General features: G+C 34.0%; 1 protein-coding gene across 4 annotated transcripts; it reads right to left on the bottom strand.

The window, feature by feature from the left end:
* Positions 1-29,407: 29,407 nt before the first annotated feature.
* On the bottom strand, positions 29,408-38,557 carry LOC149528243 (SART-1 family protein DOT2-like). 4 transcript variants are annotated; one of them, XR_016358928.1, is made up of 8 exons: positions 38,324-38,461; positions 36,004-36,326; positions 35,662-35,882; positions 35,463-35,547; positions 34,974-35,317; positions 34,755-34,854; positions 30,260-30,363; positions 29,408-30,032 (listed from the first exon to the last, which is right to left on the bottom strand). XR_016358928.1 is itself a non-coding variant. In XM_089810727.1 (5 exons), the coding sequence occupies exons 2-5, from the start codon at positions 36,295-36,297 to the stop codon at positions 35,240-35,242; spliced, it is 678 nt and encodes a 225-aa protein (XP_089666853.1). In that variant the 5' UTR covers positions 36,298-36,326; positions 38,324-38,557; the 3' UTR covers positions 34,730-35,239. The 4 variants fall into 4 exon arrangements, 1 of the variants encoding a protein (XP_089666853.1); XR_016358927.1 differs by lacking the exons at positions 29,408-30,032; positions 30,260-30,363 and adding an exon at positions 31,524-32,121 and having other exon boundaries at positions 34,755-35,317; positions 38,324-38,503; XR_016358929.1 differs by lacking the exons at positions 29,408-30,032; positions 30,260-30,363 and having other exon boundaries at positions 34,730-34,854; positions 38,324-38,504.
* Positions 38,558-72,089: the final 33,532 nt, after the last annotated feature.

A 72,089-nucleotide genomic window follows, 5' to 3' on the forward strand; every position in this document is an offset into this window, starting at 1 on the left:
GTGTTGTCTTAGATTCTCGCGTACTTTCACGCATGAGAATGCAGGATCTTGTGTAGTGTGTTGAGTTTCCTCGTGTGGGCTTTGGCACCTTCTCACGCAAAACCCAACACCAATTTTGGGTGTCTTGGTTGTTTGGCCAAGTACATTCTCGTGTCGTCTATTCACATCCTTGCGCAAAAGGTATGTTCTTGTGTGGCGTGCTACACATCCTCACGTGACAATCTGTCAGTCTGTGGTCTCCGCACAAAATCAGGGAGCATCTCCACTAGTTTTCGAGGATCAATTTTGGTCATTCTAGTACCCTTTGGGTTTACTTAATTTCCCATGCCTTGACAGATCTTAGATTCTTTGCACAGTTGTCATTTTGGGTTTATGTTTCCTGTTGTGTGTGCATCAGTCAGGAAGTGGCATTTGGAGATTTGTTGGTTGTCGCAATGCTTTTTAAGTCTTTCATTGCAATCTTTGTGATCTGTGTATGATGTTGTCATGTGCACTCATACTCGTTAAAAAAATTTATCTTGGTTTGTATTTCATCCTTGTTCCAAGGATCTTCGGGCGGAGCATTACAAGAAATTTGTAGCATTGTCAGCAACAATCGTGTTAGGAACCCCAAACCTAACCAAAATAATTTGCTTGATGAAATTCCACACCATTTCTAAAGTTGTTTGCTTGACTAGAATGGCTTCCACTCACTTGGTGAAATAATCAATCGCAATTAGAATGTGAGTATGTTCACAGATGGAGGGAGGATGGATAGGACCAATAAAGTCCAGACCCCAATGTCGAAAGGGTTCTTTAATCACAATTGGTGTTAATGGGATAGTTGCTAATTGAACTCTTCAATTGAAGTATTGACAAGATTCACATTTCTTGACCCATTCTCTCGCATCTTTGAACATTTTGAGCAAGTAAAAATAGTTTCTCAAAATTTTATAGGTTGTCACTGATGTTGAATAATGTCTTCCACATGTTTTATTATGGAACAACTGAAGTAACTCCTTTCTTTGATCAAAATCAACACGTCTCAAGAAGGTGTCATATATTCCCTTCTTGTACAACATATCACCCTAGATAATGTATCTTGTGGATTTCATATTTAGGGTCCTCTTTTCTTTGGGTGATAGATGAGTTGGACATTGTCCATATGTCAGAAAATAAGCAATTTTGTAAAACCTATTATCGACATTAGTGACAAATAGAACTAATGGTATTTCTTTCTCTCTTTCTTCTTCATTTCTGGGAGATCCTTCCATGATAGCTTTACACAAACCCTTTCCTCTAATGAGCTTTGTAGTTTTGATACTGAGATCATATTCTTGCACTTTAGCTATCCAGGAAGCTCTTTTGTTCACACAAATCTCTTGTTGTGTTGTATTAGTCTTCACCACTGAACCAGGAACAAACACCTTGGAATGAGAATTTAGGATGTAAAACTTAAATTGTTTAACTGCTCTGACTAGAGCATGTGCATTATTTTCAGTCAAAGAATATTTCAATTCATGTTTCTTGAGAGGCACACTCATGAATGCTATCGGGGCCTCAGGATTATCTTTGTCAAGTTGAGTTAGTATACCAGATAAAGTGTTTTCAGATGCATAACAATACAAATGAAATTTTTTAGAAAAATCTGGATAAGGAAGGGTAGGAGGATTAGCAATCGCAACTTTAATTTGTTCAAAAGCAACCTTACCTTGTTTTGTCCATTTAAAACTTATGTTTCCTTTCATCATATCCAAAATTAACTTTGTAATTTCGAGGAAATTTGGCATGAATCTACTTATGAAATTTATCTGCCCAAAGAAAGACATGACCCTTGGTTTACTCATTGGAAGTGATAAATGTTGGATAGCTTTCACCCTCTCAAAATCTATCTGAATACCCTCTTTTGAGACAATGCGTCCAAGTAGTTTGCCTTCTGTCACTCCAAAATAGACTTCTTAGGATTCGATGAGATGCCCTCAATTCGACATCGATGCAAGACAAACTCCAAATGATGCAATGATCTCTTCTCTATTTAGAAAACACTGTAAGATCATCAAGGTGCATGACAATGATCTTATTCTTGAGATCTGCAAATGAATGATCCATTGCTTATTGAAAGGTGGCTCTATCATTTATCAAACCAAAAGGCGTACGATTGTAGGAAAATGTAACCCATGGAGTGGTAAAGGTTGTTTTATATTGATCATCTAGCGCAACATTGATCTGATTATAACTAGAGAAATCGTCTAACATCAACTTGAGCTCATAACCAAATACCATCTACAAAATATGATCCATGATAGGGAGTCCGTAATTATCCTTAAATGATGCTTGATTCAAATTTTGGAAGTCAACACATATCCTTATCTCACCATCCTTCTTCCTGACTAGGACAATATTGGCTACCCATGTTGAATTCTTGTATTCCTTGTTTGATATCACCTTCAGACCTGATTGACAACTAGTTATGTGTCTCTCGATACCTTCAGTTGTTTGATCCCCTATTCTCTAGCATATTTGAGGTTGGGGAGAAGAGTTTCATATTTCGTGGTATTATTGATGGTGTCAAAAGCCAACTTATAAGCTTTTGGGAACTTTTCTCCTTTAGGTGACACCAAAATTATCCTAGCACCTGAACTAGTAGAATAAGAACTTCCATCAAATTGCATTGACCATAATTCATTTGTTATGTCAAGCATAAGAGGTTCGATTGCATCCTCTTCAATAAACGTCATCACATATGTTCCATGTCCGGTATCAACATACAATATTTCACCCCTCGGGTCATCAGGTTTCAAGACCGTATATTTAGCTTTAGGCTCGAGATTGAGTTTAACCTTTTTATCTCCAATCGGATGAGGGCATGAGACATGTCCATCTTGATTTCACCTCCGAGATCTCTACAAAAACTTCTACTCAATAGCATCCCATAACTGGATGGGATATTAGCGACCAAGATATTCAATTTTAACTTCTTTTTTGAAGGTGTTGCAAGAGCTACTTAGCATCTTTTAACTGACCAATATGTGGGACTTGTTTTGCCTCCATAGAATACAGTCTTCATGATGGTTTTTTTAGAGAGAGACCTAGGGCATGGGTCACCTTTGAAGGCATAACATTATCAGATACACCAAAATCAATAATACAATTGCTTAACTTGCAACTGGCTATATAGAGGGAAACATAGAATTGATCAAGTTTATCCAATAGAGAAGTTGTGACAAAAGATATTCAAATTAATAATTAATAATGAAATTTGGATCATAACTTAAATCTCTTAACCTTAAAATTTGAAAAGGTTTTAGTATGTGGAAAGAGAGTATTTCGAGTACGTAGAGAAAGAAAATGAACTTTAGTACATGGAGAGAGTAGTACGTAGTCAGAGAGAGGTTTGAGTACAGGGAGAGAAAGAGGAGTTTGAGTACGTAGTGAGAAAGTAGTATGTATAGAGAGAGTTTCACCTCTCTCTTTGCTCTCATTTATAAATTAAATTTTGTTTTAACCCATTAAGTAATTATCAAGGTAACAAACCATAAGAGCCATATTCTCCAAATGTTCTCATAATGGTAGGCTCAGTAGTCCTTACATGTAGAGACGATATTGTACAAAAAGGCTTCTTTTGGCAGAGTCTTGTTTCATCCACCATATGCATAATGACATACAACCCTATTGATCATTGGTGTTTCATTTGGTATAGCATTTACCACTTCCTGCGCTTCATAATCCAAATTTTGAATAGAGCTCACCTTGCCAACACATCTTTGATCACTGCATGTACAAAATCACAATCAAACTTTGTTAAAGATTTTATGATATTAAAACTATTGATTGTCTCAAGATATATGACATATTTCACACACTTCCTCTGAAGACTTATAATATCTTTCATACCATCCTCGACTTACATTTGCAGTTAGGCTCTAATACCATGTTGAGTTTCGGATCTGCTACAAATGTATTAACACTGCCATTTCTGTTGGTATGTATTTTCCAATTGCAACTACCTCTTATGTTTGAGAGAGAGAGAGAGAGAGAGAGAGAGAGGACATATCCCTTCATGGGACATGTCTGTTCATTAACAAAATTAAAATCTCTTAGTTATATATTATATATTATAAATATATAATATCTCTTTATACACAATTTCTTTTATATATATATATATATATATACATATATATACATATATATACATATATGTATATATATGTATATACATATATATGTATACATATATACATATATATATATATACATATATATACATATATACATATATATGTATATACATATATGTATATATATGTATATACATATATGTATATATATGTATATACATATATATGTATATATGTATATACATATATATACATATATGTATATATATATATATATATATATATATATATATATATATATATATACATATATGTATATGTATACATAATATGTGTATATATATATGTATACATAATATATATGTATATACATATGTATACATATGTATATACATATGTATACATATGTATATATAACTTTATGTAATTTATCCAAGTAAAGCTACAAAACATTAACAAATTGTATAAGTGTGCAATTTTTATGTAGCGTTGTATTAAGTACTCTGAAGACCTATATTTATATTCTTTTCTTCTAAGCTAATTTGGAGATGTTTCACTGCAATGATTCTTTCATCACAACAAGAAGTTTTGGCACATTTGATCTAACGCACTCTAATTTCTAGTTAATTTGTTGTTTCCATGTGCTTGTTTGTCTCTATGCATTTCTAGACACGTTGGCCTTTTTTTACTAGTTAACGTCAATGCTTAACTAAACATGCTAATATATTTTGGCAACATCAGCAATTTTAGTGTTGTGAGGGGATGTTGCTCATTATTCTCATGTATTAATAAAGTCTTATAACTTTAAGAAAAAAATTTGATATGCAAAGCCAATTACTTCATTCTTGCATGTCATTTTGATGAAGTTTTCATGGTGCATTATTTATTGATAGAGGAATCATGGCTTTGAGTGATGTAACAACAGTGATGTAACAATGCATAATTGCCAATGTGGTGTTTGGTTGTGCCTATTGAAATTGTCGCACACAAAGTATCATGGATGCTAGTATTGGTGTTGCCTTGATAGGAAAAAGGTTGTTAAATGGTTATATATTATATGTTCCAAATTAATGACGTGATCTCTTTAGTACAAACTAATGTAGATTTTGTATAGTAGGGGAACAGTGGAAGCAGATATTTCAAGTGGGTTGATGATGTCTACTCTACAATTGCACATGACAGAGGAAATGAGTGCAAATTGTGTAAGGTGTGGAAGGTCACAGAGCTATAATTACTTCAATGGCCAAAGCTAAAATAATCTTCTTATGTTGCTTTCTATGTGTTATTAGTGGCTTTGTATGTTGGATCCATATCCAACAAGTTGATGCAAAGATAAATTCAACGAAAGCAATATCAAAAAGGAACCAACACTAGCAAGAAATATATATTGAAATTTCTTCTTAATTAATTCTTCAAATGAATAGTAAATAAATTTGCTCTCCTACAGATTTCTTCTCCAGTAATTTCATATTCCAAAGACTTGCCCTAAACCTAAACCTAAACCTAAAACTCTATTTATACTTGCTAAGACGGTCTACCAAAAATTCTAGATTATTACAAAATAGGAAAAACACTCTATAGAATACTCTAGATTGATATAGAATGGGGAAGAATGACCCCATAATGATCTGAACAAATTCCAAGAAAAGATCTTATCCTAATGACAAAATCGGAATAAATTTCTCAAGTCAGCACGTGCATAAAACTTGAAAAACTTGACCTAAATACTTTATGTGGGTGCTCCTGCACCACAAGTGCTCTTGATGAGCTGGAGTCCCTGGCTTTTGGAGGTAGGGTCATTCATGAGGTGTAATGTTATTGTGAGAAACACAAATTGATATGTGAGTAGTATATGGCGTGTATTATTATTTTTAAAATACATAGTGTAATCCGAATTGTTGAAGCTCAGTCATAGTTAAGAATAACATGATCTAACTATGAGAGTCTATATTCTAGAATGGAAGTTTCATAGAAGGAACCGCAATGTGAAATAGGTTTATTATATTGTATGAATAAGTAGTGAATATTTACATAGTTGTTGTATATATATATATATCAAAAAAATTTAAACCAGTTTTCTTCTGTTTGACTGCAACTAAGAAGTTCTTGTATAGGTATGAAACATAGATACAATTGTGAGTAAAACATGGATTGTTGTTCAACTTGAAGCTGAACTAGTGGAAACAAAATTTGTGCCATATTTTCATAGTATTATTCTCACTGTTGAATGTTGTAGCTACTGCCCGAGAGGGAGGAACATGTTTTGCCTACATTGTAAAAGGTACATAAGGCTGGCAATATAAAAGAAGGTAATTGCAAACAATGGGTATATGTATACTACAATTTTGGTGATGTTTGTATTTCATTAATTTTTGGACCATGTTGTAGATTGTATCATTTAATGATAGAATAGTCTCAAACAAATGTATACAATTGCAATGATTTCAACATAAACGTAGACTATGCATATAGATTCCAGCAAAGAAAGCTATGTAAATAGCTAAAACTAAATTTGAAATCTCGAGTTGAAGATATTAACAATTCCAATATAATTGTATTCTTTTGACACATTTTAGAATTCTAAGTTATTTTTTATTAAGTAAAACAAGTTGAAACAACTCAGAATTTTGATAAATGAAGAAGCATATAACAAACAACTTGAAAGAAAGAAAAGTCAATACAGAACAACTAAGTTATAAATACCCAATGAATTTTTTGAGCCCGAATACAAATTCTAATCTTAAGAGAAATAGATAAATGTTACACGGGAAAACGAAGTTAACCCAGTTCTCCATCATCTATCTTATACTTGATCTCACTCACAAAATTCAGAATAGTCTGCTTGTGAAGCCTCTCTGTTTGGCTCGATTCTACTTCTACATAGAACCTCTTGCTTCCATTGCTCTCATAGCAGAGCAATCGAGTTTGTGTACAAAAGGAGCTAGAAAAATGACAATGTTGATGGCAAAACTTTGTGGATGTGATAAGGGAATCACTTTTATGAAATTTTGTGAACAAAATAAAAAATTGGCTTTAGGATTCAGGGATAAATGATTGAGATTAATGGTGTCTATTATGCAAATCTATTGTCTGTGTCACTAAGTGAAACTTCAACCAGAACTATAATGCCAAATGGATTTGGAACAACTTAGAGTTGAGTGGGGTTCCTAAAGCCTGCGAATGTAGTTATCAATGGTATTGGACAGTAAATCAAAAGAATGGGTTGCTTGCGAAAAAATCTAATTGCACTCCTTTGTTTTGGAAAGCTCGTAACATTTCTTTTGAATCGAGAGATTGTTAGAAAGTGCGAGTGAAACCCTAGCCAGATTGGAGCAAGTGAAACACTATCATAATTTGGTGAAGGAAATGCTAGTCAAAATTTGCTTAGCGAAACCCCATTTGTGTGCCTAAATGAAGTCATTTTTGGGGGCTTCCAACATCGCAATCTTACACTTGAAAAGGGAAGAAAAAAAGAAACAAAAAAATGTAGAGGAAAAGGGCCATTTACCTAAACATGTTGAATGCTACACAACCCGTATGCACTGGATTTTGCTCCACACTCCACTAATGTGCATAGGTAATTTTCTTATCCAGAAAGCTCACAGTTATTCAACAACTTAACAGGCAACTGTTATTGTGACTCGAAAATGTTGGTGACTTCTATGCCATTAATTTCTACTCCCATCTTGTACGTCTTTTCTTATGCACAATGAATGCATCTTTATCCCTACACAATGAATGCGTCTTTATCATTACCAAGCTACCAATTGTCTCTTCCTCTTCTTTTTCTCCTGATTTTAGTTTCGTGGAAATTAATTTATCCCTCGAGAAATTTGTTATCGTCCAATCAAAAAATTAGAATAGCAACTCATAATTTTTTTTTTTTAAATCAAACCTTAGAAGCTTTTAAAATATACTTGTGTTGTTATGGAAAAAACAAATAGCTTGGGGACTATCGAGAACATTAGTTCCCTGCCTTATAAGGCAAGGACTAACGATGTGCCTAAAAAGGATGGAACTTTCCTAGTGAATTAGATGTTTTATGAATTATGTCAATCTTTTGATTTTGTATACAAACATTATGAATTTATGGTAATGTCACAACAATTTGCAAATTAATGTGATTTTTGGGGAATTATTATTTTTCCTATTTAGTGTAATATTAATAACAATAAATAAATGACTTTAAATAATATAATAAGGCACATTTAAATCAAATGTAAAATCGCATTAGGAAAAAGCCTACAACGCAATGGTAACTTGTGAGCCTCTCATGTGGGAGGTCTTGGGTTCAAATCTACCTTCGCTTAACATAGAATAATAATTAATTTGAACAAATGATAACAATTAATCTAGGCTTAACCATTTACCGATCCAAAAAAAAATGAAAATCGCGTTAAAATGATATATTATAATCACATTTCATTTTAAAAATATTTGCTTATTCTAGTTGGTATTCCAACTCTAGAAATTTGCAACCGAAGAAAAGAAATGTTTATTCTCATTATGAATTTTTGGAAAACCAAATGGTCCCAATCCAAAACCCAAAAACCATAATTTGGACTTCAAATTCCAAAATTGTTCAAAATCTAGATTTGGACAGTTCTAATGTCACTAATATAGCGACCAATCGGGCCCTAAAACTACAACAAAGACCCCTATACATGCTTTGTACTGTCTAAATTTACTGTGGTAGTGGTTCTTAATGGTTTGTTCTACAACTACATTTGACTCTTTAATACATAATTTATACTTTTTAAATTTATGTTTTAGAATATGAAATCATGTGTTAGACTTAATTATGTACTACATTGTGGTAGTGGTTGTTATATGGTTTGTCTGAGATCCACACAACTTCAAATTATAAAAATTGTTATTTAATTTTACAATTTAGTCTTCTCTAGCACAAAATAAAGTAGTTATATAGCTCTTATCATTTCTTGAGAAAGTTAATATTTTAATCGTTTTAGTAATATGTACACATAAGCCATACACAAATCGGTATTAAAACATTTATAACATTTTGTCAAAGCCTAAATTTTACTTGGATCAAAATTACGTACTTTTGAGAATGCAAAGTACATTTATTATATTACAAGGAGATTTATACTTATACCTTTTTGTGTAATGTTTCTATATAAAATAATGACAAAATAAGGATATCATCGCTTACATAATCATAGCCCACATGCATCTATAGAGATCAATAGTACACTAACAACTCAACCATTTGTTATTACATGGATGTCATAAATGACACAATAACAAAAAACCTAGTAGCCCACCTCAAGAGTAGTTTGACAACTCACCAATGGCATGGGAATGAGAACAAGAGGCTAAAGAATGATTTTCCTTCATTGTCAAACAACAGTCCATTTGATACTATCACTAGCATACAAAAGGGATTTGTACTTTTGAGAATACAACTTATATGTGTATTTATATTACAAGGAGATTTATACATTGTTTTTATATAAAATAACAACAAAATAATGGTGCTATCTCTTATGCAACCATAGTCCACAAGCAACAATAGAGATCAATAGTACATTAACAACATGTGCTTGCTAGTACAAAAAAAGGCCATAAATAACACACTAACTGAAAAAAATTATAGCCCACCTCACGAGTTGTTAGATAACTCACCCACGGCATGGGAAAGAAAACAAGAAACTAGAGAATGATCTTCCTCACACCTTGAGACAATTGTCCATGCAAAACTATCACTAGGATCCCCACCACAAAGCAAAGCAAGTGGTCAACCCCTTGTTTAAAGATTGTTAGCACAAGGAACAATCTACTCAAAAGGATACACAACATTAGCCAAAATTGGAGCAATGCAAGAGCAACAAATTGATCAAGCAATGTTATCTCGTCTATTTTTACTTTTACATTTTCAAAGAGGAGGGTTGGGTATCTTAGAAGTATTTGTGATTCACATAAGGACAAGGTCTCTTAACCATAGTTTATAAATGTCCAACAAAATACCACAACTTGGGTTTATGAGGCTAGAAGCTTACAACCAAGAAGATAGCTGACAAATGGAGCACCAAACAGTGTCCACAAAAGAACAAGTACAAAAAGTGAAGAAGAAAGCAGGAGACATCACGGAAAAGATTAGGTATTTGTCTTCAAAGGGAAAAAGTCCAACAGCGATTGACATGGTTGGCAGCTACCAAAGGCCCTGTGGTGTCGCTGAGTGCTACGTGAGGAGTGTCACTCGCAAGGTCCACTATGGGGTCTCATAGATCTGAAATGGCTCGTGTTAAGGAAACTGCACGGTTGCTTCACACTTTGAGCCGAAGCTAAGGGCGAGAAGAAGGTCGTATAAAAGCTTAGAGCAGGTTATCCATCTTAGAAGGCCTTGAGAAACATACACTATATTGTATAAAAGCGTAGAGCAAGTTATCCACCTTACAATTAATTTTGTTGTACCCTTGGATTGCAATCACCACTGTATTTTATTCTGCTAGATATCTTTGAAAGAAGCTATTATATTGAATTAATAAGTTTCACAATTTTCATCCCAATGAAAGAAGAAAAATTACACACTTAAATCATTATTCAGCATTGACAAATGTATTTGAAATAGAGTTATTTTACTAAGTTTTATAGCTTTAGATTACTTATTATCGATAACTTATTTGGGTTACAAGATTCATCTAAAAAAATAAGGGACCTCAACCTTCGTCAATTTCATTTTATGCTTCCTTGGCAAAATGAATGATGATTTTTCCAAAAATGCACTATACTTTCCTTACATTCCAATTTACTATGAATTATTCATCACTTTCATTTTATGCTTCCTTGTCAATAGGAATGATGATTTTTCCAAAGATGCGCTATGCTTTCCTTACATTCCAATTTACTATAAATTATTCATTCAAACATGAGATATAACTTATTCCTATTTGTCTACAATTCAAAATGAGTGGGAAAAAATCATTACAAAGTGTTATCACATTTACAATGTTTAGCTCATCAAAAGTTTAGATAGAAAAAAATAAGTAGTCTTTTTAAAAAAATGTAATTCCTTATTAGGCAACATATCCATGTATTGCCTGGTATGAACAAGGGCTCATGCAAGTTTAGTGGTCATGTTTGACTGTAGAATAAGACGCTTTCTCAAGTGAGCAAATAACAAAGGAAAAATTGGTTCTGACCCTTCTGTCATTTTTCCCGGTCCTTTCAATCCAGCCCAACATTATGTGTAATGGAAAACAACATAAAAAGGACAAAAAGTGCAACAGCACTCAAGACAGTAGCTTTAAGCCAAGCATCTTAGAAATTCCATGGCATAAAGATTGCCAAGAACTCAGAAACATCCACAAAAATATCATAGTCAAATAATTCACCCATGTACTTGCTTCGCAAGGTTTTGGCTTAGTTGAAAAATAAGAATGTTTTAAATTTGCTGAATTTAAAAACTTTGGCATAAGCGACCAATAAATATTAAATATCTACAATTTATCCCATAGCTATCTGCTAAGAAGGCTTTGGGGTTGTATCAGATAATTATCAACAATTACTAGTTATGTAAGTTTGAGCTTGAAAACATTTTATTAAATACTTCCAAGTCCAAAACATCTCAATTTTGATGTTGCTTATCTAACCATTGCCTCAATAAAGTACAAGGTCTTAAGACTTAAGAAATATCACACTTGTGACTATTTAGACCAATGGCTTCAAATTATTCATACCCTTTGAAATATAACCTGATAATATGCTTCAACACAAAGCATCACCCAAGTCCTACAATGTCATGATCTTTCCCTTCCACATCAAGAATAAGAGACAATACATTTTGATAGCGTCCATTATAGCTGCATATTAAGTTTCATTCCGATTATTTCTATGTGAAAGAAAACCTAAGAAAATTTAAGGTATCAAAACATCATCAAGATTCTTAAAACTTCTCCCATATAACCTGCTTTGTTTTGCTTTAGTAGTCCAATGCAGGAAAGCTTATAAGTTTATAACCTCTTTTACTATTTTGCAAATGTGTAGTATGAGTTTAATGTGGAAGCAAAGCTCAACGGACAGATGTTAAACTTTATTTATATTGTGCAAGTTAATACAGAAAACTTGCATGTCATAACTTGAAAATGTGTGACCAAACATTGGATTCTAATTTTTCTTGCAAACAACCAAATAATCAGAGGCGTGCATGACATTTCCAAGTCAACCTACCCATTATGAACCACATCATGAAATTTGTAGCTAGATACATCCATGTGACTTTTATAGGGATTACCATATACAATATCAATCATTCCAAAACTATTATTGATGTTTTGGTAGCTTCACTAGGATAAACTTGTGAGATCAAAGATATATATATGTTTGCCATTATATTAATTATATTGATGAATAGACATGTGTCTACCCTTCATTTATTCCTCATACAAATAGAAGAGGACGTTGCCATTTGGAGCGATACTTAAAACACCAACATGGTTTCAGAGCCAATTGCAAATGTAACTAAATGCTTGATAGATAGATAAAAGTTTAGACACTTAGCAGATAATAACTAGACTTACAGTAAATGTATATCAAGTATGATTGAATCCATCGATTTTTGCTACAGACCTGTCAAATTGTATGAATTGTGACTGCAATTATAGCGTATCAAAATGTTGCTAATTCAGATAGATAAGTGTCAATGTCTTGTCATTAAATGGGAAAAATTCATATGCTATATTTGTTTCAATATAATGTCGACAGTAGTGGCAAGATGGCTTACTTTGAAATTCTGCAGAGGAGGGTGGAGACCAAGTTAGAGTTGTTGAGTTCCTTAACGGCTCATGCAAGAGTGGTCATATCATTCAACAGAACTGAGTCAATTCACAGGCAAGAAGCATCAAATCATACTTGGGGAAGCTTGTCGAGAGTTACATTGTGTGCAACACTACCATGAATATTTTGCTTTTGAACTCAATCTGAAATAGTATGCTATGATCTCTTGCGTGGACCTCAGTTTGTCTTCTATATTCCCATCCCTTTAGAGTGATATATTTCTAGGAATTATATAACTACCAATTAGATCATTGCTATGATTTTGTGGTGACGTGAATAGCTTAAACTCATCACCGTGGCAGAGGCTATATTACTTGCAGCACATCCGAGATCTAAAACCATTGGCTATCATACAAGGGTTTTATCAGTATCATGAACTGTCACTTATTGGACATATTGATTCTACGTAAATATAATTATCAATTACTCCTGTTCAAGATCCAATTGAAGATTCCATCTGTGACATTTGTGTAGAATCCGAATATATTATTGTATGTTGTCTAGTCATATGTATCAGGAAGTTCTGGAACAATTTAACCATTGCAAGTAATTGATAAATTCAGTTTGTCAGGCAAGATTGGTTTGTGGGCATTGGGAGCTCTTTGGGAGCTTCTTACGTCTTGTTGAAGCATACATGTGTGAAGCTCCATTCCGAGATTCGGCCTCTTCATGTGGAAGCTCTATTTTGAGATAGCCCCCCGGCTCTATATTGCCATTTTGTGGCTGTGCTCTTGGAGATAAGAGGGAGGCAATGGGAGATAGGGGATAACAAATACAACCAGAGCAAATGGTTGTGCTCGTGAGAGGTTGTCACAATAAAATCGACGCTGATTAGGAAGTAATCAGCGATTAAAAATGGAAGCCTGATAAATTTGAAGACAACAATGTGATATGGACTCCACATCACTTGCTAATAAGGTAAGAACCATTACCCAATAGAGGTATGTTTTACTGCTGATGTGTATATTATATAAAATATTACAAATGAAATATAAATTGTGATTGTTTATATATATGATTGAATATATAAGAATAGGAAGGTTATATGAAAAATATATATACATGTGAGAATGTATAAAACATTGTTATACAAATAATATCTATTTAAGAAATGAATGATGAATTCTTGAGATCAATCTATAAGATTAACATCTTTTAATTTAATAATTTGACATTATTAAATGTAAACAGGTTAATTAATGTGAAGATAAGTATTTTCCTTAAGAACTACATTTATCTATTGTACTCCCTCTCTTATTTTATTTTTATTTCAATGAATACTATGAGAGCTATTTGCCTTGATCTTTTCCCCCAAGATTGTTATTGCAGGAAGAGCGAGATTGAGGTTCAAAGGGAGCTTGACATTTCATTAGAGGTAACCTTGAAAAAAGAGGGAGGACATAGAGGATATGATTCAGTCTACCTTTGGTGATCTCGGTCATCTTGATTTAGAGGGAGTAAACTTTGTTGAGAAGGATTCTCCAATGATCAATAAATTGTAGCAGTCAAGAGGACTGTAATTCATGAATATACCTCATGACTATGTGATTTTAATGGGCCTTCCCCCTGTGTACATCATGAGGAAGTGACAACTTCCAAATGATGTCACTTGTATTTGCAGAAGTTATTGAAAGGTGACAGTCTTAAAATAACTTAATTTTCTACTATAATTTGGATACCTTACGATGCCTATACAGATCATGATAGATTATACTTTGCATAGTGGATGTTTATATGCTACGCATTATGAGAATGTGTGTGCACATACCTTATAAACATTTTTGTGAGTACATGGTAAAGTTATGCAAATTGATATTCTAAAGGCCATTACATAGAGTACGTGGTGAATATCATACAAATTGATGTTCTAGAGGTCATTACACAGAGTACGTGGTGAATATCATACAACTTGATGTTCTGGAGGCCATTACTCACAGTACTTGGTGAATATCTTGCATCTCAATCTGGAGGCCATTACTCAAAGAGTATTTGATGAATATCACATGTTGATACTTTGGAGACCAATACTCAAATGTGATATCAAAATGGTGAATATCATATGTTGATATTTTGGAGACCGTTGTCTTATTAAGTGCATGGTGAATATCAAGTGTTGATATTCTGGAGACCATTACTTAAAGTTTTGGTGAATATCATATGTTGATATTCTGAAGGCCAATACTCTCGATATCATATGTGATATCAAAATGGTGGATATCTTCTAATCAAAGATATCTTTAAATTTGTCATACCTGATATTACCCATGGTGTAATATGTGTCCTCTGTTTATCTTCCCTAGCTAAGAGGAAGTGTTGATATTTTGGTAGCTTCAGTAGGACATGTCTATTCTCTTGGTTTATTCCTCATACAAATATAAGAGGATGCTGCCATTTGGAAAGTACATACCAAACATTATGGTTGTGCAGATACATTTGCAGCAATCCTTAGAACACCATTAACTATTTCATTTGTAATTTGTGATGATTGTCACAACTGCTTACTACCCAAGGATGTGTTAGCTCGGTAAGGCATTTTTTGAGTTAAAAAATAGAAAACCATCACAAATATCGAATTCTGTTTTCAATATAGTTTTGTCCAGCCTGAACATATTCTTTTCCCCTAGAAACATCTATTTGATGTTTGGAATTAACAAACATTTTGCAATTGAAATCCTTGTGGAAACAATGCATGCACCCTTTAAATTATTGGTTGTGACTTTATCACACATTGAGAATTGTTGATTGTGAATCTAAGCAAGATTCCCACGATTTCAAAAGATATATTCAATTCTCAGAAAGAATTTTATGTCTCTCTAGTAGGCATGTCTGTGGCAGATATTAAGTTACTGTTAGAGGGCCAAGGTCCATGGTGTATTTTTTCAGACTTTTGACATTATTTTCACTCAAGTATTAGGATATAGAAACAGACAAAATTAGCTGCAAAATGGATAAGCATGCAAATCTGAATTTCCAAAGATAGTCAATATGAATCCATATGAGATTTGAGTGTCTTTTTCATGTGTTTTCTGTAAACAAAATGAATCTGTTCTAGAGAAAAACTAAGTTCGGTAGTGTTAGTAACCTATGAACAATATCCAATCTTTGAATGCACGTTGAAGGAGAAAAACTAAATTTAGTAGTGTTAGTAACCTATGAACAATATCCAATCTTTGAATGCACGTTGAAGGAATTCCAAAAATGTACACTAAGAAAGTGTCACACCCTAAACCCTTCTATCCAAGGATTTCCATGAGTTCAGAATGTTTGGATGCCAGCTTAGAGCTCCCTATCCACTAAGTGCAAGAGAGTATGATTCACATATGAGGGCTCTCAGCTGAGCCTTAGGAATGCTCTTCTTGCTAGTAAACCATGCAATGGGAGGTTCTCTTAGAGACGAGATGCAAGAGTGCAAATGTCTAAAAAGGATGCCTCAGTAATGCAATGCAAATGTAGACTAAACTAGTATGAAATGCAAAGTGCAGCTATGTAAACAAGATGAGAGTGTTACCACCAGTCTAGTTAAGCTATATGAGCTAAATTATTCCAAGAGAGAAACTTTGAATGCACATTGAAGGACAATAACAATTATTTGCCTTTACCGATTCATGGTAAGATATAACAATATTTAATATGGTTTGACTTTTAATGACATTTAATAATATATATATATATATCACAATTATATATATATGTTCATAACCATAATAAATACAAATGCTTCAATATGAATGATGTTATATTCTAAACACTCCCTCTTAGTGAAAAGAGAATTGAATACATCCAAGGCACTTGTATCAATTTGAGGAAATGAATTTCATTCATTTTCATTGTTTATGACCCAATCATTATCACTAACCCTGGTGATAACATCGTAGCAAGATATCCAACATAATTCGAAATTTCAACCCGAATGTAGACAATTTAGATACATCTGTCATCATGTGTTCCAACCAATTTATTAACACATGACAACAAGTCAACCTATTGATAAAATCGCCATCTTACTTTAGTGACCTTAACCACAAGAAGGATCATCATCTTTTTTGCCACAACACATCCACAATATTGCAATATTGATTTTATTATGTATTCAATAAAAGTTTACATAGTATTGCATTACAGTTTAGATAAACCAAGTTTATTCCTGAAATACTCAAATTTCAACTTAGCAAGAGGTTCGGTGAAGGTATCAGCCTTTTGTTCTTCAATACTGATGTACCTTAGCTTGATAACATCTCTTTCCATTATATCCCTTATAGAATGGTAAGGAATTTCTATATGCTTGGACCTGTTATGAAACACTAGGTTAACTAATAATTTAATACAACTTTGATTGTCACAATGAATTGTAGTGGATTCTAATGGTTCTCCAAATAGTCCCTGTAAAAGTTTCCTTAGCCACACCGCTTTGCTCCTGTGGAAGTTGCCATATATTCTGCTTCCGTAGAACTTTGAGCAACTACTAACTGTTTTCTACTAAACCAAGATATCATAGTTGATCCAATTCTAAAGCAGCATGCAGTAGTACTCTTGCGATCAATAGAATTACCTGCCCAGTCTAAATCAATATTACCTTGAAGTTATAGCTCAGAATTTTCATACTTCAGCCCTAGTACAATTGTTCCTCGAAGATACCTTAGAATATGCTTGGCTACCATAAGATGAATCTTCTTGGGTTCACACATGAAGTGACTTAACACATTTGTTACAAAGCAAATATCTGATCAAGTGTTCACCAAGTACATAAGAGATCCAGCAATGTGTCGATAGTGAGTAGGATCTACTAATTTTGAATCTGCTTTTTCAATTTTGAGTTTATGAAGATTAGTTTCCATTGGAGTAGATAAGGGTTTACAGTCCATCATTTCAAATCTGGTCAATATATCTATAGTGTACTTTTCTTAATTTAGGAAGATGTAATTTTCCTTTTGTTGTACTTCTAGACCCAAAAAATAACGTAGAAGAGCAAGACCCTTCATTTCAAATTCTGCTATAAGATCTTGTTTGCATTTGTCTATAAGATGATCTACACGTGTTATCAATAAATCATCAACATAAAGAACGAATATCAACATATCAACATTAGATATTTTTTAAAATATATTCGGATCAGCGTCATTTTTTGAATATCCCAATTTGAGAAGATAGTTGTCTATCAGCTCATACCAGGCCTTGGGAGCTTGTTTCAACCTATAGAGTGCTTTCTTTAGTTTACATATGCATGGTTTATGATCATGTGTCGTGAATCCTTAAAGTTTTTCTATGTAAACTTCTTCTTCAATGATATCATTCAAGAAAGTTGTCCTTACATCCATTTGATGTATTTTCCAACCTTTGGTTGCAACAATGGCAATTATCATCCGTACTGAAGTGTATTGTGCGACATAAGCAAATGCTTCTTCATAATCAATTCCGGCTTTTTGAGAAAAACCCCTTGCAACAAATCTTGCTTTATGTTTTTCAATACTTCCATCAAGTGCATATTTGATATTAAACAACTATTTTGAAGATACCACAGATTTGTCTTTAGGTCCAGACACAATATCCGAGACATCATTCTTAAGAATAGATTGATATTCCTCTACCATTGCATCTTTCCACGCTTGACTTTTTAAGGCCTCCTCAACTTTAGTTGGTTATGTTTTAGCAAGTTTTGTTACTAAGGCAACATAGCATTTTTTATTTCTAATTTTCTTATTTTCTCTAGAAACTTCATCTGGTTCCACATTGTTCTCTTCAATCAATTTTCTCATCTGGTTCCACATTGTTCTCTTCAATCATTTTTCTCACGCATAGTGGTCCTTTCTTGTGATTTAAAACTTCATCATTTTCAGTGTTGGATGAAAGTGTGTCTCTGTCTTCAGGGAGACTCTCCAAATTTCTAGTTGAATTATCTTCTATAGTGTTCTCCCGTTGATTCTCGGTATTGTACTCATCTTCTATGACAAACTCCCTCTGATTTTCAATTTCCTCGTCTTCTTTGTTCAAAGACATTTTGAAAGCGATCTCTTCATCAAATTGAACATCCCTGCTGATTTCAACAAACTTTTGCCTTGGAATGTATACTCTGAATCCCTTAGTTGTTTCATTGTAGCCAACAAATATGCCTTTCTTTCCGAAAGGTTCTACTTTAGATCTTTTCTCTTTGGGGATGTGGATGTAGATAGGACAACCGAAAATCTTTAGGTGACTAAGATCTGGTTTGATTCCTGAGAAAGCTTCTTCGGGAGTTATATTTTCTAGTGTTTCATGAAGACTTATGTTTTGAATGTAAACTACAATATTTGTTGCTTTGGCCCAGAAAGACAGATAGATTTTGATCATGAATCATGGCTTTTGTTGCTTCTATAATAGTCTTGTTTTTTCTTTCTGCAACCCCATTTTGTTGAGGATTATACAACACTGTAGTCTCCCTCTTAATACCAACAGAAATGCAAAATTCTTTGAAAATGCCAGATGTGTATTTACCTCCATTATTAGATCTTAATGTTTTTATTTTCTTACCAGTGTGATTTTCCAGAAGAGCTTTGAACTCTTTGAATTTTTGTAAAACTTCATTAGCTTCTTTAAGTTTTAGAAAATATATCCAAGTTTTCCTAGAGTAATCATCAATGAAGGTTACATAGTACAATAATACCCCTAAAGAGGGTGTTGACATGGGTCCACATAAATCGGTATGTATAAGTTCTAGTGCAATTTTAAACTTGCGTTTGCTTGAGGGAAAATATTCTTTCTTATTTTTTCCTAGAGTGCACCCTTTGCAAATACTAATGTAGTCAAATTTGAGCTTAGGTAGACCTGTTGTAATTTTCCCTATGGAAGGAAGAGCACTAAAACCAAAGTGCCCTAATCTTTTATGCCAAACTTCATTAGAATTACAAACTTCAAGATTTAGAGCTTGTTGCTTTGCTTTAAGGTTTATTTTGTACAAGCTTCCATCTCTTGATCCTATACTAATGGTGTTCTTTATGTTGGAGTTTTTAGGCCATAGAAATACTTTATCCTCATTGAAGGTGACTCGATATCCTTGATCAACTAGACCAGAAATGGAAATTAGGTTTCTTTTTATGCCTGGTACAAATAGCAATTCTTTTAATTGTAGGGTTTCTCTAGTCCATATTTGTAAAGTGTAGGTCCCAAATCCTTTTACTAGATAAGTAGAGTTGTCTCCAATTGTGACTTCTTTTGTGCAATACTTCTCAAATGTTTCAAACTGACTTCTAAATCCAATTATATGTCTTGATGCTCCACTATCTATTATCCAAGTAGTATTGCTTGTGTTTAATTCACTTGATAACACTAGTAAGAATAAAGGATTTTTAACATCAAGAGATTCAGATATGTTTGCTTGATTTTTCTTTCTTTCGTGATAGAATCTTCGAATGTCACCAAGTTTATCGCATCGATAGCATTGAACTTTGGATAGATCCCTTTCCTTTTGACGTTTAGGATTTTATTCTCTTTTTGGTTTCAACTTCCTCTTCTTCCCTTTGCTTTTGTTGTTGGTATGTAGAGCTTGAATCTCCCCTTCCTGATTTGTGTAGATTCCTCTAGAAATCAATCGGGATTCCTCTTGAATGCACTCATTCTTGAGTTGATCAAATTTTGGAAGAGAGGGATGACTTACATGTTGAATGATGGGTTCCCGTGATATAGGTAAGCCTCTTAGAGCAATTAGTGTAAGTTCTTCGTCATTTGCATTGTTTCCAATGGTGGCAAGTTGATCTCTTATTTCAGATATTCTTAAGTCGGCATCGATTCTCTTTTATTTATTTTTATATTTAGAAGCTGATTTTTTAATGTTAGTTTTTTGCTAGCATTGTTTATTTTCAATGTATCTTTTATAATTTAATATACTTCATATGTTGTTTTCAAACTTGCTATGGAAGTATATGATCCCTGACAATGTCAATTATAATTTTCTTAGCCTTATTGTTTCGTCTTTTCCAAGTAGTTTTTTATGATTCTTCTTTAGGCATTTTAATATCTTTTTCTATGAAAGACTAGTTCAATTGTGATGGAATTTATCTCCTACTTATCAATAGACTAGTTCAAGTTCTTCAAGTAATGCTATTATTTGAATTTTCCAAGAAGAGAAGTTTACTGCCCCTTTGAATCTGTCTTCTACTTTCATTCCATTCACCATTTTGAATTGACGCAAAAATAGCATTGTATAAGGAAAAGAGTATTGTACGTATGTCTTTAGAATTTTTCTCTAGTTAGGCTCCGATACCATGTAAACAAAATGGATCTGTTCTAGAGAAAAAGTTCGGTAGTGTTAGTAACCTATGAACAATATCCAATCTTTGAATGCACGTTGAAGGACAAAAACAATTATTTGCCTTTACTGATCCATGGTAAGATATAACAATATTTAACATTGTTTCTTTTAATGACATTTAATAATATGAATATATATATATATACAAGTGTGTGTGTGTTATTATATCAATAATATTATATATGTTCATAACCATAATAAACACAAATGCTTCAATCCGAATGAAGCTATATTCTTAACATCTTCGGGGTTCTCTTTCACTGCTTTATAAGCCACTAAAAGAATTATTCACTGGTGACCACCTGACGGTTTCAAATAAAAGCAAATTGGACATTTTAATGGGGTGTAAATGCCATTCAGGTGCAAAATATCACCAGCTTATTCTTAATCCTCAAATAGACAATACTGCATGTTTTATGACCTTTCCTAATTGCGTACGATGTTAACTTGTTCTTTCATATTCCATGATCCCTCACAATCCTTTAATCATTAGAGTCTAGGCATTAGAGAAAGAACAAATCTTGACATCCATATGTTATCTCAAAAGTAGATTTCCTTTCTAATGTGATAGTAAGGCAAGGAACTTCGAACCCCTGCCACCTCCTACCAAACCAAAATGGCTGCAAATAAATGGGCCATTTTGATAGTATAAGTGACACTCCTGATATCATAATGGGTGAGAAAAATGCAGAACCTTGTAATGGTAAGCAATTCTGTCAGAGAAAGAAAGACTGTCCAGTGGACATTGTTTTCTGCCAGATTGTGAACTGCCCCAGCAAAGTTCAGGGTACCTGACTGTTTCACTAAAATTTTGACATGAAGTCTATAGTTAAATTTACATAACCCTACCACAGCACATATTTATCCAGCTGCATACAAAGCCCCAGAAAACATTCAAAACATAGCAAGTGATTCTTCACAAATGTGCGATGCTGTCAACAATGTTAATAAGGAAACTGGGGCAGAATTGCAGGGAAAACAGAAATTTCCTAACTCCTGCTTCAATCAATTTACAACAAAGGGGAAAATAATCAGGGTTTTAGAGCTGCCTGACTTTTTGCATTATGCAAGATTTTGCATTCCTTTAAATGAAAATATTGGTTTGGGAGTTGATGTTTGATATGATATAATTCAACAATCTGATTTCTGCAAATGACCAGGAGTTAAATTTAATATGAATTAATTGCAAAATCTAATTCAATTCAATTTGCTTGTCGGCAGAAAAGCACAGTTAAATAGCAAACAAAACTGTTCATTAGCACTATTTCTTAGCTTGTTTTCTGGCCCAATCTATCAAGTAGAGAACAGATTTCTAGCATGAGACAAGTTTTAATTTTACATGAAAACTCCACATATAAAAACCCACAGCTACTTAATAAAGTAATGACGTAAATTGGCTTTAAATTGTTAGAACTGAACTGTACACCTTACAAACCTTGAGGCCTAGTTGATTATGTAATATTTGTAAATATCACAAATAATGAACCCAGACAGAAAATGGCAACCCACTTGGAAGGAATCTTGAGATAACAAATAACACAAAGGAATAAAACAAACAAAAATGGAACATAGGACACACATTTAATGTGGTTCACCCAATCTTGGTCTACGTCCATCAAACAGAGAATCCAATATCATTATCCGGTAACTTCAACCTATTGCAATCTTCAATCTCCCTTACAGCTCAAATAGTGTTGCAAGATGCTATATATTCTCTTTAGAAAGAACTAACTCTAAGCCAATCTTATACGACTTATGTTGGCTTAACAAGTTAACCCAAAAAAAATCAGGTTAGTGCCCTGAACCCCATGCCTTATGAAAAGTGTGCAGTACTCGCCTAATCAGTCACCACATATCAACAATCTCCCACTTGATGACTGATCGGGTAGCCACACCGCTACCCCTAAAGCTTGGTCCTATTTTCAGAATCTACATGTGCAAAAAGCTGCACAACGGAAGGTTCTAAAAAAAAATAACTCACCTTCTTGCATGTTCATGCTCCCTCTGGAATACCACAACCCAAAGGAGTAGACAGACGTCTATTAATTAAATAAACAGTAGTGTTTACAACCTCTACCCACATGTTTAAGGGCATTCTAGCATGCAACCGCATGCTCCTTGCACGCTCCATTATTGTCCTATTCATGTATTCAGCCGCTCCATTTTCTTGTGGAATGCTTGGAACAGTTTTTTGCATGTGAATACCATTAGAGAAAAAATAATCTTCAAAATTTTTGCTGCGATATGCAACCATCATTATCATATCTGAGACATTAACCTTTTCCATTTTTTAAAGTTTCAAATACATCATATTTATTCCAAGGAAATAAATCCATACTTTTCTGGTTGCATCATCAATGAATGTAACATAATACAAAAAGCAACCAAGGGAAGATACCTAAGCTGGCCCCCATACATCTATATGCACAAGCTATAATTTCTAATTTTTATTTTCCTTCCCACACTTAAGAAAAGCAACTCCCTTTTTCTTTCCATACACACATCTTTAACATAAATCCATACTGAGACATTTTAAACGAGGTAAATTTTTCATACATTTATCACTCATGTGCCCAAGTCTATAGTGTTGTCGTGTTGTTTCAAAATCTATAACTATTGTTTCTTCCTGCTCAACTGCAGAATTGTTCCTGAACATTGCTTTTTCTCAAAAACAATTAAAGTAGAAGGAACAGTTTGGCGTATACATTCACACTATTTGCTACTACTAAGGAACCTTTTGAGATCTTCCAATTTTTATCATTATAAATAATTGTGCAGCCCTCATCACCTAGTTGCCATATTGAGATTAAATTGCTATTCAACCTTGGAACATGCCTTATCTCTTGTAGTAGCCAATGATTCTTCCCTTTCCACTTCCCGACAAGGTTCATTATCTCTCAAATAGACTAGCCCAAAATCCCCTTAGACATAATTTATATAACAACTTCTATTGGGTGTAGCATGAAATGAAGCCCTGAATCTAAAACCCATGAATCGTCTACAATTTTCAGGGAAAGAAGTAAAGCATCCTCTTACCGAATTTGCCTCCTTATGTACTTCTTGTTTATCTCCTTATTTATTCTTCTGAGACCGACAATCTTTCTTCTTGAGATCTAGTTTCCCACAGCACCAATTGAGACTTGTTTCCCTTCGACTCTCCACTTAGTTTCCCAACAATTTCCAGAATTACTTCCTCTCTCTGTCATTTTGCCCCTAATTTATGCATTCAAAAACATTGTATGATGTAGATACACGAGTTTTTCCTATAAATTACCCCACTTAGAATAATACCAACAATATCATCAAATTTTAACGTTTTTGAACTAGAGACAAAGTTACAAACAGCCATTACCAAGCCATTCTAGGTTTCAGGCAAAGAACACAAAATTAAGAGAGCACTAATTTCTTCATCAAAATTGACATTTACAAAAGATAATTGATAGGTAGTTGTATTAAACTTCTACCATCTTTATATTAAATAAACACTACATGAGAAATACCTTATTCGAAGCCAAAAGTTTTCTAATATTAAATGTCACTGATTATGCTAGGCATAAACAAATACTTCCAAGTGCCTTTCTATCCAAAATATTTCAGTCCACATCTCACATATTTGGGTCTTTCTTAGATTTTCTCCCAATGGTCATCATAAATCTTGTTGATAAAGATAGTCATCCATTTGCATTGTCCATAACTGAAAGTTATATCCATTAAACTTCTCAAACTTCAACTTACCCTGATTCGCTATCACTCTGACTCAACCATAAGACTCACAATCGACCGCGAGACCTTCCTGTAGAGAATAACTGAAATAGCTTGGCTCTGATACCACATGTTAGGAATTTTTACACAAAAAATAACAATTAAATGCAAATATAACCAATAACACAAAGGAATAAAGCACACACAAAAGGAACAGAAAGACACAAAGATTTAACGTGGTAGACACCACTTGCCTGATCAGTCACCACATGTTAACATCTTTAAGAAACTATTTTCAACTAGTTGTAGGTGTAAGATCAATTAGTGTACCCACATGGAGTGCTTGGGAGTAACTCTTCTTGGTACTAGGGGTTAGACAATCGACCAGCAAAGTATATTCTACAGAGATGAGTTATTTTTGAAAGAGGGCATGTCCAACTAACAAGAATCACTTCTACAATATGTCACATGGGTCTGTAGGGAGTTGAGTTGGCCATTTCTTTGAAAAGATGCATCTATTCAAGAAACCACTACCATCCCAATTAAGGATCTCAAAGGAGGTTGTTAAACCATCTCACAAATCCCAAGGCGATATACTGTAAACATAACAAAAATCTCCCCCTCAGCAGTAACCAAAGGGATTTGAACCAATGACTTGACTCTAATACCACTTGTAGGGAGTTGAGCTTAACGTTTCTCCCAAATGCATCTATTAAGGAGACTACTACCCTCCCAATTAAGCATCTCAGATGAGGCTGTCAAACCATGTCACAAATCAAAAGAGGATCTGTTGGACAAATTCCGACATTGTCAATCATGGATTAGTAGGAACAAGACTTGGCAAATGGCTTTAACCTATGGTTTTGAAAATCCATGTGTAATTTTCAAGGTTTCCTTGGTCTATGTTAAGGCTGGGAATACAGCTTGTATGATGACTTCTATGCAGGTTTATGTTGCCAGAACTCTTCCAAATATGAGGGTTTTTGAAATATTCTTTGCTCTGCTCTATTAAAGCTTACGCAATATGTATTGGTAGATTTTTTAGAAATTGATAATAATGGTTTCCAATATTAAAGCTTACGCAATATTCTTGTTTCCAAACTATTGGAAAAATAAAGAAACTAATTAACAATTTGTGAGTTTGCATAACGACTCCAAAAATTTATTTCATGAATAAAGGTTTGAGACAATCAAATTCCTACAACACATACCACTACCATTGGTCTTATTGATGTCACTTGATCTTGTCAGGGCCAACCTTGTTAGGATAGTTGGGCGCTAAGATTAAATATATAGACTGCTAGGACGCTGTGATTGATGAAAAATGTCATGATCACTGTAAGAAGACCCTTAAACTGCTTCTAAACTATCAATTGCATACATATTTCTAACCGATTCTACTCAGTCTAAACTTATCCATACCAATTCTTCTAGGATTTCATCCAAAAGAAACCATCTACATGTTTTGCGGCCTATAAAAGGCAAGTTTGCCTGATATCTTGCAGAGAAAACAATTTCATAAGATGCATAATCATTTCTAATTCCCATCTACCCACTTATCAAGACTCTCCATCAAACGGTCGTGAACACCTCAAAAATCTTGGATTTTGGGCAACTTGCCTTAAGCATTAAGTTTACCATTAATTATTTAAATCTTCTTCATAAGTGGTTATGAAAGAAATAGTCTTTTGCAACTCTTAGTGGTCCCCCTAAATGACTCAAAATCAAGAGCTTAAGTGATTCAAAAATAACTCCTCTCTTCATAAAATATTGCTTAAGCCCTGGGGGCATGATAAGAAGAAAAGGCCTTAGCAAATTATTATTCGCCGTTGAAGTTCCTAAAGAAGAGGCAACGTTTCAATCCTCCATTTCCCAGATTGTCGAGCCACTAGCAATCACAAGCTAGAATGCTGCAAAATCTCCTCACCTTCCAAAGCAGCATCCTTAATAGTTAAACCCTTCCACTTAATCTGATACTCTCAAACCATTTTTTTCTCAACTTCCTCTCCCTCCAATCTACAATACCCTCATGTACCAATACCAATTTCCCTTCAACCAATGGCAGAAACTCTAGAGATGCAACTGTGTGTTGACCCAATGCTTTCTTTAGGCAAGGAACATGAAAAATGTTATGAAAAACATAACTACAATTTTTGCGCACCACTCCTCTTCAATGAAGACTACATGTATTGTTGTAGAGGCAAGAAATACAATTCACCGACTGAAATGCTCTCTCCACTCTATGCCTGTCTGCATACATTTTTGTGCATTTTGGGTTTGTTGGATGTAATTTTTCAATGCCTCAAGAATATTTTGATGATTTTGAATTGTTTCCTTTGCATAAGCAACCTAATTGTCATCAAATGTCAGGTCTATAAATGATAGAAAATCATACCCATACAAGACCTTGAAATGAGACATGCTGATTGGCATATGATGCATGGTATTGTAACAATATTCGCCTAAATGAAGCCACCTTACCCAAGAACATTGCTGGCCCGAAACATAGTTTCTAAGGTAACCCTCTACCCACTTGTTTACATTTTTTGTCTATCCATCCATTGACAATGGTAACTGGCGCTTGGAGGCAATCTTGTATCTACCAATCAGAACAACTCCTGCCACAACATGCTAATGAATTTAATGCCTTGATCACTCACATTGGTCTTAGGTAGTCCATGCCAATAAAAAACCCCTAAAAAATAATTCAGCAATCTTGTAGCAATGGCAAAGAAATGAGAATATATTGTTAACCTATCCACAACCCCAAAAATACAATCTTTAAGGGAGTTAGAGTGCAAATAAATTTTAGACAACAATACAACTCCATTTAACTCATCTATAAGTTCATCAATGCAATAGTGTGACAATGCGAGAAGCCTCTATTTCTGCAGCATCTTCGGACTCAATTTATTGAACCAAAACCTCTTGTGCCACATACTCATCAATCTTGTCTTCCTCGTTACGTTCTTCATCAACCAAATGGACTTCTATCAAATGTGACTTGCCTTTTCCAAGACATTGATGACCAGGTTCCCACCATGTTTTAAAAGTGAAACATAATTTCCTCCTTCATTTATTTCATGTCTCTTGCTAAGTTTTGGAAGGTATGTTTCTTTGTTGATTGAAACTCATGTTCTTCTATTGATTTGCACTTCTATCGAATTTCCAATGACTGAAATCTTTCCTTGGTGGCTGGTAGGAAGGTATCACTTCTAAATCCATGGTTAACCCAATAACATCAACTAATGAACTAGGCTTGTAAGCCTTGAACAACCCTTTTAATTTGTAACTTAAACCTTCAACAAAAAGCATTGTAACTCTTCTTTGAAGCATATTAGGGACCATTACAGAATTTTTGTGGTAATGTGAGACTATAGAAGTCCTACCTGCTTAAGTTGTGTCAATTCCACATAATGGACTTGTTTGTCTTTCCAATCAAAGCAAGTGATCAGCCTTTTGACAAAAATCATCATAGGAATGAGCTATTGCAAGATCCTTGGAAACAAGTCCGTGGTGCAACTAATAGTATGCTATTCCTTCCAGGTGCATGGTAGCAATGTGAATCAACTTTTATCTTCCATGGGCTTGAGTGCCAAAAATGTGTCCTACTTATGAACCCTTAATCTAGCTGATATTTCTCTACTTCCAGTTAAAGTTGGAATTAAAATTTGGTTCTAGGCATCCCCGCACTCTACTGACTGGAAGCCCTGTCTATCTTAGGCCTCATGTCTTGCACTTACAAAGGATTCCAAGCTTTGTCCTTACAAAAGTTCACAAACTAATCTAAATTCGCAAGCTGACTTACATCAGCTGGAAGTTGCATGTATTCATTTTGAGCATTCATAATATCATTTGCGATCTGTGCCTCTTCCACCTCAACCTCAGGAATTGGTTCTATTTCAATTGGACGAGGTGAATAAGTAGGGTGCAATGATCAGTCAGAATTTTGTCTTGGTTCTCATGCTCGGTTTCACTTCTGCTATGTTGACTACTGGACCTTCCTGACCTTAAATGTCCAACTCATAATTGTCCCATTGTTGTGTGATTATACAATCCTGAAATTGTTGCAATATTTGGTGTTGTTTTTGCATCTCTACATCCTGTTGGTTTTGCTGCCATTGCCTCTATAGCTCCTGCTGCTACTGCTGCTGTTAGACAAAAATTGTCCAGGAATTATTAAGTTGATTGTTTAATACCCTCTGTGGCCTACCATCTCTTCTTTATCCTATCCAAACTTCAGCTACATTGATTTCGGTGACTCCTTGTTGCTATGACCTACTTCTTGTATTATATCTATGTGGTTCAATTCCTTTGGGATACATAGAACCACTTTATGGTGGCAGGCATGCATTGCGTTAACCGCAAAAACAAACATGTAATTGAAAACCCTACAGGCTGGCAAGGTTTGTAGCTCTGATACCACTAAAATTTTCTTTGCTCTGCTCTATTGAAACTTATGCAATATGTAGTGATAAATATTAAGAATGATCACAGCAATGATTATTTAATAATCTTGATTCCAGACTATCAGAAAAATAAAGAAACTAATTACCGATTTGTGGGTTTGCATAGGGACCCTAGAAATGTATTTCATAAATAGAGTTTTGCAACAATCAAATTCCTACAACAGGCCTACCACTAGCATTGGTCTAATCGCTGTCAGAGGATTTGTCCAGCAGACCTTGAAAAGATAGCTGAGCGCTGCATTTTAAATATTCTGGCTGCTTGTATGCTGAGATTGATGAAAAACACCAAAATCTCTGTGAGAACACCCTTACACTGCTTCTAAACTATCAACTGAATACATATTTGTACCCAATTCTACTGAGGCTTGAAACTCTGAGACTGAACTGATTCCTTACTAATTCTTCTGGGGTTTTTCCGAAAGAAAACTTCTACAGGGTTTGTGTCCCGTAAAAAGCAAGGCTAGGTGATTTCTTGCAGAGAAAACAATTTCATGAGATGCATAATCATTACTAATCCCCATCGGCCCACTTATACTCTCCATCAAAAAACTGTGAACAACTCAAAATCCTGGATTTCACGCAACTAGCCTCGGGTATTAAGTTTACCATTAATTAGTAAAATCATCCTCATAAGTGGCTATCACGAAATAATCTTTTGCAAGTCAAAGTGGCCCCTGTCAATGCCTGGAAATCAAAAAATTAAGTGATTCAGAAACAATTCATTCTTTTCTTAAAATATCGCTCAGCCTTGGGGACTTAACAAAACAAAAGGCTTATTGATTTATTATTGGTTGCTAAGTTCCTAAAGGAGAGGGGACATTACAGTTTTGTCTATTTGAGCACCACAACTCGGAGTGTTTTGTAATCTTTCTAAAGCCAATTTACTATCAGAGTGTTTTGTATCGCTTTACCTTCATCGCTCTGCTGAAATTATTTTAGGTCTAGCTTACTTGTATTTCTTCTTTTTTGGGCCCAAGTAGAATTTTGACTCAAAATGAGACAACAAAGTTGAATCCTGTAAAAGCATCATTAAAAGGAATTTGTCATACTTCTTTTCACGAGCCCAATATGTTATTACTGAAAAGTTTTGTAATAATTTCAAAATTTGATAAATGCAAACATTAGTCAGACAGCAATAACATTCAACATTTGATCAAAATATTTAGTAAAATATGATCTTAAGAATCGCCTCAAAATGTGTTCTTATAAATAATATCTTTTGGAGTTTCTAGCTCCAAGAGACATTTTTCTTACCTGCTATGACTTCTTCAACATACAGGTGGTATGTTTGTGATGCATTCACTTAGCGATGCCTATTTCCTTCTCATGTTCAAGCATTCTGCGATTGTGAAGAATCTACCATCTGGACCATATTCTGTTTGTAAAATCATGTCTTTTGAGGTCAATGAAGAGTCCTCGGCGCTGGAAAATGGAAGGTCATATGTGTGCATGTCTGTTGATCTCCATAGTGGCCTTTCCTACATGGCTGTTTGGAATGCAAAGCATCTCAGTTTATTGTTTCTGCTGGTACTCTTAAGAGTCACCGGTCCAGCATTTACGTTGCTGTTGAAGTCAGTCAAGAAAGTAATAGTAGAGACTTTTAGTAATAATTTGGGTTTGGTGCTATTCCCAGCGGAATATATCTGTAGTCATGTTTTATGTACGGGTTGCTACCATCAAGTCTGAAGCGGATGATGTTTATGTTGTAGTGAATTATATCTGCAGAGCATGTCATTTTTATATTAATGATTATTGCAGGAGTCTGGTTTTTACCAAGCATATCTGATACAGATTGTAATCTGTGAGTGTAGTTCTTCATAAGTATAGTTTTGTGTATTGTAAGTTTTGTATTAACGCATATATCAGTCCGTGGGAGAAGGTTATCTAACTTCACATTATTATAAAGAAGTAATCTGTATTGGGTTTCTTCTAAAGCATGCAGTCTCAGCATTTTATAGAATTGTATTTAAACACATTTCGTATTCAATAAAGAGATTTATCTTGGTGTGGTTGGGTTTTTCCCTCAAGGAGGGTTTTCCCAGGGTTATCTTGGTGTCTTTGTTTTTTTCCCTTATGTTCGGCTGTTATTTTTCATTCCCGCTATAAATACTAAAAAGATTGACATGGTATCAGAGCCAAGTTCAATAACAGAAAATAGCAGTTTTGAGCAATTGATTGAAATCCATGGTGTTATTTTTAAACTGTGTAATGAGCCAAATTCTACATATACAATTGGGTAAAATAATTCTTGTTCGTCCTTTCAAGAAACTGCATTCCCTAGTGCTCCTGTATATCATTGTGAGGGTAATGATGCACAGTCCATGGACATATTCTCATAGCAAGTAGAAACTACTTCATAGCCTTGTGATTATTGGAGCCACTTCAGAAAATTCCTCTGGTGATTGTTGTTGGAAGTTTATACAGATTGTTTCTGCGATATTTTTTAAAATCTGAGACCCAATGCAATCTGGAAGCTTAGATCATTTTTCTATGTAATCGTGTAATAAAGGGGTGGCATTTCTGGCAGCACTGATTCATCTTGCTGGAGTTACAGTAAAATGGCATGTTGTCATTAGGCCACAGAGAATGCCTTACTTGAATGGTTTATAATGGGAAATGGACTTCCCAAAGCCTGACCTCGCTGGAGATAGGAATTGTGTATGCTTTTGGTCCCAGAGTTACTATCTATCAGGATGTTATGCCTCCAAGTGTACAGAGAGTAATTTATCTGGATTTCGATCTTATTACATCAAAAAGCTGTAAGAGATCAAGTCTGAAGATCAACAACAAAGAGATAAGTATTTGATGGTTGTACCTTTAAATCTTGATCATGAAATTTTATGTAGTTAGTGATAAATTATTAATTCATGCAATAACGCTGGGAATAGTGAATCATGTATGCTCTTAGCAGTGATCTGGATATTTCACTTTAGGATAGCTTGATTCTATGAACTATTAGTCTATTACTTATCTCTCTAAAATACTTCCAGGACGGATCAAAAAACAAAAGGATGATGAGAAATTTCATAAGGGATTCAAGGAAGTAAGAGCTTGATGCATCTTGTAAGAAAGTCATGCAGCCATGGGACTGAGTTGTTGGTACATAACTTCATTAAAGAGGAAGAACCTAAACAAATTGTCATTGCAATCAGTTTCTTCAAAGAGGAAGAAATGGCATTCAGAGGGAGCTAAATTCCATTAAAAAATATCTTCAGCTGCACAGAACGGCATTGCACAGCCAGTCTGGGTTTGACATTAGGAGCTTCAGTGGTAGATAGAGAGTGCCAAGTCCTTTGCAGGGGATCAGCAAGCAAGCATTGTTTCTTTGAAAGCCAATTGTTTGGTCAAACATTGAAGCCAATTGTAATTGATTGTGATGATCAAAGCTGTGAGCTGCCCCTGCTGAGAGGGAATCTTAGCATTCACTTGTTCTTATTATGTGTATTAATACATTTTCTCTAAAACCAAGAAATTTGAGGTGAGATCCCCTATAATGCATTTCTCTGTGATAGAGACATTTGATGTGAAAGGCATTTTTCTGGAGACCGAGAAATTTGAGCTGAAAACTCTTGTAATGCATTTTTCTAGGAGACAGAACTTTCAGGTGAAAGAGCTTGTTGCTCTTTCCACTCATGGGAGTAGCCATAGTGGATATCATATTTACGAACTCCATAACAAAATAATATTGAGTCACTCCGTGATGGGAGCTTGTGTTTATTTCACACATACACAGTCATGTTGAGCATCATGTTGAGTGACTCCATGATGATATCATGCTGAGAGAATCCATGATATTAAAAAAATCTTCTCACAAATAGGTGTAGCCATTGCGCTGCGATGTTGACAGACTCCATAAAACAAGAATCTGAAAAGTATCTCTTTCGCTAATAGGGAAAATTAGAGTTTATAGCTGCAGGAGACATTTTTCCTACCTACTATAGGTGGTATGTTTGTGATGCCTTTGCAATGTCTATTTCTTTCTCATGATCAAATATTCTAAGAATGTGAAGAATTTACTATCTGGACCGTATTCCATATGTAGAGTCATGTCGTTTGATGTCAATGAAGAGTCCTTAGAGTGATATGTGTGCATGTTTGTTGAGCTCCACAGTGACCATTCCTACGTGGCTGTTTGGAATGCAGAGAATCTAATCTTTTTGTAACTGCTGGTACTCACCTCCCAGCATCTACGTGGCTGTCAAAGTCAGTCAAGACCGTGAATCATTACCACCAAGTAATAGTAGAGACTTTACAGTGGTAATTTGGGTTTCTTGCTATTCCCAGCGGAATATATTTGGAGTCACATTTTATGTATGGGTTGCTACATTCAAGTCTGAAGCAGATATTGTTTATATTGTTGTGAACTATATCTGCAGAGTCTGAATTTTATCAAGCATGCCTAATACAGATTGTAATCTGAGTGTGTAGTTCTTCATGAGTATTGTTGCACCTTAAGTGTCGTATTAAGACATACATCACTCTGTGAGAGAAGGTTATCTGACTTTACACTATTGTTAAAAAGTAATCTGTATAGGGTTTGCTCTAAGCATACAGTCTCAGCATTTGAGAGAATTGTATTCAGACACATTCAGTAGTCAATAAAGAGATTTTTCTTGGTTTGCCTGGGTCTTTCCCTCGAGGATGAGGATTTTCCCAGGGTATCTTGGTGTCTTTGTTTTTCCTCTTACATTCTGCTGTTATTTTTCATTCCTGGTATTTAAACATTAACAGACATCACACAGATAGTTAAATTAGATGTTGATCAAAAAACATTATTTTACAGCAGGGCACTCTTGTCTTGGTATAGAAGCCAGGAACAACTTGAAAACGTAGGGCATAACAGGCACATAAGCATTTTGTGAATGCAAGACATGAAACCACAGGAACACTTCAGAGCCACAAATTTTCAAATTAAAACTGGCCTGTCTTAAAGAGTCGTCAAACAAGAAATTGAACATTGAATTAAAACATAATGTATTTTAAAGTCTGGAATATTTTAAAGTCTGGAATCTTAAATTTCTATCAGATGCTTTTTTAAAGCATTTTAAAAACAAAATCGTGAATTGATGAATAGCAGCCACTAAAAGTTCCTCATGGGGCTGTAGAACAATTTCAAAAATCCATATTCACCACTAAACCACAGATCCCTTAAATTTGTAGTCACCAATAAGAGGAACTAAAGCCAGGAAACTTGGAATATACAGAAAAGCAAGAAGCAAAAACAATGTACACAAATGTACTTTCCAACAAAACTAAAATAGTAAAACATCATAACGGAGGTAAGGGAGATTTAGTGAATAGCTCTGCAGTACCAAAGGAAAAATAAACAATATAGCGACCAAGCATGACATCTAAGTGTATTGCCAAACAAAACACCAATATAGGGTGAAAAGTAGAAAACCTTACATATATTGAGAAACATCGGTCAAAATACATTTTTGAGCAGAGCCATCTGGGTAGGGCTATTTCTTTGCTTCAGTCACTGATGCTATTGCTATAGATATTCCTGAAAAGAAAAAGGAAAATCTACACCATAACAACATCCCTAGATGGAAAACCCCACCAAATCTCAGACAAAGGTCAATACATTCTATCCATTTATTCAATAACCCATTGCATACTGACCTGCCATATCAAATGCACTACTGCTTTTCTTTACACTGTTTTGGCATCAACATCTCATTAACCCACATGTTATTTGATTGAAAGATGTAGTCCCCAAAACACTAACAACTTGTATCCCAAATCTTCAGTTTGCCACAACCACCAGATCACATAAACATCAGAGAAGCAATTGTTAGGCAGCCTTTGTTGGTTAGAACTGAAGAGTCCTTTAGTAGCATCAATAATCAACACTGTCCAGATCCCACATATGATTGCTAACTCCAACATCATGAAGTCTTTGGTTTCTTTGGAGGACCCATTGCTCCAACTTCAGGCTTGCGTTTTATACCTAAAAATTGCTCAACCTATAATGAAGGCAATGATGTGAGTGTAAAGACAATACAAACAATTGTGGCATTCAAGTAAAATATGCATAATTAATTCTGAAATTCAGTTTTTGTGGTAAATGGAATAAACAAAAATCTGATGAGACATGATGATAGCACAAACCTTCCTATCACCAAGCATTGGTGTCAAACTTCCCGGGTGCTCCTTCTCAACAGTTGCAAAACCACTTCTTGGATCACTAGTTTGCCTACGGCAGCCCAAAAACATAGACAAATCAAATTACTACTGGCAACAATCAAACAAATATAGAATGCTTTCAGTAAAATAACTCTTTTCTTCACGAGATAGATGACAAATTTACCCTGGTTTGATTTGACCACTAAGGACAACATAAGGAGTCCGTAGTTTGGACTGAACATCACGCATTTTCTCCATGAACATTAATGGGGTGTCCCCAGAATTCATTTTCTTTAGCTTCAACTCTTCCTGATACTGTTTCATTCGTTTCTCTTGTTTCATTTTGCCAGGGCCTTTTCCATGGAACTTGTGCGATAGCTTTCGAAATGCTTCCTTTGGTGTCATCTACAAAAAAAGACAGCATCAAGCAAATCTGTTTCTTTGAATAATGCAGTAGTGCTGTTTTGAGCTATAAATGAAACATATGCTTTAAGAACATGACATCTCTAGAAATAAAGATACTTACTACACGACCAAACTCGTCTAGACGGTCCAGAAGTATCTCCTTTGGTCCATCATTGTCTCGGACACCGACAAGCTTGCTCTTTTTTTTATCCATATTCCTTCCACCCCAATCAACAGTCTCGCTGAATGCACCCCTTTCCTTCAACAGTTGCAAGGCACCTGCCAAACCTTTTCCAACAGAAGCTTCTTTAATACTGTCATCTCTTATCACCTCTTCCTCCCTGTCTTCTTTATGATGATCAGATTCTGCCTTGTTCATCAGTTCTGCCTTGTTCATCAGTTCTGCCTTGTTCATCGATTATTCTGACAATTATCACAATTATTCTGACAAAGTTTCCCAGCAAGGGAAAAAAAAAATTAGCTACATTATAATCCAATTTGGTAAAAGCGCAACACCAGTCTATTAACTAGAACAGCCACTACCTAAAATTATTACAATTTAACCTTTGCAGGATATCAGGGTATTAATAAACGTGAAGACTGGCCAATCATCAGGTAAATAATATAAAATATATTCTACCCAAAAAATAACAAAGGAAGTACTTACAGTAGAGGCTGTAACTTCAATTCTAGAAAACATAATAACATATCAAATTAACCTTGAATAAAATTCAAGTATAAATACCAAGCTTTTGAGAAAAATGATTCCAGAGGTACTTGCAAGATATAAAAGGGACAAGAAATATTTTAAATTACAGCATCAGTTTGAAAACAAAAACAAACCTAGCAATCATCCATGAAAGTGGCTCTAAAAATGGAAATAGGTAACCAGCTCCTCCTCCCACCCCAGACCCACCCAACCCAACTATAGTTCCCACCCAACAGGCCCAGTCAGGCAGTAGGGGGGATATATTGGCCTTCTGGGAGGTATATTTGTAGGGCCCTCGCCAGCTATAGTTGTAAGGGCAGGAGGGAGCTATAGTTGGCCCCTGAAATTCTACAGTTATTCGCCAGATTATAGTTGAGTGGAAATGGAACTATCCTCAACTTTCCAATTTGAATGCAAGTACACTAAGAATTTTCCTGAAACAACTGACTAACATCTCAAAAAAAAGGCATTGCCAAGGTGGGGGAAGAACAGGCAGCCCTAATGCAAACTCCACAATAAATGAAATAGTAAATACCCACAAATGAAAGATGCTGTATTAACTTCATGACATCAATATTCCCCTTCGGCAGATTTTGCAAGACACTAGCTATAAAAACATGTTAAATATCCAAAAGAAAAAAGCAAACTGCCCATATTCCCGATAAGCACTTTGCCAAAGAAATCGTAGTTAGCGGTGATTGCTTGATGAAACAAATTGTTCGTGGCTACAAGCTACTTTAATAAATTCCAGTAAAATTCATAATGCATTAATAGGGTATCCTCTCAAAGTTCAAATCCCTAAACAACATTAAATGGACCTACAACCCAAAGGACACAACCATGGGACCTACAGCATACGACCAAACTACGGACTGCACCACACTTCCAAAGCAGCGAATGAGCAGTAAGGCCGCAGACTGAAGTTTCCATCCCCACGCACTGTGAAAGCCAGCTATAGCTTAGAGAACACTTTCTAAGGAGATGGACAATAAATGCAGAGAATCAACTTCAAATTGCCGTGCTTACACCCTAACGGCCATTGGAAAAGCAGCACATTGGCAATAACGTCGAAGGCCCAAGTTAAAATCCCCACACTGCATTAAGACGACCTACCATCAGAAGGGCACTCACATAGCATAGAGGAAACAAGGTCAGAGATTGAAGCTCAATTGCTTACACAGTACTAGCGCAACCCACTGCCAAAATTACACTCCAAAATAACATTGGCGATAAAGCTAGAAACCGAGGTTCAAATTCTCTGCACCGCATTAAGGAAAACTACAGACAAAAAGCGCTCCCAAAGCCTACAGACGGTAATATCCGAAACCCAAGGTCAAATTCCCACACGACGTGAAGCCCAGTTACAGGCCGTAAGCTATTTTCAATGCCTAGCCCATTGGCCATAAAGCAATCTACGTTAATTAAACGTATAGGCCTGGGCAACCCAAATGACCCGGGGAATTGGTTGCCATTAGCGCACACAATCGACCTGGGGCTCCCATTTTCCATTTTACTGATAGACGAAAAATTATCACAAGGGAAAAACATCAATATGCACACGCACTTGCTTTATTTTCTTCTTAGGGTTTAAATCAATCCCTCCCCTGCCATCTTAAAAATCTTCAACGCTTATTTCATGTGATACACATTATCTGCGTTATCTTAAAGGCAGGGCTTTAATCTGATGAAACAAAGAAAAACCTTAATTCGAATTGCACAAGTTGTGAATTACCTGTTAATAGACGGCCACAAGTTCGAAATAGTGAAACCGATTGATAACCTGAAATTCTCAAAAGCCACAGAGAATCGTTAGCTTGAGATGTTTTCTGTAAAAAGTTTGAGCATAGGAGCCGGAGAAGATGCAATTTGTAGATTTTTATGGAGGACGCTCCTTGCGTAAATATGTAACGCTCCTGCTATATGTCGCTACGCTGCTGTATGTATATTTGCCATGAATAATCCTAACGCATTCATGTAGATGCTAAAGTCACATTAACTTAACCAATTAAATAAAAGTATTTTTACGTTACCAGCTTTTACTTAAAAGTTCACTTTTAAAATACATTTTTAAAATAAATAAATTACTATTTATTTCGCATTTACACTATCGTGTTTATTATTTAAACTATGCACCCAAAGGAGTTCCTAGGTGTTTGATTCGAGAGCATAAATAGAGCTTGTCTTATTTCTATATTGTGGCATTCATATTGAATAAAATAAGGTTGCACTAGCACTTGTGCTTGAAAAACTGATAGGTGTTTGATTGAAAAGAATAAATAAAACATCATAAAGAAAAAGAAAGCATATAAAAGTATTAGTGTAGACACATATATCATTGTAGGAGCATTGAAATTCCTATATTTATAATTATAAATATTCTTACTCTCCTATTCTTGACAAGAAGGTACAAATTCATAGAATAGAAAATGGTGTAATTGATAAGAAAAATAAATTCTATGTAAAGAAATTGAATAATTTTAGTACTAAAAAAATAAGGCATATAATTAGCTTCACATAATATTCTCCCTAATTGACAATCCGAATCTATGAAATTTACCTATGAATATTTGGAAAAAATTCAAGATCAATTTAGAGTCCATTTTAAATTGTGTGTAATTCAAATGTATGAAATGTGAGAAGATTTTTGAATTGTGTGTATTTCAAATGTATTATGTTTTCTTTTATTGTTTAAGATAACCTCTTTTTCTCCCACTTCACTGGCACATATTAACTCTCTTAAATGCAATGAAAGTTTAAAAACAATCTTAGTTAAGTACTTTTATGAGATAAAGACTATGTTTCATGCCATGAACGGCCTAAAGATTGGATGCCAACATGACCCATTTTATGAAAATAATTATAAATTATTTGTTTTAAGCTTTTTCTCTTCTCTTCATTATCTTCCTATTTTTTGAAAAGAGATTATGTCTTCTGTTCATTTTCATTCACCTTTTCTTAAAAGGGTATCTATAGTTACAACCACAACTAAAAACAAATAAATTTAAATTTATTATGTATTATGCATTGTGTAAATGTAAGCATTATTGCCAAATACAACTTTGAATTGCCCTATGTTAGCTCATGTATTGTTGATAAATAATGTGAATGAAGCTTGTTTTGACACACATTAAAACATTTTTTTATTCATTGCAATAGAAAAAAAGTGATGATTTAAAATCATGTGTTGTAACAATGAAACACCAAACTATTGATTTATTGAATTCAATATGTAAATTGGTATGTACAAATCAATTTTTTAAAACGTGATGATTTAAAATCATGTGTTGTAACAATGAAACACCCAACCATTGATTATTGATCTATCAAATTGAATATGTACTATTTATGAATAACAAATTGGTATGTACAAATCAATTAATAAGAACAATAATCACTCTTATGAATAATGTGCAAAAGGACATAATAACACACTTGATGCAACTTCGTTATAGTAGAATCTCTATATCTTATTGAGTTTGACCCTCTCCATCATATAATTTTTTCCTATTTCTTCCCCGAAGTGCAATGCACATTAGTTCCATCCAAGAGGCATAACTAGATATAATGAAAAATAGTTGATAAATGATGCCATTCAAAACTTTGGACCTACTAGGCTACAACTATAAAAACTAAGAAAAATACCACAAGGGTAAAAACTTAAATTGCAGTTAACCTACTTAGATCCATCCATTTATATATATCTAAAAAATTCAAACATGCATATTAAAGTCATCATCACTACAAATAAACTAATAAAGGTCCTTTGGACAAATTGCACCTTTGATTTTTATTTTTATGAAAATTACAGTGAATTTTGACATAAATTTTAGTATGGCCTATTCTTGATTTCAATGGTTAGTAGAAAATACCAAGAAATCTACTAAAAAATATTGTATTTTGTATTTTTAAAATTGGAGAGAGAAAATCAATATTTTGACTTTTCTGCAATTTGTAAATGATACCAATGAAATAATTATAATTAGTTAAAAGATTATAAAGAATTTCTACTTGCAAAACTAAATCACCTAATCAACAAAACTTAATTAAAAACCCATTTTGCCTGTTGTGAATCATCCATGGTTTTAACAAAATAGAGGGCAATAGATTGTTACTAGCTTCATGTGCATTACAAAAATATAAGGATTTATAGAAACACATCCTATGAAGCTAGTCTTTTTAGGGCTTCACAACAAGATATTTAATTTATGTTTTGTGGATTCTTAATTAAATTGTTGGTATCTTATAGTGGCAGTGAAAAAAAATGATTGAAGGAAGGGTGATCAAAGTGGAATTGCAAACTCCAAAAGTGGAATACCCCACTTTGCAAGACATGTTTTGTAGTTCAGCTAATACTCGGCAAGATAGTAGTGCACACTCTAATAGTGTGCTAGCCTCCTGCAAATCTTTAAATGCCCCACTTAATAGCACTTAATATGGAGAATGGTTTTGTAATATTTTGTAATGGTGAGATCTACCATACCATTATACAGTTGGATGAAATATTTGATGTCAAATGTTGACTCTCAGTGATAGGAAAATAAATGATTTTGTGATAGTCTGAAGAAAAAGTTGAAGAAAACAAAGAACATGGGCCCTAGAGTGCATTAAGATAATCTCAAAAAGTATGTTTTAATAGAGAATAGGAGAAATGAGTTCAAGAAGAACAAAATCAAATTTTAAAAAAATAAGCTTCATGCTTTACTCAATATCCTTCAGGGAATGAAATATATAGATGATTGTCAACGAACCAGACCACATGTTTTTTGAGTTCAAAATCCCATCTACCATTGTTGTAACAAAAAAATTTGAAAGAAGCATTGGAAAATAAGATATAACAAACAAATTTGAAAGCACATAAGAAGAACCCCAACTTGTTCAAAAAAATAAAAATTTAAATACCTCCTGCAAACAAAAATTGTCATTCTCTTGCCAGAAAAAATATTGTAGTAATCTATATTTTTTTACCTTATTCTTTCTATAATCATCTAGAAGCAATAAGAAAACCCTAAATAAGCATTAATTGTGAGATATAAAAAATAGCTAATATATACGTTCCAAATGAATTGAAGAAATAGATTTATTACGTGGGTATGTTTTGCCAAGTGGGTATTAAGTGGGTGGATTCCTACTCACAATATGTTGGCCTCTCTTCATTTACTTACTGTCATCAACTTCTTCTTTTTTATAAATTATCAACTTGCATGCATGCACATGCACAAAAAGAGAATAGTGATCTGCCACTGTATGCACACTTTCTTTCAGGTGATGCTCTTGAAAGGTTTCTTAACAACTTTTTATTAATATATTGGCTCTTCAAATTTAAAAACACAAGTGTGAAATCACATAAAAACACACGAACCCTTTTCAACATTGTCCCAAAGAAATGTGCTCTCAAAAATTGTAATGATAGATAGATACTAAAAAAAGGTTAGAAAGATTCAAGAAAATGTAGTTGTGGTTGTAGCACCATATTTATTAATAACTGGAAAACTATCTCACATTTATTGGGTACACCATGTAATCGTATTCATTTGAGGATTGAAGAGATTAATTTCAAAGCTTGAAGTGCATATACAGATCCTGGCTAATTTTGATCCTTGTTCAATTTGATAGATCTTAAATACCACCTCTTTGATTTGGGCCCAATCTGGTAGAAAATTTAGACATTGTAGACAACGTTCCATTACGATTTGCATCAATTACAGGCAGTTTAGAGCTCATAGAGTAGTTATTGACAATAAGTCCATATATGGCTCTACGCAAGAACAACTACGAAATGGATGCAATTCAATATACAGCACAACAAGGTCGTGAAGATATGCTGAATTAATTCCTTGATCAACAAGCCACCCAATTGTACAAAAGTTATTTACGAAGGACAACAAGAGGGCCCTTCATTTTTCTTTTGAATACGAGCACTATCTCCCTACAACCTGCTCCCGCAACTAACGAGTTGAAGCCTCTAATCTTGAGAAAATGGCCCTAAAAATTACATAGTAAGGTGTTGAAGCCCTCTAGGATTCCTGGGTGGTTGAAATCCAAAACCTCAAAGAGTGATTTGCATAGTAAGGTATTGAAAGTGTCTCATTGTGTGGAGACCCCCTCTATGAAGTAGTTTTTGGCTTCTAGGAGGAATCAAAATAACATTACAGTAATGCCTGCCAGGGTGCAATAGGGCATCCTACATCTAAAGCAATGTCATCCCTTAAAGATGAAGACAAAGAACTAGATGGGTGCATTTTTGTAGGCTCTTTTTAAGGCCTTCAACCTTGTAACCCCCACCTGCTCTCGCTTTTGGGACTCCAACTTTCTTTGGATGGTTTATTGTAAAGTGATGAAGTTTCTTAAATAACACAATAAATGCTACCTGGCTTTGCAACATAGTCCAATCAAGCTTTGTCAGACAATATAAAAAAATAGCATGTGGATTGACAATTTGATGATTGGATATGATTTTGCAAAGAAGATTTTGAGTGCAGATTTGATTTGACATACAAAACATTCACCCAAAAGAATGATCAGAAAACCATTTTGAGAAGGTTGTTTACTGGTGTGAGACAACTCCCAGTTGCAAGCAACCTCGCAAGGAAAGCCTATCGGCTAATTAGTGCTCTAATGTGTGTTTTTTGTTTCCTCTTCTTAATAATCAAGTGTGAATTTATAGATGGTAAACTACTTAATAATCAATTGTGAATTTATAGATCGTAGACTACTATAACTGATAGATAACAATAACTTTCATGAATTTAAACAAAAAGGAATAGTTAAAGTGCACTACTTAGAAGTCAAGTGCAAAAGTAACCAAGATCTATTGTAAGAACAATTACAGGTGAGCTTCTTAAAATTGTTTCTAATAAATACAAGCAAGTAGTCCAATAAAAAAACCCTGTAGAATTATCAAAATGAATATAAAAATAATGTGTAGTATAACTTGTCATCCTAACATCACAAAAAAATTCAAATACGAAATCAATACATAAACACAACTTTAGTAGCCAATCAGATAGTGCATACCAAAATTGATTGTATAAACTTGAAAAAATATTAGCATCCCATTAACCAACAACTTTTAAAAGGTACAAGCTAAATATCGTATGATTTATTAAAGGAATATTGAAAACTACAAAATAAAACCTTAATGTTATTAGTAGTAATGTACTCCAAATAACCTTGAAGTTTGTAAAAAATTCTATTACAAATTTGTCAATGAATAACATACATATCACCTATAGAATTATCAAAATGAATATAAAAATAATGTGTAGTACAACTTGTCATCCTAACATCATAAAAAAATTCGAATACAAAATCAATACATAGACACAACTTTAGTAGCCAATCAAATAGTGTATACCAAAATTGATTTTATAAACTTGAAAAAACATTAACATCCCATTAACCAACAACTTTTAAAAGGTACGAGCTAAATATCATATGATTTATTAAAGGAATATTGAAAACTACAAAATAAAACATTGATGTTATTAGTAGTGATTACTCCAAATAACCTTGAAGTTTGTAAAAATTTCTATTACAAATTTGTCAATGAATAACCTACATATCTTAGACCATCATACACTATTTTCACCGAAGAAGCAAGGTATTTGTGATGTGAAACACTCCACTACATGGAGATGATCTTTGATTAACAGAGAGGCGAAGCTCACTTGAAATGTGATGTGCATGCAACATGGCTAAATGCAAAGCAATAGAATCCCACAAAATGACAAAACCCATCAAAGTTTCATCTAAATAGGATTAGAAAGAAAATAAAAAGAGTGACAAAAATTTGAAACATTTTAGTTAAATAGTTGTAATCATGTCAATAACACCCCCTCCCCAACTTACTATCCTCCTAAATAAAGGAATAATAAAATTTCACAAAGATCAACTATTTAGAAAAAGGAAAAAAATCCTTTTAATAATTTTTTTTTTAAAAATTTGTTATTGATTAATATCTTAGAAATTACATAAAATTTCTTAAACATGTGTGAGTTTTATAAGTTTGTTAGTCTAACTTTTCAATACACACAACTATAACCTAAGTTGTGCACCCAAAGGATATGCTTGAACCTCATGCTACTTCAATTTTCAAATTTGTCATTAATACAATATAGTTTGGTAGCTCACTTTTCAACATAAAGAATCTCAATCATAACTTCAATTCTTATGTTTTAGGTTTTGATACCATATCTAACCATACATGTTTTAGGTTGCATAAATCCCCTTGTAGCTTACAAACATTGAGTCCACTTCTACACATACAAAAGCCCACTAGGAGTCATCTACACATTTCGGTTTCCTTTCTACACACATGAAGACAAGTAGTACTTTGTGACCAATCTTCCTACAAGTGTTGTTTTTCAAGTTATAATTGAATATATGTACCATTTCTTATTTTTGACTTTCAAAAGAGAAAGATGGCATGTCATGGAGAAATTTTCAATTAGAGCCTTCTTTCCTCATTAATGTTATATGTGAAATGGCTTGTTATCAACTCAAATCACCTAAAAATTGTTTTACTAGTTGAATGTTGTACACTTAATTTGTAGGCACAAATAATATTTCACCTATATTATGGCCTATCATTATCATTGCAACCACTAAGGAGTATTTCATGGAATTTTTGAAATGTTTTTAAAGCATGTACATAGATTGTAGAAAAAAACATGATTGCAAAATTCTTTACCGATAGTGTGAAAACCATTTACAGGTCATTAGTTTCTATTTTAAGACAGCTTTTGGTTTGAAGTAACTTTATAAGAGAAGCTTGCCACGTAATTGTTCACTCAAAATTGAAAATTTTAGGTTTAGAGACCTAGTCTTGAGTGAGACACTCTCTTCCCCAAGAAACTTCAATTCCCATGATATATATCTATTGTTAAACCCTTAATATTGGTGTATATGGGGTTATGAATAGTCAACTTGTGTCTATCCTAATCCTTAATTAAGTCATGTTATCATTATTATAGTAGTATTTAGGTAGATAGCTCAGCCTAGGTGTTATGTAGGGTTGTGTCTATTCAACTTAATCATAATTAGGTATATATAGGAGGTTGTGAGTCTTATTTTATCATCATATTGTGAAGTGTGTTCTCATTGGAGATATTTGGAGGTTTCCCCCTCGAAGTGGCCTATTACTTTTAGTAATTATCAAGTATTTATATAATATTTCATATTATTTCTTATATTGTGCAATTTATTTCATTACAAGTGGTATCAGAGCATGATGTTGGCACCATAGAGGCAAGATTTTTTCTTAGTATTAGGGAAATTTTGGGAGGAGCATAACTTTAAGATCTTAGCAAATTTTTCAAATATTTTTAAATGGTTTTTGAAGAATACATTAAAGAAGGTATAGTCCAAAAAAAGGAATTAGAGCAAATTTGAGCAAATTATTGCAAAATTACTATTTCTACACAATTTATTAAGATCTACATATCTCTCACATCCTGTCGAATTGGAGTATAACTTGTATTGGGTTTTTGAATACATATTAGAGGAGCCTAAATTTCAAAGCTTGGATAAATTGAAGCAAAAATAAGCAAGTTATTAAAAAATTCAAAAAATTAGCTTTGAAGGCAACAAATTTGCCAAAAAAATTTATTTTCCTTAGTAAGGGTATCTTGGCCCTAGTAAGTTACAATAAAAATAATAATTAAAAATTAGAGAAATTATATTTTAATTGTGTGATTTATTTCAAAAATATTGGTTTCCATCATGACAGGGCCTCCAACAAGAGGCAAAAAGAATGTTATCACACCAGGGAAATCTTCTGATCAAGATTGGGAGACAAAAGAGGATAGTAATCCCAATGAGGAAATAAGTAAGTTCTTGAGGAAGAGGTTAAGAGGGATATGTGCATCCTAAAAGGAGAGATATCAGATATACAAAGCATTTTAAGCACCTATATGAATGAAACAAGGAAGGTGTAATGCCCCGTCAAGGGATCCAAAGAATTAACCTAGTATTTCACTAAGTTTGGTAGCATTTTTTTTTTCTTAAAGTAATTACCACTTACAACTTATGCACAATAACGGAAGCAATAGCAATGTCCATCTAAAGAGTAAACTTAACATATACAACAGATTACATTCTTAAGATCCCCTTAACGTGAATTACTTACATGAATCCATCTAGTACAACATCCACATGAAATAATATGATAAGTCCAATGTTCAATTATTACATAACCAACTGCTCATTCATCCACTATACATGTCACAGGGTATGAAGGCTTAAAAGAATATACACATGTAGAATAAAGTACATCATCCTATTCTAATCCATGATACATCACATGATACTCATGATACATCATCATAAAATCCATTTACATCTATCAGAAATATCAAATAAATAAACTAAGTGCACGGTTCCTCCCAACCGTTAATAGCATCATTAGACCATCGTGGATCCTAGCCATCCCTCCGTGCGTAACATTTCAAGCACCGAAGAGATCATCGGTATTATCATAGTAGGAATGCCACTCCTAACATCCTACTAACATAAAAAGTAAAGCATAAGATATCATCATCTAACATATGCTAATCATCAATGAAAGGATACATATCCACCATCACAAAGGACGCATTATCCACAAAGTCTCAACGAATCTCAAATGATAAGAGTGGAAAATACACTACCACCCGACCGCGTGGTACCTAAGTGGTCCACTCCCACCATGCTGAGGAGATAATCTCAAGTCCCAAAACAGATTATCAAAACCACATAGCACATGACTCTAAAGTCCAGGAATCCTAAAAGTATACTAACTCAAAGGTTCCAAACACAAAACAGACATCTACTTCCCAGAGGCACACAATGACATGTAGGAACCTACTATGCAAGCGGGAAAGTGTCATCGCATTTATCTCGTACAAGTTACCCTGGCAGTTAGCTAAACTCCACGGGTCCATACAGATCTCATGCGGCCACTAGTATCCTTTCATACTGACAAGGCATACTATGGAATGCAAGGTCGCAACCATGCGTTCTCTCTACTCCCATCCTAGCCTATACAAGCACTCAAGGCATGGGCGAGAACCAAAACTCTTATCTTTTTAGGTTCATTCAGTTAGTATTAAGTGTGTGAATGTTATCACTTATTAACCAACTTACAATGAGTTACCTTGGCAGCCACTTAGGGCCCCGGCCCCCATTGCAAGCCACTTCCCGACACTACATGCAGATATCCTACCCTAATGCTCATGGTATCATAATCATAAAGAAAGTCCACAAAATCACCATAATAAGGAATCAACAAATATCCATGATTAAAAATCATTAAATATGCATAAAAGCATCAAATCACCATGAGCAACATCCATAGAAAATCATGAACACAACAGCTCTCTATTGGCAACTGAAGTATCACTGATAATCAAAATATCCATTGGTTCTCAATAACCAAAATATATCTCAAAATCATACTGATCGAAGACTCCAAAATGGTTGAGTCAAAACATGTCACTTCATGACATCATCAATAATAAATCCACATATTAGTCCCATCATGGCGACTAGAATATATCCAAGGATAACTGATCGATGACCAAAATAATGGTTAAGTCAAGGGTTCCAGACATAAGAAATCTCAACTATAACAATCAGTATTCACAACCAATTCATAGAGCATTCCATCACATAATCATGGTTGGGTTTATAAAGATCGAATGAAAACATCATCAAGACATCACATTCACATAACCCCCAAGCCTCTGGTAGACGTCCTATACCGGTCAACACTAGTCAACCCAGAACCCAAAACATTAGCATGATGAATACACAATGTAAACACATATTTTTGGTTTGCTAAGTTTTCAAATTTGAATTCATATGCATAATCTCAGTTTTTTGTATTCCAAGAACATTTTCCTATGTTTTTCCCAATTATAACATTTAAAAGATGTTTCCACTAATCTAAACTTTCATATGCTTCATTTATCTTATGATCTTAAACTATTAATTCCTCATAGTTAAAACTATAAAATTACAAAACTATTCATCATTAAAAAAGAGATGAATTTATAAATCTTTTATTAACAACTTTAAATCTTTTAATATATATATATATATATATATATATTTAAACATATACATACGTACATATATAATATAATACCTTATATATATATATATATATATTTTGCATTTTATAAAATACGGAACCAAATTTTATTAAATCTGATTCATAAAGGAAATTGAATTAACAAGGTTTCCTTAGACCAAAGCCGAATCGATGTACCGTCGGCTGTCATTGTGGCGACCATTGCCACTGGTACCCTGCGACCAATGCAGTCGCGGGTACACTGCGCAGCAGGTACCGCACGCCCCATAAATACATGGGTACGGGGTGCGACTTCCGCCCCCACCCAATATGCATAAGTTTTTATGAAATCGAACAATCGCAGCGCGATTTAACAAGTTGCGATTCCGCCATAATAAGGATACCATTATATAAATACATATCACACACACACACACACACACACACACACACACACATATATATAATATACAAAATCTCAGATTGTTTATAAAATTACAAGCTTTCATTATCGGAACCTCTCTATGAACTTGTTCTCTTAAGAATTTCTCTGATGACTAATTCTAATGGATTTGTCCATGAATTTGCAACCCTAGTCCATATTATTATCAGATCTAAACATATAGAATTCTTAAATAAAACTTAATTGCCCCAAATTGAAAATGCACAATGAAGACATATGGAAAATACGAAGAAGACAGGGAAAAGCAAGATGCAGAAGTATCATAATGAAATCACAAGAATCTACCCAAATTTTGATGCTAAACTCGCTTATCCTCAGACAACCCGCAGAGCAAGCTTCCCTTCTTCAGAATTGTCCCGAATCCTCCAATGCCTCAACTATTCTCCATGCTAACCATACTATCCACGCTATGTCCCCGCTCTCTCAAGCTATTAAGGAATGCCTGAATATAAAGAGCTTTCGGATAACCCTAGAATGCTTCTAGAATCAGCTGGAAGATATCGCCAACTAAGCATGGACCTATTTCCAGCCTTTTAGATAAGCCCTAGGGTTGTAGACACCATGTGCTTAGTTGATGCACTAACCCCCGTGTTGTTGACACATGAAAAATAGGGAACTGCATTATTTCCCATGCAAACTTATAACTCCAATAACTTTTAAATTAATTTTCATTTAAATATTTATAACTCTCACTTTAATCTTCATACTTTTATTTAAATAATTTTTAAATTTTTTTTTTTTTTAACTTCTATTATTAATATTTGTTTATTAATTAATTAATATTTTATAATTTATTATTTATTTTAATTTCTAATTTTCTTTTAATTTAATTCTCCTTTAATTAATAATCAAAATATCAAAATCATGATATTTAATCTCTCAAATAATTAATTGGTTAATTAAATCTATTTATTAAAACTTAGTTAATAGAAAATTCATCATGGACCTTCATGATAAAATATGAAAACCCATCATAGAACAATTCATACCAAATCAGTCTAAAAGATTAAAAATCACAAAATATGTCATCCGACACATTCAGTGGGTACTCAACTCAGATACTTGTCCTAACTCACTAGGACAAATGGTTTTAGGGTTCGGGATTTGGACTTGAGAATTTATCTCCCCTCTCTTATCATTGAGATAGTATAATAGGGTACGCTCATCCTGGCAATTCAGGGAAGTCGATACCCGGTACCTGCAACCTGCAGAAAAAGCCATGCATGTACATACAAAATATATATAGTGCTAAGCTAAACAGGCAATGGCGTGTAGATCCCGACTAAGCAGGTGACTACGACTCCCTTCCTTAACCACATCAGAAATGCCATACAATAAGAAAACACGCACACCATACACATGCAAGTATGGGGTAAGTATCCATAATAAAGCACATAAGATAAACAACCATCTAACTAGTCATCAGCAATAACTGGAAACAATATAGTGATCATCATACATACATGAAATATATAGTCTAAATGATCTCATCACATGATAACTGAATCCATAATATAATGTCTGATAGTGTCAAAACAATACCACTAATCCATCTATATAAACTAGTCCATCAAAGTCTGATAACAATAGCAATAATATGTCCAGAGAAGATGTGAACGAGGGTAGGCACTACAGAAGGAGTTGTCAAGCAATCAAAGTGAAACATTCAAGTCAACTAATAATGACAAAAAAATTAGTACTCCTATGGGATCTAGGAAATTTTTTCCAAAGGTGGATATGCACAAATTTGATGCCAAGGATCCTCTAACATGGATAAATCAAATGGAGATTTTTTTGAGGTACATCAAAACCCATATGGACAAAAGGTCACAATGGCTTCCTTATATCTAGAACTAGATCAATTCATTTGGTATTGCTAGCTTTGTATTCATAGGAGGAAAAAGGGTCTCGTTGTATCATGGTCAATTTTTACAAAAGAACTCCAAGCACAATATAGCAATAGTGTGATAGAAAACTTCTTTAGCCAACTTGCTAAGCTTCAGCAAACAAGATCAACTGGTTCAGGATTATATTCAAAAATTCTAAAATTATACTTAAGAGTGGGTACAATTACAGAGGAGAACTTGATTGATTTATTATTTGGTGGTCTCAAGGATCACATTCAACATGAGGTACACATGTTTGGTCCTAGCTCAATAAATGAGAAATTTATATTGGCACACAGGGTAGAGGAGAAGTTCTTGATTCCTAGAAAGCAAGGGGCTAATGTGACAAGAGAGAAAGGTTATTCAACACCTTATCTTCTTCAAGATACTAGGTTGACTCCATAACAAATTGAGGAGAAAAGAGCAAAAGGGTTGTGTTTCAATTGTGATAGCAATTACAGTCGAGGACATAAATGTAATGAAAAGAAATTATTCTATATTGAAGGTCCAAATGAGGAGGAAGAGGATGAGCCCATATCAAAGGAGGATAGGGAGTCAGGTGAGGAATCACATGATTCTCAACCAATCATTTCTTGTCATGCACTTTCAGGTTTAAATACACCACAAACTTTCAAGGTGCTGGATTTCTTAAAGAAGCATAAAGTAACAGTGTTGATTGACTCAGGTAGCACTCATAATTTCATCAATAAAAAGTTGGCAACTCTTCTAAATTGTTTTATATATCCAGCCCCAGAGTTTGAGGTTTTGATTGCAGATGGGGGCACAATTAGTTATTCAGGGAAGTGTCGCAACATCAAATTATCCATGGAAGATTATCAACTTGATACCCCAATGTATGTGATATCCATGGGTGTGGAAGATATTGTTTTGGGACTATAATGGCTTACTACATTGGGAACAATTGAGATGAACTTCCAAGAACTATTCATGTGATTTCAATCAAAAGGAAAGGTAGTGGAACTAAGGGGATTGAAGGCAAAATCCCCATAGATGGTAAGCTCTCATCAAATGTAAAAGTTTCTTAAGAAAGGAGTAGATGGATTTGTGGCCCAAAAATGTTCATTAGAAGTCTCTCAATCTAATGCTCTTACTCATCTAGATTTACAAGCAATAATTGATCGTCACTCAGTGATTCTTGCAGATATACCTAGAGGACTTCCTCCTAAGAGGGATCATGACCACACCATACAACTAGTTTCAGGGAGCTAGCCACCAAACATTGGGCCTTATAAGTACCCATACATACAAAAAAGTGAGATAGAAAAAATTGTCGAGGAAATGCTAGAGGCAGGAGTTATCAACCATAGCCAAAGTGTTTACTCCTCATCTATTGTGATGGTGCGTAAGAAGGATGAAACTTGGAACATGTGTCTAGATTATAGAGTGCTCAACAAGTACACCGTTAAAGATAAGTTTCCTATTCTAGTCATTGATGATATTCTAGATGAATTAAATGGAGCTATGTATTTTACCAAGTTAGATCTTAGATTGGGCTATCACCAAATTCAAATTAAGGAGGAAGATATTTGCAAGACAACATTTCAAACTCATGAGGGTCATTATGAATTTTGGTGATTCCATTTAGTCTTACCAATGCACCATCTGCATTCCAAATTTTGATGAATTCCATTTCTAACAAGTTCTTGAGAAAGTTTGTGTTAGTATTTTTTGATGATATATTAATTTATAGCAAGACTTGGGAAGAACATTTGCAAGATGTCGATCAATCATTGCAATTACTCAAAGATCATCAACTCTATGCTAAGCCATCAAAGTGAGCTTTTGGTCTCAAGGAGGTGGAGCATTTGGGACACATAGTTTCACATGAAGGACTAAAGGTGGACCATAACAAAATTAAGACTATCATGGAATGGCCTATTCCAAAATCTATTAAGAAGCTAAGAGGTTTCTTGGAAATGATAGGGTACTATAGAAGATACGTGAAGAATTATGGTCGTATAGCAACACCCCTTACCACTCTATTGAAGAAGGATTCTTTTTATTGGAACGAATATGCTAATGTAGTATTTGAGCAATTGAAGAAGGCTATGTGTACAACTCCAGTGCTTGCCACTCCAGACTTCACCAAGGAATTCATTATGGAATGTGAAGCTTCTAGAAATGGGATAGGAGCAGTTCTCATGCAAGAAGGTCGACCAATTTCTTTTGAGATTCATCAATTCCAAGGTAAAAATCAACTCAAACCTAATTATGAGAAGAAAATGCTAGCAACCCTTCATGTTGTAAAAAAATGGAGGCCTTATTTAATGGGTCACCACTTCAAGGTTAAGACAGACCATGATAACCTAAAATATTTTTTGGAACAAAGATTATCTTCAGAAGAGCAACAAAAATGGGTCACTAAGATGTTGGGATATGACTTTGAAATTGTATACAAGAGAGGGAAGGAAAATAATGTGGCCGATGCACTTTCCAAGAAGGATGAAAAAGATGAAGCCTTATTGTGTGGCCTTTCAACATTACAAGAAAATTGGGTGGTATAAGCCAAAGAAGAGTGGAAAAATGATGTTGCAACAAGTAATCTCATCCAACAAATAAAAAGTGATCCTAGTAGTTTAGATAAGTTTTTTTAAAAGGGGAATATTCTTTGGTATAAAGAACACTTGTATCTTAGCAAGAATTCCACTCTCAAACACAAGATTCTCAAAGAGCTACATGAGTCCCCAATCGGTGGTCATTCAGGATTTTTGAAGACATATCATCAAATCAAGAAAGATTTTTTTTTGGGAAGGGATAAAAGGTGATGTTCAAAATTTTTTGGTTGAATGTTTGGTTTGTCAAAGAGATAAGGGGGAAACAATTAAGACACCAGGTCTCTTGCAGCCTTTATCTATTCCTAGCCAACGTTTGAAAGAGGTATCCATGGACTTCATCACAGGGCTTCCCAAATTGGTCATAATGTCATCATGGTAGTAGTTGATCACCTCACTTTATATGCACATTTCATTGCATTATCACATCCTTTTACAACAAGTATAGTGGCAAAAGTTTTCTTGGAGAATATCTAAAAACTATATGGTACACCTAAGGTTATTGTTAGTGACCGTGATCCTATCTTTATTAGTCACTTTTGGAAAGATTTATTCTCATGTTTGGGTACTCAACTGGCTCATATTTCTTCATACCATCCTCAATTAGATGGGCAAACTGAGGTTGTTAATAAATGTTTGGAAAGATATCTGTGTTGTTTTACTTCAGAAAAAATTCTCAATGGGTAGATTGGCTACCTCTTGCAGAATGGTGGTACAATACTTCTTTTCATAGCTCATAAAAAATGTCTCCATTTTTGCCACTTTATGGATATCATACTCCTTCCATCACACCATTATTAAAGGTGTCGCCAAGAGTTCAGGCAGTAAAGGACCACTTGCTTCATCAACAATAGGTACTTTCAGGACTCAAGGAAAATTTAGCTATGGCACAAAATTGAATGAAACAACAAGTGAACCAACATCATAGTGGAAGAAATTTTGAAGTTGGGGACTGGGTATACTTGAGATTATAGCCTTATAAACAAATCTCAATGAAGCAACAAAAAATAATAATAAGTTGTCTCTAAGATATTATGGACCATACCGAATCATGCAAAATATTGTAGTGTTGCCTACAAGCTTGAGTTGCCACCAACAACAAAGATACATCTATTTTTTCATGTTTCTTGTTTGAAGAAGGTAATTGGGCAAAATATTCCTACTCAAACAGTACTACTGGAACTTGATGAAGAAGGAAAAATAAATTTGGAACTAGAGTGTATTCTTCAAACATGCACAAAGAAGTTGAGGAACAAAACCCTGACTTAATATCTCCTCCAATGGAAGAACTTACTAGTTTAAGAGGCCACATGGGAGGATGAGGAGTTCATTTAAAATAATCCACACTTGGTTAGCATTGAGGATAATTCTTCTTTCAAGTGAGGGAGCATGCTAAGCCCTTAGTATTGGTGTATATAGGGCTATGAATAGTCAACTTGTGGCTATCCTAATCCTTAATTAAGTCATGTTATCATTATTATAGTATTATTTAGGTAGGTAGGTCAGCGTAGGTGTTATGTAAGGTTGTGTCTATGTCATGCCCAAAAATACAGGGCAAAAAAATACACTAACAAATTTTATTTTTAAGGAGATAAAAGGATGAAATGTAATACATAAGTATTTGAATACAATTACTTAACTACCTCACAATCAAGTAAAATTACAAAATTAAGTACTAACCAAATACGAAAAATCTCGAGATGTAATTTTCATTCATGCAACTTCAAATTTAATTGACATAATTTGAATTTAAACTACTTTATTATATACCATTATTTTGTCCAATTAACATAAATCAAGTGCATGAAATTTCAAAACGTATAATGCCACAGTAATGTAAAACATCATCTTATCAAATTTGAAGTAAGCATATGCAAAGAAAAAACTGAAATTGTAGACAGCTCATATGAAAGAATACTACTCTTTCCTTTTCCAACAATGTGGTTCAGTCATTTTTCATTTATTTTATTAAACCACCTGATTCAAAGGCTCTGTCGAGAAAGAACCAGGAAGAAAACCCGGTGTCTTTGCCATTACAACAAAGGTTTTAAAAATATTATTTACATAGGATTTCAATCCCGAAATTTCAACCATCAAATTTAAATTTCCTTCATGACCCTTAACAAGGGATCCATTTCATTTTCTGTAATACATTGTTGAGGTCGTGGAGGGAATAGAATCTGACCAAGTGACAAACAAGCATGACCAAGAGGCAAAATCAAACATGCATAATCGTACTAGGTTTTCACAACAGGATTCACAATGAATCAAAACTAGGGAAAGTTGGATTTTTCCAATAGGAGATGTCAGAAACAACACCATAACCAGGTGCCCAATTGGGGCTATAACTCAAGAACTTCCATTCTTCCATTCTTACATGCCCAAAACTCATACGTGGTTTGTGCTGACAGGTAGGGGCCTATAACACCCTACCCTCTCTCCCTCTTCTCGTCCTGAGAAGAAACTCTACACTGTTGGAGTCCAACTAAAAAGACCTTTCCCAAAATTGGCCACTTCTACCCTCTCCAAGGGTGAGTAATGCCAAAACACCCATACAAGAAAACTTCAAAATCAAACAAGAACATGAAAGAAAAGCATTCAAGAAACATGGTTTCAATCTTTCCCAACATACCCAACATACATACAAGCATCCAAATAACAACACAATAGCATAAGCATGAAACAAGCATGAAAAAAAATCTGAACAAGGGAGATGAAGAACTCCTACCTTCACAAAGAGGCAATGGTAAATGAACAATTTTGAGAAGAGCTTTTCCTCCCTTCCCTTCAATCTTCCAAGACTCCTCTCTAAAAGTAGAGATTGGGTAACAACCAAAATTACTCCAAGAAGGGCCTCTAAATAAGATCCAAATTCAACCACCAAAAAAAAGTAATAACTTCACCCACTCACCTGCAAATCTAGAAGTTTCTAACTCAACCAATCTTAAGGTTAACCACCAAGTGGAGTTGAGGTCATGCAACTGATGGTAACCACTTTCAATTTTCGCACAAAGGCAAAAATAGACTTTTGAGTGACCTCAAAAGTCAATAAAAGGGGCTTAGGGGGTGGAAAATACCCCCAACCCATACCCATACCCCTTGGGTATAAAGATTTCATGTTTTAAGGCCTTAGGAATTGATTAGGAACCAAACAAAAGCTAGGAATAATTAGAACCAAACAACTCTAAAATGCAAATTAAGCACTAATCTGGATTAGGGGTGATTGAAATCGATTAAGAAACAAATTAGCAAAAATGACACTAACTTAATCCGACTTTGGTCCAAAGGTTGCACAATTAACCCTAGCTAGTACGCTGAAAGCATAAACAAATTCATGAGTGTCAAGTGACACTATAAGAATACAGTTATGAACATTAACATTTACTGATCACGAAAAGATACATTCATACATCTCACAATATAATTTAGTTATGAACAACAAGGTTTCCACAATAGCACATAGGGATTAGTTCCATTCCTCCGTCGGGTTTCTTGGCTAAAATATCCTGCACACTCATTCCACACATCAGTAGCTCAAGAAAATCTCATGCACATATATACTTATTAGGGAAATCACATAACTTAGAACATAATGCTTCAATTAACTAACTATTTAATTCATTTCTACTCACATTTAATCATCAGTAATCACATAATCAAAATAACATAACTTATTTATTAATTCAAATTAAGTACTAGTATAGTCATCATTAGGTATGCATATACCTAAACATCATAACATCACCAATTAAAGAATACTGAATTATCTAAAGCATAAAACTTAATCATTGAGGTATCAAAATCAACATCCTTATCATTAGGTGAAAATGTCTTGTATCATTGTTAGTGAAATTTTAATGTTTAATTAGTCAAGATAATGTAGTAGTTCTCGAATCACGGAGCATTAAAACATGGATGTATCAACTACTCTTAATTTCATTTGGACATTCACAAAATAAAACATTACTTCATATCCATTCAAATCTCCTACAATAGATTTGACAGAGAAATTCATATTTAATAAGTACATGTGAGAAGGGACCTCACATCCTCCCCCACTAGCCTTTGACTTCCTCCTGGAAGTTGCACAACTACAATTTTCATCTTATGTTAGACTTTGTCTAGACCTCTTTCAAAATTTACTCTTATAAAAAGAATGATTATTAATTCACTTACATACTCAGGGGAGATAACATATTTACCTAATTATTCATACTAAAATCAAAGTTCAATCCAAAGCTCTCACATGGTTACATTTCCCAGGGTCAAACACTCTTTAAACATATAAGTCACATATTAACAACTTGCTAATATAATATAAATATACTTATAGAGTCTCTAGCAATAATAATATCATAAGATGTTCTAATTTCTACATACCCACTCATTGGGTAATCAACTGTACGAGACTCCCTCAAATGAGGTTTCATATTAAGCACCTTGTCCCTTTATTTGAGGCTAAATACTTTCCTTTTAGAGTTTCCATAATGCACTGATTCTTGATAGGATACTCAACAAGACCTTCACTACGCATGCACCTATCCATCTAGAAGTCCATTTGGTTAACTTGTAACCATAACCAAGTTTATGTTGGGGTGCAATTTCATTACTCATAACATCCAATGGATATCACTAGTCCTAATCTCGAAGTCTGGGAGAGGGTGGGGCATGAATACTCTTACTAATAACCCGAAACCCTAATGTTGTACATCCATGTGAAAGTCAAAAATCCCTTCGGTAGGCTCATCATATGTCACTTTGCCAATAAAATTCAAAAGAAAGTGCCTTACAATTTAAATTCGACATCAAGGATGAAACATCCAACGTAAAAGTCAGGAAATCAAAGAAATAAAGAGTGGCCACAATAGTAAAATTAAATCAAGAAATAAAGATATAAACAAGAGGCAAAATAGAATCATCAATAATACAATTGGCTAAATAGCCCCACATTATACTGCTAGCAAAAAGGAAAAATATTAAAATATCAACATCTAAAATCAGACAAACAAGGACATAAATCCAATTACTTACAAAATTTGCATTATTGACATAATGCAGTCATACTAGGGTCTCTGAAGGAAATGAGGGATCTTAGGTCTTCTAATAACATTGCATGGATCTTGAATTGAAATTAGATGGTGGTCAAATGATCATGTTGCTCAAACCATGATTGATCCCATATACTAACTACATAGCTCATTTTATCGACATCACCCTACGATTAGAGTTTGTTGTACAAAGGGGGTTTTTCCTTGATTAGAACTCACTCAAAAGTGCTAATGCGAGGATATTAATATGATTCCCTTTCAATCCTCTTGTTGTTACATTGGTTTCTTTTCGAAAGTTCAAAACATTAGGGAAACTTCGGTGTCAGCAGAGTCGTACTCTGAGTTAGAAATTACAAAACCAAATCTCTCATCCTTAATTCACCAAAATTACATATTAGGGCACATACCCATAATCTTTCTTAGGTCAAATTCACCACAATATATCGGCTGAAGTTGTGTTATCAATCTCACCAAATTTGGTATGATCTGGTATTCATAACTATATCACTATCTGTGTTATTTCATTGTTTACACAAGTTGTAATTATCATCCGAGAATCTATTGAATGCTATTTTTCTTATCAATAATTTGATATTCCATGTCTCCTAGTCATAAACGACTTATGCAATTCATCCATAGGTTGCAGGGTTGTAACTAGTTAGGTATAAAACCATTTGTCAAAGTTTACTTAGTCATTCTTACAACTATCTCCTTGTTGTCAATATAGCTCATCATCAAATTAATCATGACGTTGACACATCTTATAATAAAAAACCAACCCATTCTATCTAGCTATTTAGACAACTCTACTTTTGAATCCTGTTATAGCCACTTGAACTAATTTATAATTAAATACATAATATTACTTCTAAAGCATTTCTAGAATACTCAAAATAGAAAAAAATAGATAATTCAATTAATCATATTCTTATAAGAAGATATTATAACTAAACACCTAGTAATTTAACCACTCAACTTCATCAACAAATACAATTATTTCAAACGAAAAAAATTTCAATCTTATAATAAATAATTTAATTAATCACTAACATTTAGTAGTTTTACTAATCCATAACAAGTTCCTAACATCCTAATCACTAAGCATTCATAATGCAACATAAAATTTACCCCAATATTTCTATCTTCAACAATTTAACCTTCATAAGAATAAACAATCATTTTCATTTAAAACTAACTATTATTTCAAAAATAATAATAATTCGTATTCACTAACATTAAGAATTAACAACTAATTTTAACTTGCTAAAAATAATTAAAATCTAACAATAGTTACTCTAACACAAAACCCCATGCAATCCTTACTAATGCTTAAATGAAAATGAACTTAACATTAACAATAAATCTTAATCTATTCAACCTAATCATAATTAGGTATATATAGGAGGTTGCGAGTCTTATTTCATCATCATATTGTGAAGTGTGTTCTCATTGGAGATATTTGGAGGTTGCCCCCTTGAAGTGGCCTATTACTCTTAGTAATTATCAAGTATTTATATAATATTTGATATTATTTATTCTATTGTGCAAGTTATTTCATTACATCTACCCTCTTTAATATAAAAATTGGAGGGCAAGGAAGTATGGGTATTTTTTGATATTTTCAATCTTCACAGTCACATTCTTCCCTAAATGCTCACTTGGTATTTTGTAGATAAATAATGAAAACAAGTTTGTCAAATTGCACATTTCCCTTCAAATTAATTAAATTACATACACTATTATAACAAGCTACATAATTGGAAAAAAATGAAGAAGCAAGTAAAAATGGCAGAAACCAAGCGAATTGCGAAACTCAAAAAAAAGCAGGGATATTATACCGAAGCAAAACCATCGGATTTGAAACATTATAATAATCTGCTAACTGTGGGCAATTCAAAAGGTGACAAGCAAATGACTGCCATAATTAATTCATACCTTAATTCCAGAACATCAAACCCTACCCCCAGGGCAAACACATACCAAACTAATCGCAAAGTTCTGCAAGGCAATGGGAAAGCTATGAATGTTGGGTTTCAAATTACTACATCCAATAGATTTGAAGCTTTATCACACAGTGAAGCATATCGCACTAAATCGTTCAAAAATCTTGTGGAAGCACATGAAAATAGGAGGCATGAGCTCCTAAAAAATGGCATACAGGAAGAATTTCCACAGACAACAGGGAAAGGATGGCAAATCGTCCAAAGGCGAAAAAAAAAAGCAGACCCAAGATCAAACTTACTTGCCACGACAAAGAGTACAAAAATGACTAAACCCTAATAAATGCCAAAGGCAGGAGATTCCATCCGAAAGTAATACAGAAAGTAAAGGGAAACAATCAAAATCTAATGCATGGTTGCCCCTGTGACAAATATCTGAGGCCAACTGTACGGCCTTAGGGCCGTGGCCATTTGTAGCCAAAAGAAAGGAATCAAGAACTCTGGAGACCAAGATATAAGATTTCTACACTCCTCCACACAAAAGGAATATAGAGCCCCCGAAGTCAAAAAAACAGAGGAAAAGCAACCATCAGATCAAAGCTTTGCCAATACAATAATCATCAGTGATACGATCATTGAAGAACGATGACTTGAGTGCAAAGAAAGAGTACTCTTTGTTGTTTGGAATGGCCCTAGCAAGTATATCCCGCACTTAAAATAGAAGATTGAGAAATACTATCAGGACCAGGTAAGTATAAGCTTCTTTGCAAAAAATTCATTGTTTATTGAATGCAAATCAAAGATAACGAGGAACTTACTAGCGAAGATAACAAATTGTTTTTACAAAGGTTTTTTAGTTAAATTCATAAAATGGGTACCTAACTAGTTAGAAGAAAATCTAAACATGACTACATATTGGTTAAAATGTAAAAATTTCCCATCGGAAATTAAACATTTTAAAACCCTAACCAGAATAGGTGACTCCTTAGGTAAATTGATTGGTATTGAATCTGATTACTACAAAAAAAGTACTGTCAGATTTCCGGTAGAATCAGATTCAAAACCAGCAAAACCTATACTTAAAAAGTTAATCACAAACAGATCGATCTATAATTTAGAATTTGTAACCTACGAGGGAGAATGCTCTGGCATGATTATTCCTAGTATGGAAGTTGGCTTTAGAGATTCAAATATAAAAGACTCGCTCAGCTTCATCTGTCAGAGGAAAGGATCTAAAAATAAAGAACCATCAGTTGGGGAAATACAAGATGATTCTCCTAGTGGAAGACATCTCACAGAGCAGCCTAAGGTGGTTCAAGAAGGGGTAGTAGTAGAAAATCTTAGGGAGCAAATTACATTGGATAAAGACTTTTCTATAGTAATCATGAAATGCAATAAATGCAAAATAAATATTGAGGAATTGGAAATGAATAAGAAGAAATTAAATGCTTTGAATCATGAAATAGCAATCACACAAAGTGATATTAAAGATCTGATAACTATCACCGAACAAATGCACAAAGAACACTCTAATACACTAGAGGATGAGCAGATTGAAATTGATGATGGGGAAAATCTGGAACGACCGGTTACTAAGGGTTTACCCTCAAAAATAGAGGAACTGACAGATTCCTTAAACGTAATGAAAACTCCTGCTCAGAATCCAGTTAAATTACCACCAGTGGATGATAAGCAATGGAACCATATAACTATTCGCAAAAAGAATAAGAAAAATAACTATAAGTTTTGGCAAACTCCAACAGATGGCTCAGATATATTTCCTGAAGACTTGGATAGAAGAAAGACAGAAGGTAATGATAAGCACACAGTGATGCTTTCACTTGAAACATCAAAGATTTTAATAGAAGCAGGCCTATCAGTAAAAGAGGAAAATGAATTAGAACTAGATTTGAAATTAGACACATTAGATTGGTTAGAAATGGAAAATCAAGAACATAATCATACTCCTAACATGACAGAAAAAGCAGAAACTGAAGAAGGATATCAAAATTCTGGGACTAAGAAGGATGACATATCTAATCTTCTCATTAGTGATCTACTTATGGATGAATTAGAAAGAAATGAAGATGAAAACAAATAGACAGACATTGAGTTATTAGGCATAGCTGCTAATGAGGAAGGTTTCACTCTCCCTAAGTGTAGTAAAATTAAAGGTAGAAGAGGGAGAAAATCTCTTAAAGAATTGAGAGAGGTAGCAGGGCAAGCTAAAGAGTAGAAGAAAATCAATGATATACTAAATACTGGGAAGGGGAAGAGCCTTCCCAATTTGTAATGAAGATAACATCCTAGAATGCTAGAGGTTTAAACGCCTCTAGCAAAAAAAGGCTATTAAAAGAAAATTTAATAGCCTTTCAGTCTGAAATCACACTTATTCAGGAAACTAAATTAGATGTGGCTGAAAGTACTAAACTAGGACAAAGATTAAAACAATGGCATTCAGACTTTAAGGAATCCTTGGGGGCCTCTGGAGGACTTGAAATAATTTGGAATCCACAGGAAGTCAACCTTAGTATTCTTGACAAAAACTCTAATTGGATGAGCTGCAAAGTGACAAGCCTAAAAAGCAATGTTAAATTCCTACTAATCAATATCTACGGCCCCATACCATCTGTGGATAAAATCTCAGTATGGCAAGAAATCAACACCTTTCTCTTTAATCTTCCAGAGATGTCAGTGTTTATTGGTGGAGATTTTAATGCAATAATGACAAAGGAAGAAAAATATGGTGGAAGTCAAGTAATATCTCAGATAAACAAGGAATTTAAAAGTTGGGCAGAAAGGAATATGCTGATAGATATTCCAACAAAAAATGGAATCTTCACATGGAACAACAGAAGAAAGGACTTCAATTATATTGCTGAAAGACTGGACAAATTCTTATTTAAAGGGGATTTAAGCAGCTTTGGCATGGATATTATGGTAGAGATTCTCCCAATATCAGGATCTGATCATTTTCCTATAACTCTTAATATTTTAGAACCTATAAAACCCTCTAGAAATGCCTTTAAATGTGAAAAAATATGGTTCTTAGATACAACATTTATGGAACATATTAAGAAATGGTGGGAAGATGATCAACCTCAAGGATAAAAAATGTTCTGCTTGATAACTAAAATGAAAAACCTTAAATACAAAATAAAGGAATGGAATAAAGAACACTTTAAAAATATTTTCAAAACAAAACTTGAAATAGACTAAGAACTAAAAAACCTCAATAACGATGTAATAGGAAATGGCATGGATAATAACAAATACACTAAAGAAAAGGAATTAATGATTAAACAAGAAGAAATATTAGCAAAAGAAGAAATATTCTGGTGTCAAAAGTCACGAGAAAAATGGCTAGAAGAAGGCAACAGAAATACAAAATTCTTTCACAATAGTACTCTGCAAAACAGAAATCTTCAACTCATAACACATATTAAAAGTTGTGAAGGAAACATGACCTCTAAACCATCTAAGATCAATGAAGAATTGATCAATTACTTTCAAGATTGTCTCAATAATCATGAAACTTTTGATCTTAACACCCAAATAGAATTGCTCCAATATATCCCCAAAATTATCTCGAACAAAGATAATAGATCCTTAAATAAACCATTCTCTTTGGAGGAAATAAAGGCTGCCCTTTTCAGCATTAACCCTGACAAATCCCCTGGCCTGGATGGCTTCCAAGCCTTTTTTTATAAAAAAATGTTGGGATATAATCGGGGAAGAACTATGGACAACCATAAAAGCTACTATGAATGGAGGTTGCATCCTCAAAGAAGTTAACCATACCTTCCTGACACTTATACCAAAAAATAGCAACGCTGAAACCCTTGGAGATTATAGACCTATTGCTCTCTGTAACACCATATATAAAATCCTCTCGAAAGCCCTTGCCACCCACCTCAAATCTCTTCTCCCCAAAATAATATCAGAAGAACAAACTGGCTTTATGCCAGGAAACTCTATAATTGATGGAATATCCATCATACAGGAAACAATTCACTCAGCTAAGATCAACAGAGATGCATGTATGTTCCTTAAATTGGATATCCAAAAAGAATATGATAAAGTAGACTGGTGATTCTTATGCAAGACAATGGAGGCCTTTGGATTCTCCAAAAGATGGATAAATCTCATTTATCAATGCATTTCTACCCCCAAATTCTCAATCCTTATAAATGGAACACCTGAAGGCTTCTTCATTTTTTCAAGAGGTATTCGACAAGGCGACCCTATTTCACCCTTCCTCTTCATAATAATGGTCGAAACTTTGGGCAGATCTATTAAACAAGCTCTAAATCACTCCAAAATTCATGGCATTCCGGTAACAAATAATGTCCAAAACACTACTCATCAGTAATTTTTTGATGATACCATTATGGCTAGTCTCAACACAATTCCTGAAGCTAGGAGCTTCAAAACCATTCTAGACAACTATACTAAAGCATTGGGACAAAAAATCAATGCTAATAAATCTGAAATTTTCTTTCTGAATACTCCAAAAAATTTGGAAGACCAAATTTGTACCACTCTAAGGTTTAAAAAAGGAAAACGTCCCTGTAAATATTTAGTGATCCATTTAGGAAATGAGCAAAAACTAAACCCAGGATGGCAAGAAGTTCTTACTAAAATCAACAAACAAACTGAAAGCTGGAATGGGAAATGGTTAACAAAAGCTGGTAGAGCAACTAAAATCAAAGCTATACTAATAGCGCTCCCAACATATCAGTTATCTTCTTTGCCAGTTCCTAAAAATATCAATAAAAAGGTTGAAGCCAAATTAAGAAACTTCTTTTGGAACAGAACCGAAAATAAAAAGAAAGCAGCCCTAATCAAATGGGACAATATTTGCAAACCTAAGAATACAAGAGGATTAGGAATTTAAAATCTTGAATGGCAAAATGAAGCGTTAAGGGCCAAATTGGCATGGCGTATGTTTCAAGATAAGGACAACAAATGGGCTAGAATCCTCTACAACAAATATCTGAATCTCGACGATCCAACCTTCCTATTCAGAATTCGAACCCCCCCGTGGATCTGTATTCTAGAATTTTCTGACAAAATGTCATCATCTTATCTCCAAATATGTAACATGGGAAATTGGTAATGGCAATAACGCCCTCTTTTGGGAAGACTGATGGAATGGGCTACCTCGCCTTAACACGTATAACATTTCCACTCAAACAATAAATCTCCTAAAAGACAGATGGGGGACAAAAGTAAGAAATTATATAGAACAGGATCTAACAAATGAAGACAACCCTTGGAAGTGGAAATCCCTTTCCAACCTTAACATACCGACAAACGAGAAATCCAAATTAGAGGATATCCTCCAGAACTGTAAAATTCACTTTATGAATAAAGAGGATAGACTAAGATGGGCCCCATCTAATGATGGAAAATATAACATCAAAGAAGGATACAACCTGATCCTTAACTCTCATAGATGGGAGGAAATCAATATCCCCATAAATCTATGTTGGGACCCTACCATTTTACCCAAAGCTAGAATATTCCTATGGGCAGCTATCCAAAAACGTATACTCACTGCGGATAGACTCAATAAAATGGGCTTCCAAGGCCCCTGCAGATGCACACTTTGTAAAAAAAATAGTGAAACTACTGATCACTTACTTTATCAATGTAGTTTCTCTAATGAATGTTGGCATTGGCTTAAAGGAAAACTTAGCTAGACATCGCCCCTCCCAGAGACTTGGAAAGATCATATTTGTGATTGGCCTAAAAATAGAGAGGTAAACATTTATGATAAAATATGGAATATCGCTCCAGCAATGGTAACATGGGAACTGTGGAAAGAGCGAAATAGAAGAATATTCAATAACATAGAAATGTCTCTTCCTTAACTGGTCAATAAAATGCAAGCCTCCATAATAGAAGTCCTAAACAACCACCTCAAAAACTCTCCCAAAATGGAAGGTACATTTACATTATGGGATGCTAAAATAAAAAAAAATTGGCCTCATATTATTAACCCTCCATTATACTATAAAACAAAGAATCTCACTGCAAGAAAAAGTGTAGATGGGCACCCCCTCCTCAAGGATGGATAAAACTTAATTTTGATGGAGCCTCTCGAGGGAATCCAGGGATATTTAGATTAGGGTTTATCCTAAGAAATAATTTGGGTCAATGGATCACCAAAAAAGCAAAACCTCTTGGCCTTTAAACCAATAACATAGCAAAGCTAGAAGCAGTAAATGAAGGACTTTCATTCTGTAATAAATATAAAATAAAAAAATTGATGATTGAAGGAGACTCCCAAATCATTTTAAATGCATTAAGGAAAAGAATCACCCCAAATTGGAAAATCAACTTGAAATTAGAAGAAGTAACCAAAAAAATAGATAACTTAGAAGAAGTCATTATACAACACATATACCGAGAGGGCAATACTGAGGCTAACAAGCTGGCTAATGAAGGAGCGGATGGCAATAATATCTTTCTAATTAATCAAATAACAAACTTAAATTCAAGTTATTACTCTATTACTTTAATGCCCAGATCGTAATTTAAACTCTATACATCTTAGGATATATAAATATATATTAATATAAGGTTGATATATATAGATATATTATCAAAGGTATATCTAGGTATATAAGGATGTATGGAAATATAAATATGGCCTAAAAGGCATAGACCACCATACTCTACAACATTATATTTAAATCGCCCCTGTTCAACACATTGTATAACTTATTATGGTATCTGCTGGAACAACTGAAGAAGTTGAATAATACTAAGTGTACTCCCTTAAATAATTGGTAGATAGATTCAATTTTGGACTGGCCTCTACCGAAGCTCATGTAATAATCACTAAGTGTAACTCAGAAGTACAAGGCTACTGTAAATTGGCTTAAGAATGAACACTTTGTATCTAGTTAAAACTTTATTGACATAGTTAGTTTTCTGATAGATAGTATTAATGGCCTCATACAAACTTGCAACATATCTTTATACTCTAAAGATCGATTCATTCTACTCTAAAGGTTTATGGTTTCTATTTATGGACTCTGTTTCATTGCTTATGATATTTAATATCTATTCCTTGACTACAAATTACTGATTCTCATAATCCTTTATCCTTTATTGAACTTTTTTAAACCTTACCCATCTACGCTTAGGGCTCAGATCTATAGTATACAGGATCCATTCCTTTTTTACCATCGATTCCCGTTTCCCTGGCACATGTCATCTCTAAATTCCTTTATCACCTTGTTGGATTATGCACCCCTTCTGCTTAACCTTTTCCCCTCCCTGGTTCCACCTCAGCCTCCTATCCCCCCTTCTTATTTCCTGATATTGTTTAATGTGATATTAAGATTAATAAATGTTAGTAACCTTATAATGGAACTACAGTCTATAAAGAGTGGTATATGTATAAACATATGCAAGTCATTGGCAAATATATGGTTGCTATATAATAGCACACATGTATGTGTGAAGGATTGCATAAGTAGATATAAGCCCTGCCCTATATAGGCTATGTAGTTGCAAACAAAAGTATTAATACTTGTTGACATTGATTTTTTCCTTTCCCCTTTTCACTCTCAATAAGACAAAACACTATCCCATTTTAATTGATCCACTATCACATACAATACTTACTAACAATAATTATCTGTAAAATCAATTATGGTGCATGATAATAAATGGCATATGGACAGAACAATGGAAATAAAATATTTTTGCAATAACAATACTAACAAATATGTATGGAAGAATCTCTTGTTCTGTGTTTAATGATGCAAACAGGTAAGAAGACATCCAAAGCAAGCAAATCAACATTAGTTAAAGAATTCTTATTTGAATCCATCCTCTATTTAAAGACAGATTGCAAAAACCCATGAAGAATAATGTATTTTGTAAAATGACTTAAGATTGCCACATTTGTTAAGTGATCAATATTGTGTAAATGCGGGGGTATACCCCTATGATACATGTAAAATGCAGGGATATGCCCCATGAAGGATTAAAATATTATGTAAATGTAGGGGTATGCCCCTATGATATTTGTAAAATAAGGAATATGTCCCGGGCAAGACTGGAGGTTTTCTTCCCCGTTCTTTCCTACCAGTGCCCACTTGAACGGAGGATTTGTAAAAAACTTTTATTAATAAATAGAATCTAGGCTCTTGCCATTTATCGATCAAAAAAAAAAAAAAAAAAACAAGCTACATAATTGAAGTAAAAATAAATATATTGCAAATCTATAACTAAAAACTATACATTACTCCTGCAAACTTTATCATTGTCATGACTCATATTTTCAGATTTTCTATAAAATATTAAGCTATATTAAAACAATTGACATACCTCCTATTTTGAAAAATAGCCATACTCATACCACTAATATCCAAATATCTTTGTCCCGTGCAACCTTGATATAACCTAATCCTTAAACATCCACAAATTAAATTAAAAATCATAAAAAAAACCTTTTGATGGACCTTGGACCTTCCACTGAAGGCTCTTTATGTATATTAGCTTAAAGATTACCTTCATTCCAACCCCCTTGACCTTAATTTTACTCCATTAACATATGATAGGATTTGTCAATTATTTTTTCCCCTCGGTACTTGGTTACATAAAATGTCTAGAGTTGGATGAATCAACTATTAGGTATGATTCATGTTATTTGTCTTGAGGCATCTCGTCAAAAACAACAATTAATAGAGATGTAGTTTTGTTTTGTTTTATCGGTAATAGAGATGTAGTTTTGTTTTGTTTTATCTGTAATAGAGATGTAGTTTTGTTTTATTTTATTGGTAATAGAGATGTGGTTTTACTCCCATAAAAGTATGACAATATAATTGTATCTTACATTAGCATAGATTGTCAATATCATTGTACCTTACATTTTTAGATAGATTAAAATTTCAACAATCCATGCTCAAATTCTACACTATTTTGGGAATTGTAGAACATACACACAACCTGATATTGTAGTATACTAGCACAAGAATACCTTGATTAATAATGCAATTCCAATTCCAATTCAGGGGTAATTTTTTATCAAGATGCATTCCACCTTTTTTCTAGTGTGTGTCTCTGTAGATTTTACATTCATATTTATGGACTTCAATTTGTTCCATGCATTCTTTCATCACCTCTTATAAATTCTTTTAAGTTGAAACATGGGTCAACTTAGACATAATAGGATTATGCTAGAATACACTCTAACATCTCAATACATTTTGCTCATTCAAATGAATTTCTATGGTTGTGTTAACTTGGTTTCTATTGTCTAATGGAGATACACAAGCCATTTCTAAATGGAAGCTATCATTTTGCAAATCTAAGCTTATGTCTAACTCATTGTTTGTAGCTTAGGTTGTCAACAAGTCCAGTACTTGCAATATTAGCTATGCACATCAGATAGTTTGACTTTGACTGAATCCATACATCAATGAAATTCACTTAATTATGTCACTAATTTTCAATGACATTGTATGTGTAATTGAGAATATCAATAAGCCCCAAATTCTATAGCTTCATAGGCATAACTATCCTTGATCATCATTGTGGTAAGCATGTCATTTATCTTCATCTTTCCATTATTTTGCATATCACTAAACATTAATAAATAAGAGTTGCAGGGCAACCAAGTTCCTACCAAATATGGTAGAAGTTTCATGCTTGAATGCAAAGTTTCCTGGACTAACTCTAGTCGAACATAAAGGATGGTGGTGATTGCTATGGAGCTTGCTTCTCTTCTCATGACATATTTGATAGTATCTCTATGTAAGAAGCCAACACTAATGCCTTTAGGAGTTAGTAGAAAGTACAGGAGAAGGTCAGGAGCAAGATCCAAAGTGTTGGAATTCTTAATTCTTTTAAATTTGCTGCCCCACATGATTAGTTATGGATACATTCTCCATCTGGTGCTTGTCAAAGCTTGCAAAGCCATGATTTTATACATTTATATTCATTTTGTGCCTCGTGTGTGTAGCCATTGATTTTTTTTTGTGTGTTTCTTAGCATCCATGATTATATACATATTTTTTTCTTTTTTCTTGTCTAACTCATATAGTGCTTGTTGTAAACAATGAAAAAGATGGCAATGGCAGAATTATTATATTTAGCCTTGAGCAGTGAAGTTCTTGAAAGTTAAGGTAGCATACCATATAATAATTTCATGCCTAAAATACAAATATTCCACCACTAGCAAAAGACATTTGATGGAAACAAAATTATTTTCTATAAGAGACTTATTCATCTCTTTTATTTAAATATGATTGTGTGTTGAGTAAATGAGTATTAAAAGATGCTCTAGATTGGGCATATATTAGGTAAATTGTATAATGTCACTCTTGTTGGCATTAAAAAATACATTCTATCAATTGAGCAAAGCAAGGGAGATAGGTGAACTATTAGGGATGGAAATTTTGAACTATTTTAAAATTAAATAAAAGACCATGGCAAAATGATATGGTTGCGTACAAAGTTGTGTAAAATATAGTTGTTGAAACCATAGCATAGTTGTAGTTGCTCTCACAATTTTATAGGATGGGATGCATTTTTTTTACAAAAAATTCCAAGGCAGGGATCTTTGTAGGAATATTAGATTCAAGGACAATGTCTATCTTAGTAATGAACAACCACAGTGGCTGAATACATTTCAAAGATTGAGTTTCACAAGCATAAACATACTGTCCTACATAAAGGAAAGCAACATCATAGGAATAGGTGGAATAGGAATTTTTTACAAGTTAGAGATTCTCAGTAGTAAGATTTTTATAGTGAAAAAGATATGGAGAAGCCATGAACATGCAAAAGATTACAAAGATTCAATCTTCCTACCACAGGTAGATGTGTTGGGAATATTGAGACAAAGAAATATAGTGAGATTGTTGGCTATTGTTACAAAAATGTAAGCCCAATGCTCATCTACAAGTACATGCCAAATGGAAGCCTGGCATAAGCCTTGCCGAAAGGAGGCTTCACAAAACATGTTGGAAGATTGGGTTAGAAGATATAATATTGCTATGGGGATCACCCAACAATTATGCTATCTTCATCATGATTATTTTCCCTCTATTGTACATAGAGAACTCAAATCAAAAAATATTCTCCTTGACTCTAAACTTAATGTGCACCTTGATGAATTTGGAGTGGCAAAGCTCATAGAAAATAATTAATCAATGTCCATTGTTACTAGCTCATGTTACATTGCTCTATGTTAGTATGTACTAAGGAAATTTTAATTTTTTAGTTAACTAGTAATTATAACCCATCCCTACTCATCTCGACTATTTTAGAAGTTTCCCAAAAATAAAATGTCAGCAAGTGAGTTACATGAGGTTAGCCCCTAATGACCATGGACCATAGATGATACCAATAACCCAAGTATTACAACAAGTTACTAGAAGAATTACCCCAATCTTGAAAATCTATAAAGTCTAATAGCCTCATTTGTGTGTGGCTCAATAACCCCAAACCTACAAATTGCAAAGCCAAAACCCCAATAGCATAGTTACTAGGATATGGGATAGATTTAGGACAT

This window comes from Cupressus sempervirens, chromosome 11, assembly GCF_028749045.1.
Source record: "Cupressus sempervirens isolate cs-2001-9-10 chromosome 11, ASM2874904v1, whole genome shotgun sequence".
In the NCBI taxonomy this organism is placed as follows: Eukaryota; Viridiplantae; Streptophyta; class Pinopsida; order Cupressales; family Cupressaceae; genus Cupressus; species Cupressus sempervirens.

What these genes read in the sequence shown, in the direction of transcription:
- LOC149528243 (XM_089810727.1), bottom strand. Translation starts at nt 36,297, where the DNA reads ATGAACAAGGCAGAACTGATGAACAAGGCAGAACTGATGAACAAGGCA. An exon ending in TAGACGAGTTTGGTCGTGTA is followed by an intron (nt 35,883 to 36,003) that starts GTAAGTATCTTT and finishes CTTTTTTTGTAG; the next exon opens with ATGACACCAAAGGAAGCATT. An exon ending in AGTGGTCAAATCAAACCAGG is followed by an intron (nt 35,548 to 35,661) that starts GTAAATTTGTCA and finishes GGGCTGCCGTAG; the next exon opens with GCAAACTAGTGATCCAAGAA.